This window comes from Zea mays, chromosome 1 (assembly GCF_902167145.1).
Source record: "Zea mays cultivar B73 chromosome 1, Zm-B73-REFERENCE-NAM-5.0, whole genome shotgun sequence".
Classification (NCBI taxonomy): domain Eukaryota; kingdom Viridiplantae; phylum Streptophyta; class Magnoliopsida; order Poales; family Poaceae; genus Zea; species Zea mays.
In genome coordinates, this window is record NC_050096.1 from 12,649,146 (window position 1) to 12,721,234 (window position 72,089).

The 72,089-nt window shown below is 44.1% G+C and overlaps 2 long non-coding RNA genes and 3 other non-coding genes across 5 annotated transcripts; all 5 read left to right on the forward strand.

Moving 5' to 3' along the window:
• The first annotated feature begins 26,766 nt into the window (after positions 1 to 26,766).
• Positions 26,767 to 30,752, forward strand: LOC103631750 (uncharacterized). The gene is made up of 7 exons (XR_555388.4): positions 26,767 to 27,573; positions 27,900 to 27,956; positions 28,814 to 28,965; positions 29,050 to 29,160; positions 29,302 to 29,382; positions 29,811 to 29,901; positions 30,436 to 30,752. It is a non-coding gene; the product is annotated as an uncharacterized lncRNA (long non-coding RNA).
• Positions 27,907 to 28,087, forward strand: LOC111590736 (small nucleolar RNA Z112). Its single transcript, XR_004855777.1, has one exon. It is a non-coding gene; the product is annotated as a small nucleolar RNA Z112 (small nucleolar RNA).
• LOC111590668 (small nucleolar RNA SNORD14) lies at positions 28,179 to 28,297 on the forward strand. The gene has a single exon (XR_004855711.1). It is a non-coding gene; the product is annotated as a small nucleolar RNA SNORD14 (small nucleolar RNA).
• Positions 30,753 to 50,500: 19,748 nt separating the features above from the next.
• Positions 50,501 to 51,184, forward strand: LOC115032968 (MIR167jHG). Its single transcript, NR_163744.1, has one exon. It is a non-coding gene; the product is annotated as an MIR167jHG (long non-coding RNA).
• MIR167j (microRNA MIR167j) lies at positions 50,549 to 50,657 on the forward strand. The gene has a single exon (NR_121134.1). It is a non-coding gene; the product is annotated as a microRNA MIR167j (primary transcript).
• Positions 51,185 to 72,089: the final 20,905 nt, after the last annotated feature.

The window sequence follows — 72,089 nt, forward strand, 5'->3', positions numbered from 1 at the left end:
AGAAAATTTCAGGATTTGAATTTTTGGGATGCTACAGTCATCACACAGGCCTCGCTCGAGACAGACGTGGCAGTGGATTGGGTGTTTGGTTCTCTTTGCAGGTGAGTCACCGTCGTTGCCTCCCCTTTGTCCTCTCCCAGCGCCAGAGATTAGTCGCCTCTTCTTCTTGTGTAACTGAAAATTTGGGGTAGAAGAGGCGCGTTTAGTTTTCTCAGACAATATGATAGTGGATTGGGTGTTTGGCTTCTCTTTGCAGTAGCAATTGGAGGCAAACAGGAAGACACTGTAGAGGCACTCTCGCACGCTATTCAATGCAGTGGCAACAGAGGTGGCATCAAGGGGCACCAATGGCGGCAACACGCTGTCGCAGCATGTGGCGGAGAGACAATGTAGGTCAGACCTGGCAAACGGGACAGGGGAGAGGGACATGAACTCCATGCAGGAGAACATGTCTGCCAGGACACTCACGCTCTCTAGCTCCGCGCAGCGGACAATTGTGCGGTTCGTTAAGCTGCCATTGGTTGACAAGATCCCTCCGCAAACCGCTTGGATCTTCCTGGAAAAGTATGGTTAAGTTGCCTAAATCCTTCCTCCTTTGATTACATCCACTGGATAACCAATAATGCATGTGGTTAATCCTTCCTATTTATCGTTGCACAGGTTATTGGTATTGTTGTGTTCATATGTTTTGCAATCGGCTGACCATGGGCACTATTTTGTGATATTCATGGCCATTCTAAGGAGATTGGACTTTATGCGTCATGGGTCGTGCAAGTACACTTGAGTTTATTTGCTTGATTAATTCGGTGAGTACTCATATGCAGACACCGTTGTAGATATAACGTCATAGAATACCTATTGCATCCTTTTTACCCTTTTGATATTTTACTATCTTTTAAATAACACGACGTCGAAACCAAAGAATAGTCAACGATTAGTTGGTTGTTGTTAGAAGGATATACTATGATATAGTTGGAAACGAGGCTCTGATAGACTGATACGTAGTGATATTGATGAAGAAATTCCAGATCCAGAGGAATAGAAACACTTTATCACAAAGGGAGAAGATCATTTGGTATGGTAGTATCCTCATTGAAAATAATATGAAAAATCAAAAATTAAACAGATTATTCATGAGGCAAATCTATGATCAATCATACATCAGAGGTTGGTCTTCTCCTTTGTAGCGCTACAGTGCGACGACGCCCAGGGCCAAGGTGCTGAAGGAGGTGAGGAACGTCGCAGTAGTGATCTCCATGGAGAAGGGTGCCATGGCCAGAGGTAGTGGGCATCACCAGCACGGCGGCCACAGGCACGATGGCTAGCAGCAACAGCAACTGCTGCTTCAACGACAAGCGTGCGTGAGCTCTAAGCAGACTCAAGCGATCCTATCAGGTAGTTCATTGTATTTCACCATTCATATTTCCTTTTTATGTCCATGTGAGATGAGGTTGTTTGTTCGGCGAGTGGAGCGGTGGGAAAGCCACAGAGGTATACGAGATTTATGTTAATCCCCCACCCCAAAGAGTCTTCCCTATCCATATCGCTAAAATTTGGCAACGCTTAGATATCATGTCATCATATTGGGACGCTTTTATTGCACGCAACGTGTGATCTTGTTTCTCTTGGCTTTGTAGCTGTGGATTTCGTTTATGCTTTTGGGTAAATCAGAGATATGTGTGGGCACATGAATGAGTTACATTATTATTCACCTGATTCCACTTTAGCTGAAAACATTTTACTATGTACAGGTAAAAAGGAAAACCTGCTGTTGCCAGGATCTGAGAGCACCTAGAGGGGGGGGCGGGGTGAATAGGTAATCCTGTAAAATTAAACACTAAATAGCTACAAAACTTAGTTATAGAGATGTTAGTGCGATTAAGTAGTTTTGCGGCGAGTTCTTGTGGACAAAATAATCACAGAGAAAACAATCACAAGAGACACGCGATTTTATCTCGTGGTTCGGCCAAGTAACACTTGCCTACTTCCACGTTGTGGCGTCCCAATGGACGAGGGTTGCACTCAACCCCTTTCAAGTGATCCGATGATCAACTTGAATACCACGACTTTCTTCCTTATAGTCTTTCTCCCATTTGCGAGGAATCTCCACAAGTTGGAGCCTCTCGCCCTTACAATAAAGATCACAAAGAAGGCACAAGAGTAAGGCTAGGAGAGCGACACACACAACACACAAATCCGCAACACACACACACACGTACACAAGCCAAGACTTGAGCTCAAAACGTAGCACAAAGAGTTCACAACTCGAACGGAGCTCAAATCACTAATACAATTGATCAAATGTGCGGAGGCGGAGTGTGGGAGTCTTAGAATGCTTAGTGAATGCTTAGATTGTTCCTCCATGCGCCTAGGGGTCCCTTTTATAGCCCCAAGGCAGCTAGGAGCCGTTGGAGGCCAACTTGGAAGGCAATTCCTGCCTTCTGTCGAGTGGCGCACCGGATAGTCCGGTGCGCCACAGGACAGGTCCTGTAGATGGTCCGGTGCGCGATCTCCTTCCAAATTTGGCATATCCGACCGTTGCTCCTCTGGGCTGATTGGCGCACCGGACACCGTCCGGTGCACACCGGACAGTCCGGTGCTCACCGGACAGTCCGGTGCACCAGCTGACCGTTTGACAGTCCACGTGTCGCGCGAAGATTGCGCGGCCGACCGTTGCTCAGGCGACCGTTGGCTCATCGGACAGTCCGGTGCACCACCGGACAGTCCGGTGATTTTTAGTCGTACGCCGCCGTCGATTCCCGAGAGCAGCACTTTCACCGAAGACCAGCCTGGCGCACCGGACACTGTCCGGTGCACCACCGGACAGTCTGGTGTGCCAGACTGAGCTGAAGTTTGGCTGCACAGAGCCAAGTCTTTTCGGTTTCTTTTCTTCTTCTTTTCTCACTGTTTCTAGCACTTAGACAAACACATTATAGTTCAAAAAACAATGTACTAAGTCTAGAAACATACCTTGTGCCTTTGATTTGTACTTCTCTCTTTATTTGGCACAAAAGAACTTAATCAAACATGTTGGACATTTAATCACCAAAACATTATAGAAATGGCCCAAGGGCACATTTCCCTTTCAATCTCCCCCTTTTTGGTGATTTATTCCAACACATCAAAAAGCAACAAAAGAAGTGCAAAATCAATGCAATTGAAGATCAAATTGTTTTCTCTAATGATTTGGCATATTTGGATCACTCTTTGCCACCACTTGGTTTGTTTTTGTAAATCAAATTCTTTTTCCTATCTCTAAGTCAAACACACTTGTTTGGGCAAAACAAGAGACATTCCAAGAGAAAAATTGATCAAGTGCCAAAAACTCCCCCTTTTCCCATAATCAAAATTCTCTCCCACAAGAGACCAAATATTGCAATAAGAGTATTTTGGACAGATCAAAAGTTCTAACTCTATTGTTTTCAAAATTCACAAGTGGTAGCTGATCCATTTGCTTTGGCCTTAATTTCTCCCCCTTTGGCATCAAGCACCAAAACATGATCATATTTGGCCCTTTAACCTCATTGCCTCATCAAAAATGTCAATTAAGAGCACAAAGGCAATGAGAGCATAAGTATGAACTTGGAAGTGAGTACACTAATACCGGAGTGCAGTGGAAGTCTTTGCATCGTCCAAGTTCACCTTTCCCTTTCAATGCACTTTTGAGACTACATCAAGTATGCTCAAACACACAGGTTAGTCTCAAAGGGTCAAGTTGTAGCTTATCTCCCCCTGAATATGTGCACCACTTGCAAATAGACTTGTGAGGTCCGGGGATCACGTGTACAACTTGAGCACCACAATAATGGATTTAAATGCATAAAGTAATATGATCAGATGCATAGAACACATGTATGCTATAGATCAATCTAAGTTACGCGAATCTAAGACATTTAGCTCACTACGCAACCTACAAAATGTTTTCTCATCCAACGGCTTGGTAAAGATATCGGCTAGTTGGTTCTCGGTGCTAATATGGTACACCTCGATATCTCCCTTTTGCTGGTGGTCTCTCAGAAAGTGATGCCAGATGTCTATGTGCTTTGTGCGGCTATGTTCAACAGGATTATCCGCCATGCGGATAGCACTCTCATTGTCATATAGGAGTGGGACTTTGCTCAGATTGTAGCCAAAGTCCCAGAGGGTTTGCCTCATCCAAAGTAGTTGTGTGCAACACTATCCTGCGGCAACATACTCGGCCTCAGCGGTGGATAGGGCAACAGATGTTTGTTTCTTTGAACTCCATGACACCAGGGACCTTTCTAGAAATTGGCACGTCCCTAATGTGCTCTTCCTATCAATCTTGCACCAGGCATAATCAGAGTCTGAGTATCCAATCAAGTCAAAGGTAGACCCTGTCAGATACCAGATTCCGAAGCAAGGCGTAGAAACTAAATATCTAAGAATTCGCTTAACGACCACAAGGTGACATTCCTTGGGGTCGGATTGATATCTAGCACACATGCATACACTTAGCATAATGTCCAGTCTACTAGCACATACATAAAGCAATGAACCTATCATAGACCGGTATGCCTTTTGATCAACGGACTTACCTCCTTTGTTGAGGTCGACATGCCCGTCGGTTCCCATAGGTGTCTTCGTGGGCTTGGCGTCCTTCATACCAAACCGCTTGAGAAGATCTTGTGTGTACTTCGTTTGTGAGATGAAGGTGCCATCCTTGAGTAGCTTCACTTGGAACCTAAGAAAGTAGGTCAACTCGCCCATCATCGACATCTCAAACTTTTGTGTCATCACCCTGCTAAACTCCTCACAAGACTTTTGATTAGTAGAACCAAATATTATGTCATCGACATAAATTTGGCACACAAAAAGATCACCATCACAAGTCTTTGTAAAAAGAGTGGGATCAGCTTTCCCAACCTTGAAGGCATTAGCAATTAAGAAATCTCTAAGGCATTCATACCATGCTCTTGGGGCTTGCTTAAGTCCATAGAGCGCCTTAGAGAGCTTGAACACATGGTCGGGGTACCTATCATCCTCAAAGCCAGGGGGTTGTTCCACATATACCTTCTCCTTTATTGGCCCATTGAGGAAAGCGCTCTTCACATCCATTTGAAATAGCCTGAAAGAGTGGTGAGCGGCATAGGCTAATAAAATTCGAATAGACTCTAGCCTAGCCACATGACCAAAAGTCTCCTCGAAATCCAAACCTGCGACTTGGGCATAACCTTTTGCCACAAGTCGAGCCTTGTTTCTTGTCACCACCCCGTGCTCGTCTTGCTTGGTGCGGCACCCACTTGGTTCCCACAACGTTTTGCTTTGGACGTGGCACCAGGCTCCAAACTTCATTTCTCTTGAAGTTGTTGAGCTCTTCCTGCATGGCCAACACCCAATCCAGATCCTGCAAGGCCTCTTCTACCCTGAAAGGCTCAATAGAAGAGACAAACGAGTAATGCTCACAAAAATTAGCTAATCTTGAGCGAGTAGTTACTCCCTTGCTTATGTCACCCAGAATCTGGTCAACGGGGTGATGTCGTTGGATCGTTGCTCGGACTTGAGTTAGAGGGGCATGTGGTGCTTCTTCCTCCATCACTTGTTCTTCCTGTGCTCCCCCTTGATCCTGTCCCTCTTCTTGAGGTACCTGTTGAAAGGGAAATGTGCCCTTGGGCCATTTCTAAGTATTTTGGTGATTGAGTGCCAACACAAGTGCTTAAATGTGAATTTATGCTCATGGATGGACAAAGTGCAAATCAAGAGTAAAGGTATGTTTCTAAGCCTTAGTACATTGGTTTTGTGTACTAATATACTTGTCTAAGTGTTAGAAACAGAAAGAAGAAGAAAAGAAAAGAGGTGAAAAAGGCTTGGCTGTGTGCAACCAAGACTCAGTTCAGTCTGGCACACCGGACTGTCCGGTGGTGCACCGGACAGTGTCTGGTGCGCCAGGCTGACTCGGCGCGAAGTGGCCGCTCTCGGGAATTCGCCGACGGCGTACGGCTAAAATTCACCGGACTGTCCGGTGTGCACCGGACTGTCCGGTGAGCCAACGGTCGGCCGGGCCAACGGTCGGCCGCGGAATCTGCGCGCGACACGTGGCCGGGCCAACGGTCGGAAGGGGGCACCGGACTGTCCGGTGTGCACCGGACATGTCCGGTGCGCCAACGGCTCCCAGATCTGCAACGGTCGGCTGCGCCATTTTAGGAAGGAAATCGGGCACCGGACTGTCCGGTGCACCCGACGACAGAAGGCAAGGTTGGCCTTCCAGATTCGCTCTCAACGGCTCCTAGCTGCCTTGGGGCTATAAAAGGGACCCCTAGGCGCATGGAGGAGCACACCAAGCAACCTTAGAGCATTCTTGATCATCCACACTCAGTCTTTGCGCATTCGTTTGTCATTCTCAGTGATTCGAGCTCCGTTCTAGTGAGAACTTTGAGATAGTCTTTTGAGCTCGATTCTTGGCCGTGTGTGTGCGCATTTTGCTGTGGATTTGTGTGTGTTGCTTCCCTCCCTTACTCCGTATTTCTTTGTGAATCTCAAGTGTAAGGGCGAGAGGCTCCAAGTTGTGGAGATTCCTCGCAAACGGGATATTGAAAGGCAAAGCAAAACACCGTGGTATTCAAGTTAGTCTTTGGACTGCTTGAGAGGGGTTGATTGCAACCCTCGTCCGTTGGAACGCCACAACGTGGAGTAGGCAAGCGTTGGTCTTGGCCGAACCACGAGATAAACCACTGTGTCATCTCTGTGTTTGATCTCTTGTGGTATTGTGTTTTGTTGAGACTCCTCTCTAGCCACTTGGCGATTATTGTGCTAACACTTAACAAGTTTTTGTGGCTATAAGTTTAAGTTTCACAGGATCACCTATTCACCCCCTCTAGGTGCTCTCAATTGGTATCAAAGGCGTTCTCTTCAAGAAAGGGACTAACCGCCCGAAGAGATGGATCCTAAAGGCAAGGGGATGGTGATCAACGACAAGGAGAAGAAGTCTTTCGTCAACGAGCCCAATGATGACAAGCCCACCGACTCAGGCTCGGGCCACAAAAGAAAAGACGGGAGGAAGAAGAAGACAAGGCGCATCAAGGAAATTGTCTACTACGACAGCGACAAATCTTCCTCCTCCCAAAAGGACGACGACGACTACGATAAACGAAAGACGGTTAACTCAAACTTTTCTTTCGATTATTCGCGCATCCCGCATAGTTCAAATGCTCAATTGCTTCCCATTCCACTTGGCAAGCCCCCTCACTTTGATGGAGTGGATTACGGATTTTGGAGTCATAAAATGCGTACTCACCTGTTTTCTCTCCATCCAAGCATTTGGGAGATTGTGGAAAGTGGAATGAAATTTGATAGCTCAGATGGCCCTGTGTTTATTAATGAACAGATTCATAAAAATGCACAAGCTACTACTGTGTTGCTAGCTTCTTTGTGCAGGGACGAGTATCACAAGGTGAGCGGCTTGGACAATGCCAAGCAGATCTGGGACACCCTCAAGATCTCTCATGAGGGAAACGACGTCACCTTGCTCACCAAAATGGAGTTGGTGGAGGGCGAGCTTGGACGGTTCGCGATGATAAGGGGCGAGGAGCCGACACAAACATACAACCGGCTCAAGACCCTTATCAACAAAATAAGGAGCTACGGGAGCACGCGATGGACGGACCACGACGTCGTCCGCCTAATGCTAAGGTCATTTACCGTTCTTGATCCTCATTTGGTGAACAATATTCGTGAAAATCCCAGGTACACCAAGATGTCGCCCGAAGAAGTTCTTGGGAAATTCGTTAGCGGGCGAATGATGATCAAGGAGGCGAGGTACGTGGACGACGCCTTGAATGGTCCGATCAACGAGCCGCAACCCCTTGCTCTCAAGGCAACACAAAGCAAGGAGGCGCTACCTAGCAAGGTGGCACAGTTTGAGGTGGCCGGACTTAATGATGAAGAGATGGCTCTCATCATCAAAAGATTCAAGACGGTGCTTAAAGGTCGCAAGGGACAACCAAGCAAGACCAAAGCCAAGGGGAAGCGCTCATGCTTCAAATGCGGTAAGCTTGGTCATTTTATTGCTAACTGTCCCGACAATGATAATGATCAGGATCAAGGGAACAAGAGGGAGAAAAAGAAGAACTATAAGAAGGCAAAGGGCGAGGCTCATCTTGGCAAGGAGTGGGATTCGGACTGCTCTTCGTCCAACTCCGACAATGAAGGACTCGCCGCCACCGCCTTCAACAAGTCATCCCTCTTCCCCAACGAGCGTCACACTTGCCTCATGGCAAGGGAGAAGAAAGTAAGCACTCATAACACTAGTACTTATGCTTCTTCAAGTGAGGATGAGTCTAGTGATGATGATGAGATAGATTACTCATGCTTATTCAAGGGATTAGATAGAACCAAGGTAGACAAAATTAATGAATTAATTGATGCCTTGAATGATAGGAATATACTCTTAGAAAAGCAAGAGGATTTGTTGTATGAAGAGCACGATAAATTTGTAGAAGCTCAGAAATCTCTTGCTCTAGAAATTAAGAGGAATGAAATGCTCTCTAGTGAATTATCTTCTTGTCATGAAACTATTGCTAAGTTAAAAGGTTTTAATGATGATTTAAATGCTAAACTAGAAGTATCTTGTAAATCTAATTCTTGTGTAGAAATTGTTGAAACTTGCAATAGGTGTAAAGATTTTGACATTGATGCTTGTAGTGAACACCTATTTCAATCTCCAAACTTAATGATGAATTGGCTAGTCTTAATGCCCAACTTAAGACTAGCAAAAGCGAATTTGATAAATTAAAATTTGCAAGGGATGCCTACACAATTGGTAGACACCCCTCAATTAAGGATGGACTTGGCTACAAGAGGGAAGCCAAGAACTTGACAAGCCATAAGGCTCCTATCTCCGCCAAGGAGAAAGGGAAGGCTCCTATGGTTAGTAGTGCTAAAAAGAACCATGCTTTTATGTACCATGATAGGAGACAAACTAGAAATGAATATAGGAGTTATAATGCTTATGATGATTTTGATTCTCATGCTATGTTTGCTTCTAGTTCTTCCTATGTGCATGATAGAAATATTGGTAGGAGAAATGTTGTTCATAATATGTCTAGGAAAAATACTGTCAATGTTCCTAGAAAAGTTATGAATGGTCCCTCTACAATTTATCGTGCCTTAAATGCTTCCTTTGCTATTTGTAGAAAGGATAGGAAAATAGTTGCTAGAAAATTAGGGGCAAGATGCAAGGGAGACAAAACTTGCATTTGGGTCCCTAAGGATATTTGTGCTAACCTTGTAGGACCCAACATGAGTTGGGTACCTAAGACCCAAGCCTAAATTTGCCTTGCAGGTTTATGCATCCGGGGGTTCAAGCTGGATTATTGACAGCGGATGCACAAACCATATGACGGGGGAGAAGAAGATGTTCACCTCCTACGTCAAGAATAAGGATTCCCAAGATTCAATAATATTCGGTGATGGGAATCAAGGCAAGGTAAAAGGGCTAGGTAAAATTGCAATCTCCAATGAGCACTCTATCTCTAATGTGTTTTTAGTAGAGTCTCTTGGATATAATTTGCTATCTGTTAGTCAGTTATGTAATATGGGATATAACTGCTTATTTACAAATGTAGATGTGTCTGTCTTTAGAAGATGTGATGGTTCACTAGCTTTTAAGGGTGTACTAGACGACAAGCTTTACTTAGTTGATTTTGCAAAAGAAGAGGCCGGTCTAGATGCATGCTTAATGGCTAAGACTTGCATGGGCTGGCTGTGGCATCGCCGCTTAGCACATGTGGGGATGAAGAACCTTCACAAGCTTCTAAAGGGAGAACACGTGATAGGTCTAACCAATGTTCATTTCGAAAAAGATAGACCTTGTGCAGCTTGTCAAGCAGGGAAACAAGTGGGAGGCTCTCATCACACCAAAAATGTGATGACAACATCAAGACCCCTGGAGCTGCTATATATGGACCTCTTCGGACCCGTCGCCTATCTGAGCATAGGAGGAAGTAAGTATGGTTTAGTTATTGTTGATGACTTTTCCCGCTTCACTTGGGTGTTCTTTTTGCAGGATAAGTCTGAAACCCAAGGGACCCTCAAGCGCTTCCTCAGGAGAGCTCAAAATGAGTTTGAGCTCAAGGTGAAGAAGATAAGGAGCGACAACGGGTCCGAATTCAAGAACCTTCAAGTGGAGGAGTTCCTTGAGGAAGAAGGGATCAAGCACGAGTTCTCCGCTCCCTACACACCACAACAAAATGGTGTGGTAGAAAGGAAGAACAGGACGCTCATCGATATGGCAAGGACGATGCTAGGAGAGTTCAAGACCCCCGAGTGCTTTTGGTCGGAAGCCGTGAACACGGCTTGCCACGCCATCAACAGGGTCTACCTTCATCGTCTCCTCAAGAAGACGTCGTATGAGCTACTAACCGGTAACAAACCAAATGTATCATACTTTCGTGTATTTGGGAGTAAATGCTACATTCTAGTGAAGAAGGGTAGAAATTCTAAGTTTGCTCCCAAAGCTGTAGAAGGGTTTTTGTTAGGTTATGATTCAAATACAAAGGCGTATAGGGTCTTCAACAAATCATCGGGGTTAGTTGAAGTCTCTAGCGACGTTGTATTTGATGAGACTAATGGCTCTCCAAGAGAGCAAGTTGTTGATTGTGATGATGTAGATGAAGAAGATGTTCCGACGGCCGCTATACGAACCATGGCGATTGGAGAAGTGCGGCCACAGGAACAAGATGAACGAGATCAACCGTCTTCCTCAACTATGGTGCTTCCCCCAACTCAAGACGATGAACAGGTTCATCAAAAGGAGGCGTGTGATCAAGGGGGAGCACAAGATGATCATGTGATGGAGGAAGAAACGCCATCGGCACCTCCAACCCAAGTTCGAGCGGTGATTCAAAGGGATCATCCCGTCGACCAAATTTTGGGTGACATTAGTAAGGGAGTAACTACTCGATCTCGATTAGTTAATTTTTGTGAGCATTACTCCTTTGTATCTTCTATTGAGCCTTTCAGGGTAGAAGAGGCCTTGCTAGATCCGGACTGGGTGTTGGCCATGCAGGAGGAGCTCAACAATTTCAAGAGAAATGAAGTTTGGACGCTGGTGCCTCGTCCCAAGCAAAATGTTGTGGGAACCAAGTGGGTGTTCTGCAACAAACAAGACGAGCACGGGGTGGTGACAAGGAACAAGGCTAGACTTGTGGCAAAAGGTTATGCCCAAGTCACAGGTTTGGACTTTGAGGAGACTTTTGCTCCTGTGGCTAGGCTAGAATCAATTCGTATCTTGCTAGCATATGCCGCTCACCATTCCTTCAGGTTGTTCCAAATGGATGTGAAGAGCACTTTCCTCAACGGGCCGATCAAGGAGGAAGTGTACGTGGAGCAACCCCCTGGCTTCGAGGATGAACGGTACCCCGACCACGTGTGTAAGCTCTCTAAGGCACTCTATGGACTTAAGCAAGCCCCAAGAGCATGGTATGAATGCCTTAGAGACTTTCTAATTGTTAATGCTTTCAAGGTTGGGAAAGCCGATCCAACTCTCTTTACTAAGACATGGGATGGTGATTTGTTTGTGTGCCAAATTTATGTCGATGACATAATATTTGGTTCTACTAACCAAAAGTCTTGTGAAGAGTTTAGCAGGGTAATGACGCAGAAATTCGAGATGTCGATGATGGGCGAGTTGAACTACTTCCTTGGGTTCCAAGTAAAGCAACTCAAGGACGGCACTTTCATCTCCCAAACGAAGTACACGCAAGATCTGCTAAAGCGGTTTGGGATGAAGGACGCCAAGCCCGCAAAGACTCCGATGGGAACCGACGGACACACCGACCTCAACAAAGGAGGTAAGTCCGTTGATCAAAAAGCATACCAGTCAATGATAGGGTCTTTACTTTATTTATGTGCTAGTAGACCGGATATTATGCTTAGCGTATGCATGTGTGCTAGATTTCAATCCGATCCTAAGGAGTGTCACTTAGTGGCGGTGAAGCGAATTTTAAGATATTTGGTTGCTACGCCTTGCTTCGGGCTCTGGTATCCAAAAGGGTCTACCTTTGACTTGGTTGGATACTCAGATTCCGACTATGCTGGATGTAAGGTCGATAGGAAGAGTACATCAGGGACGTGCCAATTCTTAGGAAGGTCCCTGGTGTCGTGGAACTCTAAGAAACAAACCTCCGTTGCCCTATCCACCGCTGAGGCCGAGTATGTTGCCACAGGACAGTGTTGCGTGCAACTACTTTGGATGAGGCAAACCCTCAGGGACTTTGGCTACAATCTGAGCAAAGTCCCACTCCTATGTGATAATGAGAGTGCTATCCGCATGGCGGAAAATCCTGTTGAGCACAGCCGCACAAAGCACATAGACATCCGACATCACTTTTTGAGAGACCACCAGCAAAAGGGAGATATCGAAGTGTTTCATGTTAGCTCCGAGAACCAGCTAGCCGATATCTTTACCAAGCCTCTAGATGAGAAGACCTTTTGCAGGCTGCGTAGTGAGCTAAATGTCTTAGATTCGCGGAACTTGGATTGAATTGTAGCATACATGTGTTTATGCCCTTGATCATGTTCCTTTTGCATTTTGTTGTTTAGTATGGTGCTCAAGTTGTACAAACACTCCCTAGACCTCACAAGTCCGTTGCAAAGTGATGCACAGTTTTAGGGGGAGATGTGCTACAACTTGACCCTTTGAGACTAACCATGTACTTGAGTTTGGTTGTTTTAGTCTTCAAGGAGAATTGAAAGGGAAAAGGTGGACTTGGACCATGCAAGACTTCCACTGCACTCCGATGAAAAGAGTAACTTTTCCAAGTTCATCTTTTAACTCTTACTGCCTATTTGCTCTTCATTGAAGATTTTGGTGAGGCAATGGGGTTAAAAGGGCCAAGATTGATCCCGTTTTGGTGCTTGATGCCAAAGGGGGAGAAAATAAAGGCCAAAGCAATAAATGGATCAGCTACCACTTGAGAAATTTTGAAAATAGTAAAATAGAGCTTTTTGTTTTGTCAAAACTCTTGCATTGTCTCTTTTGTCAAAAGTTGGCCTCTTGTGGGGAGAAGTGTTGATTATGGGAAATAGGGGGAGTGTTTGAAATCTTTGATCAATCTCTTTTGGAAAGACTCTCTTTATGCTTCACATGTGTGTTTGACTTAGAGATAGAGATTTGAGTTTGATCTGCAAAAACAAACCAAGTGGTGGCAAAGGATGATCCATATATGCCAAAATTGAATCAAAATAAATTTGAGTTTTATTTGAAGTGATATTGCACTTGTTCTAGTTGCTTTATGTTGTGTTGGCATAAATCACCAAAAAGGGGGAGATTGAAAGGGAAATGTGCCCTTGGGCCATTTCTAAGTATTTTGGTGATTGAGTGCCAACACAAGTGCTTAAATGTGAATTTATGCTCATGGATGGACAAAGTGCAAATCAAGAGTAAAGGTATGTTTCTAAGCCTTAGTACATTGGTTTTGTGTACTAATATACTTGTCTAAGTGTTAGAAACAGAAAGAAGAAGAAAAGAAAAGAGGTGAAAAAGGCTTGGCTGTGTGCAACCAAGACTCAGTTCAGTCTGGCACACCGGACTGTCCGGTGGTGCACCGGACAGTGTCTGGTGCGCCAGGCTGACTCGGCGCGAAGTGGCCGCTCTCGGGAATTCGCCGACGGCGTACGGCTAAAATTCACCGGACTGTCCGGTGTGCACCGGACTGTCCGGTGAGCCAACGGTCGGCCGGGCCAACGATCGGCCGCGGAATCTGCGCGCGACACGTGGCCGGGCCAACGGTCGGAAGGGGGCACCGGACTGTCCGGTGTGCACCGGACATGTCCGGTGCGCCAACGGCTCCCAGATCTGCAACGGTCGGCTGCGCCATTTTAGGAAGGAAATCGGGCACCGGACAGTGTCCGGTGTGCACCGGACTGTCCGGTGCACCCGACGACAGAAGGCAAGGTTGGCCTTCCAGATTCGCTCTCAACGGCTCCTAGCTGCCTTGGGGCTATAAAAGGGACCCCTAGGCGCATGGAGGAGCACACCAAGCAACCTTAGAGCATTCTTGATCATCCACACTCAGTCTTTGCGCATTCGTTTGTCATTCTCAGTGATTCGAGCTCCGTTCTAGTGAGAACTTTGAGATAGTCTTTTGAGCTCGATTCTTGGCCGTGTGTGTGCGCATTTTGCTGTGGATTTGTGTGTGTTGCTTCCCTCCCTTACTCCGTATTTCTTTGTGAATCTCAAGTGTAAGGGCGAGAGGCTCCAAGTTGTGGAGATTCCTCGCAAACGGGATATTGAAAGGCAAAGCAAAACACCGTGGTATTCAAGTTAGTCTTTGGACTGCTTGAGAGGGGTTGATTGCAACCCTCGTCCGTTGGAACACCACAACGTGGAGTAGGCAAGCGTTGGTCTTGGCCGAACCACGGGATAAACCACTGTGTCATCTCTGTGTTTGATCTCTTGTGGTATTGTGTTTTGTTGAGACTCCTCTCTAGCCACTTGGCGATTATTGTGCTAACACTTAACAAGTTTTTGTGGCTATAAGTTTAAGTTTCACAGGATCACCTATTCACCCCCCCCTCTAGGTGCTCTCACCTGTTCACCGTCTTGAGTTGGTGGATGCACCATTGTTGAGGAAGATGGCTAATCTTGCTCCTATTGTTCTTGTGGTCGCACATCACCAATCACCATTGTGCGCATTGCGGCCGTTGGAACATCATCTTCATCTATGTCATCAAGATCAACTTGCTCTCTTGGAGAGCCATTAGTCTCATCAAATACAACGTCGCTAGAGACTTCAACCAAACCCGATGATTTGTTGAAGACTCTATACGCCTTTGTATTTGAGTCATACCCTAGTAAAAACCCTTCTACTGCCTTGGGAGCAAATTTAGAATGTCTACCTTTCTTCACCAGAATGTAACATTTGCTCCCAAATACACGAAAGTAGGAGACGTTGGGTTTGTTACCGGTAAGGAGTTCGTAGGGGGTCTTCTTGAGAAGGCAATGCAGATAGAGCCAGTTTATGGCGTGGCAAGCTGTATTCACAGCTTCCGACCAAAACCGCTCAGGCGTCTTGAACTCTCCAATCATCGTTCTCGCCATGTTGATAAGCGTCCTGTTCTTCCTCTCTACCACACTGTTTTGCTGTGGTGTGTAGGGAGCGGAGAACTCGTGCTTGACGCCTTCCTCCTCAAGATATTCCTCAACTTGCAGATTCTTGAACTCGGACCCGTTGTCGCTCCTTATCTTTTTCACCTTTAGTTCAAATTCTTTTTGAGCCCTCCTTAGAAAGCGCTTTAGAGTCCCTTGGGTTTCTGATTTATCCTGCAAAAAGAACACCCAAGTGAAGCGGGAAAAATCATCAACAATTACAAGACCATACTTACTTCCCCCGATGCTAAGGTAGGCAACAGGTCCGAAGAGGTCCATGTGAAGAAGCTCCAGTGGTCTTGATGTTGTCATCACATTCTTGCTATGATTTCCCACCTGTTTCCCTGCCTGACATGCTGCACAAGGCCTATCTTTCTCGAAACAAACATTGGTTAGTCCTAACACATGTTCACCCTTTAGAAGTTTATGAAGGTTCTTCATCCCAACATGTGCTAGACGGCGATGCCACAGCCAGCCCATACTAGTCTTAGCTATTAAGCATGCATCTAGATCGGCCTCCTCTTTTGAAAAATCAACTAAGTAGAGTTTGTTGTCTAATACAGCCTTAAAAGCTAATGAACCATCACTCCTTATAAAGACAGATACATCAACATTTGTAAAAAGACAATTGTAACCCATGTGACATAATTGACTTACAGACAGAAGGTTGTAACCAAGCGACTCTACTAGAAATACATTCGATATGGAGTGCTCGTTGGTGATGGCTATCTTGCCCAATCCTTTGACCTTTCCTTGGTTCCCATCTCCAAAGATGATCGTATCCTGGGAATCCTTGTTCTTGACGTAGGAGGTGAACATTTTCTTCTCCCCCGTCATGTGGTTTGTGCATCCGCTGTCGATAATCCAGCTTGAGCCCCCGGATGCATAAACCTGCAAGGAATTTAAGCTTGGGTTTTAGGTACCCAACTCTTGTTGGGTCCTACAAGGTTAGTCAAAATAGTTTTTGGAACCCATATGCAAGTTTTGTCTCCCTTGCATTTGGATCCCAACTTCCTAGCCACTACTTTTGCATTCTTACATGAAAGAATAAAAGAAGTGTTGCAATCATGAAAAACAGTAGTGGGTTCATTGCACATTTTCCTAGGCACATGAGATACAACATTATTCCTCCTAGGTGCATGAGACACAACATGATTGTGCCTAGGCCTATTTCTACTACAATCATAAGTAGAGATGGAAGCAATCATAGCATGATCATAGTCTTTATCATTATAAGCATTCCTAGAAAATTTTCTATCATAAATGTAGGCATGACACTTTTGAGAACTACTAGCCATAGGGGCCTTCCCTTTCTCCTTGTTGAGAATGGGAGCCTTTTGGCTTGTTAAGTTCTTGGTTTCCTTTCGAAAACCAAGTCCATCCTTAATTGAGGGGTGTCTACCAATAGCGTAGGCATCCCTAGCAAACTTTAATTTATCAAAATTACTTTTGCAAGTCTTAAGTTGGGCATTAAGACTTGCCACCTCATCATTCAGTTTAGTAATAGCAATAAGATGTTCATCACAAGCATAAACATCAAAATTTTTGCATCTATTGCAAATAACAACATGTTCTACACATGATCTAGTTGCATTTGCCTCCTCTAGCTTAGCATTTAATTCATCATTTAAATTCTTTAAACTAGAGACAGATTCATAGCATGCAGACAATTCAGAGGATAACATTTCATTTCTCTTAATTTCTAGAGCAAGAGATTTTTGAACACTAATAAATTTGTCATGCTCTTCATACAAAATATCTTCTTGCTTCTCTAGCAATCTATCTTTTTCATTTAGAGCATTAATTAATTCATTAATTTTCTCTACTTTGGCTCTATCTAAACCTTTAAATAAGCTAGAGTAATCTACTTCATCATCGGAGGATTCTTCTTCACTAGATGAAGTGTACTTGGGTGTGTCCCGAACATGTACCTTTTTCTCCTTGGCCATAAGACATGTATGGCGTTCGTTGGGGAAGAGTGAGGATTTGTTGAAGGCTGAGGCAGCAAGTCCTTCGTCGTCAGAGTCGGAAGAGGAGCAGTCTGAGTTCCATTCCTTTCCAAGGTGCGCCTCGCCCTTTGCCTTCCTGTAGTTCTTCTTTTTCTCCTTCTTCCCGCTCTTTTCTTGTCCCTGGTCACTATCATTATCGGTACAATTTGCAATAAAGTGACCAGTCTTACCACATTTAAAGCAGGAGCGCTTTCCCCTTGTTTTGCTCTTGTTGGGGTACTCCTTGCGTCCTTTAAGCGCGGTCTTGAAGCGCTTGATGATAAGCGCCATCTCATCTTCATTGAGTCCGGCAGCCTCCACTTGAGCTACCTTGCTTGGTAGCGCCTCCTTGCTGCTTGTTGCTTTGAGAGCAACGGGCTGCGGCTCGTAGATGGGTAGTGGACCGTTCAAAGCGTCATCCACATGTCGTGCCTCCTTCACCATCATGCGCCCGCTCACAAATTTTCCAAGGATCTCCTCGGGCATCATCTTGGTGTACCTGGGATTTTCACGAATAAGATTTACAAGATGGGGGTCAATTACAGTAAATGACCTTAGCATGAGTCGGACGACATCATGATCCGTCCATCTTGTGCTTCCGTAGCTTCGAATCTTGTTGACCAGGGTCTTGAGCCTGTTGTAGGTTCCTCTCCCCTGATCATCGCGAACCTCCCCAGCTCGCCTTCCACTAGTTCTATCTTTATGATCATAGTGGCATCATTTCCCTCATGTGATATCTTGAGGGTATCCCAGATTTGTTTGGCATTGTCCAAGCCACTCACTTTGTTATACTCATCCCTGCAAAGAGATGCTAACAACACAGTAGTAGCTTGGGCATTTTTATGGATTTGCTCATTAATAATCACAGGATTATAAGTGCTGTCAAAGTGCATCCCATTTTCTACAATTTCCCATATGCTAGGATGGAGAGAGAATAAATGACTACGCATTTTATGACTCCAAAACGAATAGTCCTCTCCATCAAAGTGTGGAGGTTTTCCAAGGGGAATTGAAAGTAGATGCGCATTTGAATTGTACGGCATGCAGGAATAATCAAAAGAATAGTTTTGATTAACCGTTTTTTTCTTTGACGAAGAATCGTCAACGTCGTCTCTTGGTGAAGAAGAAGATGCCTCGCTGTCGTAGTAGATGATCTTCTTGATGCGCCTCTTCTTCTTCCCGTCCTTCTTCTTGTGACTCGAGCCTGAGTCAGTGGGCTTGTCATCTCTTGGCTCGTTGAAGATGGACTCCTTCTCCTTGTCGTTGACCACCAGTCCCTTTCCCTTAGGATCCATCTCTTCGGGTGATTAGTCCCTTAGATGAAGAGTACGACTCCGATACCAATTGAGAGCACCTAGAGGGGGGGGGGTGAATAGGTGATCCTGTAAAATTAAACACTAAATAGCCACAAAACTTAGTTATAGAGATGTTAGTGCGACTAAGTAGTTTTGCGGCGAGTTCTTGTGGACAAAATAATCACAGAGAAAACAATCACAAGAGACACGCGATTTTATCCCGTGGTCCGGCCAAGTAACACTTGCCTACTCCACGTTGTGGCGTCCCAATGGACGAGGGTTGCACTCAACCCCTTTCAAGTGATCCGATGATCAACTTGAATACCACGGCTTTCTTTCTTATAGTCTTTCTCCCGTTTGCGAGGAATCTCCACAAGTTGGAGCCTCTCGCCCTTACAATAAAGATCACAAAGAAGGCACAAGAGTAAGGCTAGGAGAGCAACACACACAACACACAAATCCGCAGCACACACACGTACACAAGCCAAGACTTGAGCTCAAAACATAGCACAAAGAGTTCACAACTCGAACGGAGCTCAAATCACTAACACAATCGATCAAATGTGCGGAGGCGGAGTGTGGGAGTCTTAGAATGCTTAGTGAATGCTTAGATTGTTCCTCCAGGCGCTTAGGGGTCCCTTTTATAGCCCCAAGGCAGCTAGGAGCCGTTGGAGGCCAACTTGGAAGGCAATTCCTGCCTTCTGTCGAGTGGCGCACCGGATAGTCCGGTGCGCCACCGGACAGGTCCTGTAGACGGTCTGGTGCGCGATCTCCTTCCAAATTTGGCATATCCGACCGTTGCTCCTCTGGGCTGATTGGCGCAACGAACACTGTCCGGTGCACACTGGACAGTCTGGTGCACCAGCTGAGCGGTGGAGCAGTCCACGTGTCGCGCGAAGATTGCGCGGTCGACCGTTGCTCAGGTGACCGTTGGCTCACCGGAAAGTCCGGTGCACCACCGGACAGTCTGGTGATTTTTAGCCGTACATCGCTGTCGATTCCCGAGAGCAGCACTTTCACCGGAGACCAGCCTGGCGCACCGGACACTGTCCGGTGCACCACCGGACAGTCTGGTGTGCCAGACTGAGCTGAAGTTTGGCTGCACAGAGCCAAGTCTTTTCGGTTTCTTTTCTTCTTCTTTTCTCACTGTTTCTAGCACTTAGACAAACACATTATCGTTCAAAAAGCAATGTACTAAGTCTAGAAACATACCTTGTGCCTTTGATTTGTACTTCTCTCTTTATTTGGCACAAAAGAACTTAATCAAACGTGTTGGACATTTAATCACCAAAACATTATAGAAATGACCCAAGGGCATATTTCCCTTTCAGGATCGTCCAGCAAGAAGGTACCATGGTGGGGTGGTGGAGGTGATATGTCGTTGGATTAAAGGAGTTATCTAGGTGGGGTTGCCACAACTGTTGTTCATGTCTCGCTATTGTGTTGCTTTTGTGGAAGAAGACTATGACTCCAACAGTTAGTTTGTCTTGTGGAAGAATAGGGGACCACCGCTCTTTTATCTTTGTTCTATTTATCATTAGCATTGTGCAAGGAGTAAGAGAGACAATCCAAGCTTTGGTTGTTATTATTGTGTTATAAGGTAGACATTCGAAGCTACTGTTTTATAATGGATAATTGAATATGCATGGGCACTGCTATGATGATCAAAGGTATTGGACACTACGATTGATAATATGGTCTTATATTGCTTGGACTAATAGCTGAAATGAAACAATAGTACAATTTTTATTCTAATTCTAGCTGTAATTGGTGACTTTTAAGGCTTGCAACAGTAATTATTCAGGAGCAGGGCTTGACACACGAACATTTGATATACAACCTTGTTGGTGGCTGTTCTCAAGATGTCTTCAAGCTCCAATATAATGTTGCATTGTGCACCAGTATACAATCACCAGTGGGTAATTCAACACATATTTCAAAAAGTTATTTTACCATTGATGAAATTATATATATTTTATTTCTATGCATTATATTTTTTACCACTACCTGTAATAAGAGAATCTCGAATCAGCTTGGCTGATACTGGACTCATGTAGTTTGAAAGGATCAAGATGCCCATCTAATTTGACTAAGACGAGTGGGAGTGGGGGACCATGTCAAGAAAGGGCGTGTGCATGAGACCATATTGTGCAGTCTATTAAGGTGCTTCAGTTTCTTCTATATCTTGTGACCAATCATCCATCATCAGTTGTGCAGCATGCTACTCTGCTAAACTTCGGCTAACCTTAATTTGGAGAGCGCATACAGAGCAAAAATGCAGGTTTTTCGCTTGGACATTGCTAGACCAAAAGATTTTAACAACTAACAACTTGATTAAAAGGGCATGGCCAAACGATCTCAGAAGCTGGCAGGGAGGTGAAAGAGATTGAGGAGCTGGAGGAGAAGGCATCATTTTTCAGAAGCTGGCAGGTCTCATGGAGGTGAAACATGATTTCATGGACTTCTTGCAGGGGCCGAGCAAGGAAGAGATGGAGTTGTTGGATCAGCTGAACATGGAAGCGACTGAAGTTGAGAAAGTCTTCAGTCGCTCACTACCATTGAGGAAGCTAAGGTAGCTGTAGCAACATAGGACTCAGAGAAAACAAGCCATCAAGTAGTGGCCGAAATGGATTCTACTTGCCACAGCAGAATCCACGATAGAGATCGTTAAACAGACAACAAACATTTCGAATTCTCTTCTCCTTTTCTTTTTCCCCCTTTTCTATTCTCAAAACACATTCCTACATTAGCCCTATTTGTAAAGTATCAAGAGACAAAACTTTTTCGGGCCAAACAGAGAAAGTAAACAAGTATACTTGAGACTACGTTTACCAGCTTTTGCATGAGAATTGTTTGTTATAGTTTCATTTGACATTTCATCTAAATTTAAGTCATTTCCCTATATAAAATCCAAAATCCAAAGGAACTCTTATATTTATATGTCCTGCTAACGCACAGGCATTGTACTATTAGCTAATAAGGACAAGCCATATTGATAAAAAAATTATGCTTTAGCAGCATAGAAAAAGTTTGAAATGGTCGCTATAAATAGTACAAGTTATTGCTACAGTTATTGGGGACATTGATTTATCTTATTGTATAGTTATTAGTTTTGTTTCCTTGTAAAAACCTATTTGGTGGACCTACATGTGCTTGTACTTGTATGCAATGTATGATATCGTGTATTATAACTTTCTACCGTTATTTTTGTACCTTAGCACAAGGTGGATGCTGATCATTGCCCTATTTTAGTTGCTTTAGGTTACTAGATAAGATTGCTTGAGTGGTCGATGAACATTGCATTTTACTGTAAATGATGAATTTGTTCGATGTGTAAGGCTTTTAAAGTATGTAAAAATTCTTAACTTTTAAAAAATGCTAACAAGAACATAAATCACAATTAGTATTTTTAAATTTCAATGTATCTTATGATAACATGTTCACTCCGTAGCAACGCACGGGCGTTCACCTAGTTGAATAAAAAATATTAAAGGCATTGGAGTTTAGACCTAGATTCATGATGTCATAAAACAAACACAACTAGAATCAATGTAACTTAAGCTAAATTTTAACAGGACTAAATACATTATTTGTTGATAAATTGAAACATGAGATTTACTAACGTCAAGAGAATTTCACTAGACAGTAACTGAAAGTCTGTTTGATTTTCTGTTTGGTGCCTGTGAGTCAATAATTTTGGGTCACCAAGTAGTGGTGAAGTACTGAAGTTAGAACATGTGAGAAAGAGGTATACTTGTCTTTCGGGTACATATGTCTGTCATAAAGTTGTAGTGTAAATATGGTGAAATTGTAATCAAACCTACTGTTTTGTATTTCTCTTTTGGTGCATGTGCAGTAACGTGTAACTGGGTACCCACTCCTACTATGTCAAGGCAGATATCCGCGTGGTTACCTATAACCGTGTAATAAGGAATTGAGCAACCGAGTCTATGGGTTTGGACCCGTCTGACTGTACCATTGGCCTTAGTACTCGTTCCCTGCTCGGGAGCAAGTCCGATGCCTCCACGTGCCCTACGGGTGAAAGTGCTCAGGGACTATCTCCATGAGTCTCCGGACCTCGATGGGCGGTTCCTGGACTTCCCTGTCTGGCATCCAGACTCTCGACAAGCAGGGCCCAAGTCTTCAGCCAAGCATGCGCCCTTGGTCCCCACTTTCCGCTCGGACACGTGTTTGGTGCTGCCACATGGCCCATGGGCGCGTGGCACAAGCCTTCGGCTGGAAGCAAGCTCGTAGCGCACATTCAATGCGAGCGGCTGAGGCATGCCCTGCTGTGCACACGCCATGGGGGCAATCTTTTATCAGGCCGTGCTGGCTTGAATGACCGCTCCGTGCGTTACCGAGGCGGGTAGCTGTGTGTCAGCGCCGCGCGCATTGGTCTCACAGTAAACCGCGTGTTACCGAGGTAGGCAGTTGTGTCTAGGCGTCGCGCGCGTAGGCGACACCCATGTCGTTGGCCTGGGCAACACACCCTCTGTAGCGTCGACCGAAGGTGACGACTCGAGTCTATCGCGAAAACTCCTGCACACATTAGCAAGACTGCCCCCTACATACGTCAGCATATCAGACTCCACCCTATAGCCGACTCGAGCTGACAAACAGGGCCAAAAGCACGTCTGGTTGGAAGATCTGCATAACCGCCGACGGGAATATCTCCATCTACCGCAAACATTTAAGACTCAATGTTGTACATATTTAATACTATGTCACTGGGCCAACTTGTCGGGGCTCAACACCCTTGTACGTGTCTCCCTTGGACTATAAAAAAGAGGGCACATGCGATATGAGGATTTGCACTCCCTAAATGTCTGAGACACACCTCCATCTAAGTTCAAGCTCTTAAGCAATACAACTCATAGTAGACGTACTGTATTACGTTCCGGCCCGAACTACTTTAAATCCTTATGTTCTTGTACCCATATATTAAACCCTAGACAACCAACTTATTCTTAGGATTAGATGGGTATACTGCACGAAGTTTACCTGCGATGGTGGATTTGCACTCCCTAAAAACAATGTCTTTGTCCCTCCATCGAGCACTCAAAAGCAACCAAATAGACCAGTAGACATGAGAACGCCCAAATCAAGAGAACCAAAAGTGTAGGCTGTCCGGCGCCCGCATGGGTTCTACCATGTTAAAAAGGGTGGGCGTAGCCTAGCTAAAGGCTAAGCCTGAGCCCACTCCAATCCACGCTCGACATGTTTTCAGGCCTTGCCAATTAAAGCACAGCACAGCTACAGGTGACTAAATAGGACGAGCTATATGGACTGCCACGAAAACGATAATTTTAGTACGGCACGGTCACGACACCGCACTACATGATAGTAACCGTGCTGGGTCGGCGCGAGGTCCATCATGTACCATATTTGGGCTTAGGTACAAACCCATCGAACAACACGAGCATGATCTATTCATCAAACCGAGCATGATTCAGCACGACTCGTTTGTGGGTCAACCTTACTTGTCCTAATCTAGCCCACTATATATCTAAATATGACCAACTCGACCCACACTTTCAAATTATTTTTGAGTTCTGTTACAAAAAATAGAGAAAAACAAAAATAGACAAAATTAGTTATTTTTTTAGTTCTGTTACAAGGTAAGTTTTAGGTCGTTCGGCATAGTAGTATGACACAACACGGAACGATAGCTCAGCATAGACCGTTTAAAACTAGTCGGGTCATGCTTGAGTTTAAATTTTACGCCACGGATGGACACAACATGACCCGCTATTTATTTGTAATATGCCTCGGCTCGATTAAATCGACACAGCCTATGACGGGCTCGTGCCGTGGTGACACAGCGACCCATTGGCCACCTATTGCACAAACCACGTATAAGAAAATAAAGATATCGAGAAGGATAGGGTGTACTTTGAGCAAGTGAATAACCAATACGTATAATTAATCTGGATGGGATATATGGGCGAATTCGAATCTAGCTAGCTTAGCTGTGCTACTACTTTATTCGAAAATGCTTGTCCTTTTTAGATCGTACAAAACTGTTAATTATAGCTAAAACACTAAATACTCCGATAAGAAAGCGAGAGACCGAGAGGGCTAGGGAAGGGATAGAGAAATGTTAGAAAAGAAGAAAAATATAATGAAAGAAGAGGGATTTGCAATTTCATCATCACCGACCGGCGGTGGGGGTTCGCTAAAATGACTTCGGGAATATGCATTTAAAAACGAGAAGGTCAAGTATTTTAGGAAAAAAAATAAATATCATAATGTCAACTATTTTGAAACGAAAAGAGTATTTTTATGGGCTAACGGCTTGAGCCTCAACACAAATGCCATTTCTTTTTTTTCTGTCTAAAGTATACTTTATTTGTCATATGATATATGTACTTACAGATAGGCTTGAAAACGGACGGATAAAATCCCGTCCGACTTGTATCGTTTTCTACATTTGATCTGATAATTTTCGTATTTACGGAAAAATATAGAAACGAAATGGAAACGGGAGAGGTTTATTTCGTCCGTTTTTGCACGATCTCGTTTTTATTCGGATTGAATCCGTATTTATTCCGTATTTAATAAATATGGGACGAGCCTAATATGCATTAGTATATAAACTGAAGGCTCGTATCTTTAGGTGACAAATTATAGCACAAATGACCATTCTAACCATCAGCTCTTTTCAATAACAAGTGGTCTAAAGCCTTAAACAACATCAGATGTAGATATATGTACACCTTTAACATCCAAACAAAAATGGAATGTTGCCACTCTATATCTATTTGTTTTATGTTATCATCCTGCCAATCAATCACTAGTCAATCATCAATATCTATGTGTTTGTATTGAATTTCGAGTTACCGTTAGTATTTCTGTTTTCGTTCATTTTCACATTTTCATTTATCCCACACCTGTTTCTGTCTCTGACTATTCCGGAACCGATCTCGTTTCAGATGATAAAATACGAATACTAAAACGGGAGAGATGTTTTTTCGTCCGGTTCCGTCCGTTTTCATCCATACTTACAAAGTTTAAACTTTATCTTAAAATAAATACATATAAATAAATGGAACCACCTAATTTTGATTGTCCTTTTCGTTTCCTCTATAGTACTCCCTCCGTCCAATTTATAATTCTTTATAATGCGTTTGACATTTGTACCCTAAGTTTGTCCAGGTTGTCTTATTCAAAAAAATGATAATTGTTGTTATTTTTTGCTGTGATATTGTTTAGCTTATAATATACTTTCTTTGAATCTATCATTTTTTTCGTAAAACAAATAATAGGACGAGCCGGTCAAACGTGGAATAAAAAGTCAAATGAATTCTAATTTGAGACTGAGAGAGTGTAATAATTATAATTTTGGAGATATCAATTTTTTATTAATTTATCAATTAATAGGTAGTAGTATAGTGGAACAAGTCTCGGAAGAGGACATATGAGGTGTTTGGTTTGAGGAATCACTTCATCCAAAATGAGGTGGAGCAACATGGTTCCATTCCTTAGTAGGGTGTTTGGTTTGAAGAATGAGCTAGTGCATCATCTTCTCACTCCTCATTTTTTCTTTTAGTTTGTGGATTGAAATGAGTTGATCCATCACCACCTCATTCCTCATAGTAAGTTAGTACTAATATGAGAAATGAGGTCATCCCACCAAATTTAAGGAATGAACACATGATGCACCACCTCATTTTGGATGGAATGATTACTTGAAACAAACACCACCTAAATTTAGTGGAATGACCCTTATTTCTTATATTAGTATTAACTAATTAACTAAGAGAAATAAATAGTGATGGATTAACTTATTCTATCACATAAATCAAATAAAAAAGTGAGTAGTAAGAAAATAATAGACTAGCTCATTCTTCGAACCAAATATCCTATTAGAGCAGGAGCACCTTTGCATCTCTACACGAAACTCGCTCGCAATTCGCATATACGTGCAGTGTGCAGCCCAAAGGGCGACACGTGCCTCCATCGGTTGCACACGAATTTCACTACTAAACAATGGGCAATTTTTAAGGTGCGTGTGCACGGGCGGCAAAACCGCAAAGGGCTTTCCTTTTGCAAAGGCCCACTGTAGGTTTTTTAATTAAAGGGTAAACCACCTTTGCTGTGCTATCATAACACGAGTACTAATTATAGCGAACCGACTTGTAGATTTGAATCGTAGATGCCCGTACAGCGCACAACTCCCCAATTTTATTCCTCTCACTCTCGGAAAAAATAGATTCTTATTAACTTTTTAAGATAATTTACAGTGCTTTTGGTTTGCATAGTCAATCTATACTTCATAAGGTGATACATCGTGAAATCATTCTATAAATTTTGATGAAATCAACTTATTTCTCACACACACACAATATATATATATAGTTTATCTATTAGGAGCCCTGAGCTCTACTTAATTTGAGGGAGCCCCGACCACACTCACCTGATCGGTCGACCACATAATCGCCCATTCGGTCCATGACCGAATCCACCAGCCCACTACACATCCCAAATCCCCCAACCCTAACTAATCCGCCGTCACCCCTCCCGGATCGCCAGCAGGCCTCATCCCTTCCACAGTTCCACGGCTACGCCGCCGTCGTCGGCTCATCCCTCCTCCCCCTCCCGCCCGCAGTTCCAGGTGGTGCACCCCTCGACCCCATCAGACTCGATCTGTCGTTTCCTGGCTCCCTTAGGTCCCCTCTTCGCCACCACTCCGCCGCATGCTCCCCAAATCCGCCGCTCTATGGGTGCATCAGGTCTCGCTGCCAGTTCCAATGGAGGGAATAAATGGGCAAAGGCGGCCAACGAGGAAGCTACGATGACGGTGGTGGCTGTGGAGTCAGATGAGCCTAGGACAGAATCGCCGTTGGAGCGGGGAACAATCATCTACAACCTCCTCGTCACGCTCCCCTTTCCCTCCGGCCTGATCTCGCGCCTCCGCCGTGCATTCCTCCTCTGCCGCTTCACCACCGACCTGGTCTCTAGATCCTCCCTCCACATGCTCCAACTCCTGGTACAAGAGTGCCTGAGGTCCGCTATCGACCTGAGCTCCGCTCAGGTCGCCGCTACCACTGATAATCGGCCTCCAGCCCACTGCTTTACTTTTGGCGACGAGTCGACGACTGGGCAACTACCGCTGCCCAAGGTCAGGTGCTCGAGTATCCGTCGACCCCTTCGCTAGGCCATTCCCGTTGACAGCAAGCATCAGGTATTCCGGCCTCTTGACTAGATTTTTAAAAATAATATTACCATTTATATGCTTAAATAAGTTTGCTGCGAAAATATATTTTGTGATTCATCTACTGCTATTTGTTTGGGGATCATAAACATTAAGTTATATATATAAAGTTGGACAAACTTAAAATATGTGATCTGCACGCAAGCCAATGATGATTAGATATTACATCTGGAATTACCTTCATTACATCTGGAATTACCTTCAGATTCGTTTATGACGAGGCATATGCATTATACATCTCCTGTTTTGGTTATGTACTCTCTCAATTTAATCTGATTATGTGGACGTCGTTGTAGTTCAATAATTCCAATAAGGATCTCAAGACCTACAGCTGGGGAATGTTATTTGACAATGTAAGTAACAGTTGGTTCTTTTAGTTGGAGGTGTCCATCCTGCGACCTCTGGTTTGGTCTGGGATGGAGCACCCATCTGTATTTGATAGATTCAACTATGGTGTGTGATTTAAATTGGGTCTTTGAGTTGTTTTAATAACAACCTAAAATATTTTAGTTTGTGAACTGTAATAAATTGTAACCTGGGCCTGATGCCATGTCTCTGGTTGTCTACATAGTGTATGGCGATGATGACAAAGCCAAGGCTTGTTTCTTGACATTTGCAGTAGCCACCCAAGAGCTTTCTCCCTGCTAGGCTTGAGAGCTAGTCCTGCTAATTCCTTCATGGGATGTCTGAGCCATACATATTTCTATTTTTTAGATTTCAATTGCAAGTAATGTTCAAATCAGGGCTTGTTTCTCTATATTCGCAGTTGCTGTTGTTGCTATTGTTGTGTAACCTGCAACTAGCAGCCCTCAATCTTTATCACAGGATATATTCATCGTAGTAATCCAGCAACACTATTTTTATATAGCAACTTGTTTGTCACTTGCCAAAGAAAGTTATTAGTCAAAGGGAGGGTTTACTATGTGTTGATAATGGGCATTTGGCTGTGCGTCACTATTTTCATATAGCTATCTCTGTAGCCAAAGTTTTAGACCTACTACATGTACCTTTTTTTGTTGTTTCTACACTTGAAAGATTAAATGCCTGTTTGGTTCATGTCTAACTATGCCACACTTTGCTTAAATGCCTGCAATTTTTATTTCCTAAATATGTCTTTTTATGTTAATTTGAATACGCTATTACGCCCAATTACTAGATCGCGCATATGCTCCGCTTTGTAAACACGTAGACCACCAATCCTACATTCCAGGGTTTCAAGTTGACCAAACAGAGTGGATACAGTCATGCTCAAAGTTGGCAAGCTGTGTCAACAAGCAGGCCCCATCTGCTACTCGCTTCATGGGCATGCAACAAAGCCTTGGTATTCAGCCGACGCAGCTTGGGAAGGATGCACCTGCAGCAGTAAGATGATATCTCTTTATGCCATGGCAATTTTTCATGTCCTGGCCATCACATTATTGAACTAATTGTTGTCTTCATATGTAGGGAGTTGCACGTAGAGTTAGTGCTTAATGAAAGATGATCGAGGTTGAGTCTGTTGCAGCTGCTGATTAACAAGAGATTCGAGAAGTAGTGAAGAAGTGATTCTGTGCTGAGGTGATTACACTTTTTAGTCAAATCAACATAGCAATTAATCACATTGTTGGTTGTACAAACTGCTTCTTTGACTTGAACTGTTTCACTGTTGTTTATATTTATGAATCTAGAAAGAATTCTGAGAACTGTTCTATATATTAGGATGATTATGCAGCAGAAAAACTTGATATTGAGCTGAGTGGAAGTTACCTGTTACCACCACGTTATTCTAAGGGTGCATTGGTAAGCAATAACCTTGTATGGCTTATTTTTTCACTTATTTACTTTGAGCGCTGCTCATTTCTGCAATAAAACAATATTTATTTTTATTCGGTTCTACTAGTTCAGATTTTTACATTACGCCTTGTTATCTCTAGATTAAAAAGCTAGATTAGGATGATTAACACTACTTATTTATTTCAGAATCTGTCTTCTAGTTGCATACTAGACTTATTTGTGTTTCTAGTTGTATACTAGATAAAACAAACATATTTTTTGAATAAATCTTACCTTTAGTTGTGCTTGTAAATCTCGTATCTCCTTTGCAAATAAGCCGAAATCTCGGTACAAGATTAGGATTGCTGCTGAACCATATTTTGTCTTGACATTCTATTTCTTCTGCATTATTTACTTACATTTTAGATTGATGGCTCTTGATTGCTGTTTCTCAGGCACTGCATTGGCGTACTGGTCATAAAAATGATTGACTCCAGATAATAAGTTCTGCTGCTTCAAATTCAGTTCTGCCAGCTGTAGGAATAGGTGATTATCTTTTTTTATATGGCTGACAATGATAGTATACTCATTATCAAAGAATATAGTTTTTGAATTGTGTTTTCTGCTAGGTACGACATCTATTAATTTTTTGTTTGTTATATATGTTTTTTCTCCACAAACAGTCTTTAGATTTGATAGCCTTTTTAACATCTAGATTCTAAGAATGTGCTTAGTCTGTATTACGTGCATAAATAGTTCAAGAAAAAATAGCAAAAAGGAGATAAATGTCCCAGAAGAAAATAGATGAATTAACAGGGCTATTAGAACCTTTTGTCAAAGAAGTTTTGGTTCCTGTATTCAATGTAATAACGACTTACATTATTTTAGCCTCACAATTTTCTTTAATGGTCTAGCTTTGTAATTGATAACATAATTTTTTGGTTGAACTGTATGGCTCGATTGTGGTACTAGAAATGTATAATAATTGTTCTAAAGAAATATTAGAGGATAAAGAAGTAAGTTACTAAAGTTTTGGACTGTATTCTTTCATTTTCATCTCACTTATCCTATTTCTTTCAGGAATCATAAAAGCATATGGAGGAACTACGTATAGGCTACAAAGAAGCATAAGAAGCATGTTTATAGCAGAAGCAAAGTGTTCTGATGATTTTGTTTTTTCAATTGTGTTTTCTGTTATTGGTTCAGTATGCACATATATTGACATGATTTATGGCATGACATCTGCCATCTTTGTTATATTTATGACATCGTTCTTGATTGATGTGTGCAGACATGAATGATGGATCTTTTTTAACATCCTGACCATCATTATCGTATTTTGTATATCATTTATGGGTTCACAGATATGAAATGACAGGTTTCTTATTTTTGAGATCTGAACCATGTGTTGCCTTTTGGTTGTTACATAATAAATGGTCCTGTCGATGTGCTTTACGTTCAAAAACTTCTATGCGACATGCACAGAAACTAACGCTAAACATGCACGATTTAAACTCTGTAATTCGTTACGAAACAGATCAATGATTTAAGCTAAAATTTACACCTATTTACGCTATTTTAGATCACATTTTACGCAAAAATCCGCCCGAGCCATAACCCGCGCACGATCGGACGCACGCGATTTTTACGACGTAATTTTTGGGCCACATTCGTCGTTATGAAACAAATTTACGATTACGCTAAAATTTGTACACATTTACGTTGTTTTGCATTTACGTTGTTTTGGTTCACGTTTTACGCAAAAATTCGTCCGAGCCAGAACCCGCGCACGATCGGATGCGCGCAATTTTTACGCCGTAATTTTTGGGTCTCATTCGTCGTTACGAAACAGATCTATGATTTACGCTAAAATTCATACCCATTTACGCTGTTTTGGTTCCCGTTTTACGCAAAAATTCGCTCGATCCAGAACCCGCGCACGATCGGAAGCGCGCAATTTTTACGCCGTAATGTTTGGGCCCATTCATCATTATGAAACGGATCTACGATTTACGCTAAAATTCGTACTAATTTACGCTGGTTTGGTTCACGATTTACGCTAAAATCTGCCTGAGCCAGAACCGTGCACGATCGGATGCACGCCTACCTACGCGTACGTATACCTAGCTGGGGCTTCCCGTACTAATGGAAGCCTTCATCCCTATATATATATATACTAATTATTCACTTACGAAAAATGAGGTAATGATGTATGAACTCATTTTATTTCACAAACCAAATAAAAAAAGTAAAAAGTGAGAAGAAATATAACATCTCATTTCTCAAACCAAACACACTTTCAGCGTATCAGAGAAAAAACCCTTCTTCATTAATTTGAGTTTCCAATTTACCGTTCCACGTTGACGTTGCTAGTATTTTCTACATCGATATGACATTCTGACTGCAGCGCGATTTGTCAACATGGGAGAGAGTATGACTGTACGAGGAGGTACTGCTGTTAATGCAGACAAGAGGGACGTCGTGAGAAAATGTGGAACTTTGTTAAATAAAACGGAAACTCATTGTGAACAGACAGTTCACACAATAAACCGATTTATCTGTGGACAAAATTTTAGGCTGAAAATGTACCTATTATGGCTAGATTGAAAACCCATTTTTCTAAGAGATTACTATTTTTTCAAGAGAAAATGAACTAATTTTCCGTGGGAAAATGAAAAACTCCAAAAGATTTCTATTTTTTAAGAAAAATTAGTTTATCTCCCCTTAAAAAATAGGAATCGTTTGGAAAAATGGAGTTCCCAAACTATCCCTGGCAACTCCATTTTTCCAAATGATTTTTATTTTTCTAAGGGATAGAGGAAATAAGCTTCAAGAGCAAGCCAAAACTTATAAGTACCTCCTTCACTTAAAAATGTGATATCGTAGATTGAACAAAGTTAATATACACACAAAACATTATCAATATTTAATTATTTATATATTCGAATAAATTAATTATGAAAAATATATGAATTTCTTGTTTTATTTTCTATTAAGAGAGTTTCTAACACATAATTTTAGATTTAGCTCACCAATTAAACAATGGAGCATCTTTCTATCTTAACTTATGTCCTTTTCAGTTTTAGGTGTCAAAGATTTAACTCTAACTTTTGAGCTACCCAAATTTGAATATTATTAATTATTCTTTTTAGAGAAATATACTTTACAAAGGAATGAAATCATTATTAGAAGTCATTTTATCTAAATCCTTTGGGAAATTCTCTATATCACCAAAATGTGGTTTTGAGTGTTACACCCGTACGTCTGCTCATGGGATCGGCTCAAATGCTCAGTCCTCCTAACTCTCATCCTCAGTCTCGATCTAGTCCTCTCATCTATCTGTCCGACTCTATTATTTTCGATATCACCCGAGCCAATCCGTCCTGACACCCCGTTCCCAATGCCACCCCCTTCCTAGCTCCATTCTTTCCTAGAGATTCAATATCTGGATTAGAATCTGGTGATGACATCTGGTGGAACAGTTTTGCTGCCGTCATTGTATATATAATACTAGTCAGATGTTCATGTATTGTCACAGTTTATATATATTGTAGGTTTTGTTTAATAAAATATAAATATGTGTTGTGTTGATTAGATGAGTTAGAATGTTAGAGGCAACGACTAAGTTTAGAATGCACGACGGTTATGATAAACGTGAAAACTAGTGCTTTATATCCTAGACTAAAAGACTACAGAAAGAATAGGAGAGAACGTCTGATTTACACTTAAAAGTATGAAAAGGGTCTGACAGGCCTAAAGCCTACAACAGGACACAGAAAGAAGTACTGGGAACTAATCGGTCATCACGACCGGGTCATCATCGAAGCAGCAGGGTGAGAGACTCATGGCGAAATAGAGTTGGTCGCCCTCGGCGTTCGCCGGCGTGTCTCGGCTTGGTGTGCCCCCCAGCACGTGGTTATGGGGGGCCCTCGGCCGGCTTGGGCAGCTCGGCCTTGGATTTCTCCGATGGTCTTCGTTTTCAGGATTGGGTCTTCAGCAAGTTTAATCGCCCGATCAACCTCCTCCCGGGTAAATTCGACCGCCATTAGTTCTTTTTAGTCATCTCCTTTGGCAGATGCTCCTTGCGTTTGTGCACAGAGACTGTGGGGTTTCTTCTCCAATCTTTCATTGGTGGCGCGACGGACTTATTCAAGGTTTCTCCCCTGTCGGACCGGGTCTTTCGCTTCTCGCTTTCTTGCAAGGATGTCGGATTCGCAGTTTATCAGCTTCGTTCTTATGCCTGCTCCACATTCAAAGCGTATCTGCACCTCTGGAATTCTGGCAGCCCAAATTGGATCAAAGAATGGCAGCGTTTCTCTGAGGAAGAATCAAAATCTTGGAAGTTGGTTTCTTATCGCCGTTCTTCGCCGGTTTCGTTTGCTGATGTCGTTCGTAAGCCAGCTCTGTCAGGTGCAAACTTGGTGCCTTTGGGTCGTCCGGATAGGCCCAAACGTTCTTCTTCAAGCTTAAGGCAGCGGTATTCGGTTTTCGATCGAATTTCCTTCCCTTCACGCCCCGCCATTGATCAAGGATTTGCTGGTCGTTCGCAATTTCAAAAATATTCAAACTCCAGTAACGGCCGCGTTGCTAGCCCCGGACTTCGGCCATCATTAAGGGCCTCTCGCGTTCACCCTTGGGCTCCGCGGAAGTTAATTTGGCGGCCCAAGAAGATTTTGGAACAGTGCCCGGGGAATTTTGGGCAGGATTTTGTCCCCAGCATTAATGGCTCTGCCGGCCCAGCGGCGAAGGGCTATTGTCATATTTGGGATCACTCTTTTTCAGGTAAAAATCTACAAATCTTTGGTTTTTCGGGGCAGAAGTGCAAGCGGTCTTTTGGCTCCTTCCCCAATAAGTTTGAGAATGCTTCCTGGGTGTATCCCCCGCGATTATGGTTCAGGTCCCCCTGCTCTCGCTTACGGGTGGGCCTCCTTCCCCGCCCTTTTATAATAATTTTGGTGAGTTCGCTCAGGTGGTTCTCTCGAGTAGCGGCTCTTCACCTTCCACGGAACTTGCACTGTTCACAAAACCCCATCCCTCCCCGCTGCCGTGGAAGAGTCCGCCAACTTCAAGCTCTTCGTGGCACGTGGTGCTTTCGTCGCCTTCGCGATTTGCTCCTCTCAAAACCGCTGAAGAAATGGCATTTCATAGAGTTGATCTTGCACCGTTCCTCCCCCATGGCTTTGTGGCGCAGCAGGTCGATCATCGAGAAATCATGGTACGTACTGTGACTCGACCTCAACCCTCCACCCATTAAGATTGGGGCATCGTGCTTGTGCAACCATTGCCGGAGCATGAGGTTAATTTTCATATTTTTGATGATATCATCCGAGAGTATCTAGTGGGGGTCCGGCGTATTCAAGTCAGGAGCATTCAACGCTCCCAATTGGGACAGGCACTTGTGCGATTCAGATTCGCTTTTGACAGGGACAACTTAGTGGCAATGGGTCCGCAACAAGCCTTGGGGTTTTCTTTTACTGCCATTCGACACAATGATGGCTGGAATCAGTGTGCCCTAACCTTTAACCATGAATGCTGACTCCTTCTTCTTAGTTTTCCGCTGGATTTCTGGACCCACAAGCATATTCAAAATGCGGTCGGATCCTTTGGGAGGGTTCTCATGTGGGACCCTGACCCAATTAATGTAACTAGGCTGCTGGTCCGGGCCAGAGTGACGTCCCTCCAAGAAGTGCCCCAATTCATCATTTTCTCGGTGGCTGAAGGTTTCCAGGGAGTTTCTTGGACAGTTCAATGTGACATTGTCCAACAATTTATGCTTGGAGCACAACCTCAAGATGAGGACCCTGTGCCACCTTATCCACATGATGGCCATCAGCTCCCAGTGGAGTTCTTTGGAATGGGTCAGCCGATGGCCAATTTTCAGTTTGATCTCAACATCCCCCCATGGAAGGGATCAATGTAGAAGAAGACATTGCCAACAATGATGATGAAGGATGGGACCCCTGGCCAGTTCAACAAGCTCAGCCCCCTGAGCCAGCGGCCAATGCAAACAATGCGGAAGAACAATTCAGTTATCAGTTGTCGGGTCTTGAAGACTTACCTTCTGATGAATCAGTGGGTTAGTTTAACGATATCATTATCCTTCAGGGGGTCTAGTTCCCTCAGGAGGAAGCCCCAGAGCCTGTTGATGCAGTTCTAGCCCTGCCAGCATTCCCTCTAGAAGGCATGATTTTGGAGGGAAACAACGACCAGGGAGAAGAAGACATGCAAATAGAAGTTAACATCAATGTGGGCCTCATGCAGCATTTGGAGCAGTCCACCCCTGACCCTGCATTTGAAGACTATATGGCTAGAAAGTGTTTTCTTCTTGGGCTGATTTGTTCCCTGACAATGCTGGCTTTGTCTCTGTCCCAAAAGTTTGGGCTACTTTCTTCACGGGCCTGCTATTGAGGCCGGATTCTTTTGACTGGGCCAAGAAATTTTGTTGTCAGTAGCTATCTCTGCCTTCGTCGAGCCTAGCATGGACACCATCTCGATCAAGATTCCCTCCAAGTGCTTGCCCCCTCCTAGTCAGGACTTCCATGAGGAGCCACAGTCCCCATCTCCTGCAAAAGCAGCTCTCAGGAAAAGGCAACCAATTATGGTCGATACTGCAGTTAGGAGTGCCAGGCTTCGGGCAAAGGCTAGGGGATTCAAAACCTGCTTAGGGATTGGAAAAAAGAATGTTCATGCTGTGCCCAAAGCTCTCCACCCTCTATTCACCACAATATTATCAAGAAGTTTGGAGCTGAATTTTGCAACGTGGACCCGTCGAAGCTTAACTCTGATGATCTGAACAGATCCCAAGCCACTGGCAATGCTATACAGAGGCCAAGTGCTCCTCCCAGCAGTAGGGATGATGTGCCCAGGGCGTCTGAAGACCAGGTGGAAGACTCCTTCAATGATGATGATGATGATGCAGGGTCTAGTGCCCCTGCGGGGATGTAAGGCTTCTGCCTTCCCCTTAGGGTTTTACAGTGTTATCTGTGCCCTGGTTGGTGGATCTTTTGGTGGTTATCCATGTATAACTACAAGATAACTATCTGTGATGGTGCGCATGTGGCGCTAATTTTGTTTGCCACAACAAACTCTGAAAGAGTCGACGACTCTTTGGTTGTTAGCGCGGATAATTGTGATGTTTGGAATTTCTGTCGTGTGTTATTTTGGCTCCTCTGGGAAACTTCTAGTTTGGCCCCTTTGGGGAATTATTTCCTTCATTCCATGATTATATTTTGGTTTTCTGGATATTCCTGTTTATGGACAAATTATTTTATGAAAATTATTGGTGATGTATGCTATGCATACCGGGATTCCTTAGTGCGAAGACTATTGTTCATCCATGGCTATCTCCTCTCAGAATTTACACCGAAGCTTGAAAATTATGTCACATAACATTAGAGGAATTAACTCTGATATCAAAATTATGGAAATTAATTGTGACATCATATGTATCCAAGAGACAAAGAAGGAGTCCTTCGATGATTCTTACATTCGTCGCTTCTACAACAGATCCTTAGATAAGTTCGCTTTCGAACCTTCTATTGGCGCATCTGGGGGCTTCCTAACAATTTGGAAAGGTTCTCACTTTGATGCTGAGGTGATAGAACATAATTCTTTTGGTCACACGATTTCTTTCCGTACAAAGTTGACAAATCAGGCCTGGTGGCTCACCAACATTTACGCCCCATGCTCCCCTCACAGAAGAGAGGAATTTCTCTCTTGGTTTTCTAATCTTGAGATTGATGATGACAAACTATGGATTTTCCTTAGCGACTTTAATATGATTAGATCTCCAGAAAACCGCAATAAACCAGGAGGTGACCCTCTTAGAATGTTGAATTTCAATTTGGCAATCAGTCAGCTGAGGTTTCAAGAAATTCCTCTCAAAGGACAAGCTACACTTGGTCAAATATGCAACGTCATCCTTTACTAGAAAAGTTGGATTGGTGTTTTGTTTCGCAGGCATGGTCTATCAACTTCCCGACTACTTCTGCTCTTTCGCTCACTCGGGGAACCTTGGATCACATTCCTTGGATGATCAATGTTCAAATTAATGTTCCCAAACCGCCCATTTTCAGATTCGAAAATTATTGGCTTGAGCTTGAAGATTTTCATTCAATCTTCCAAGAATCTTGGAGTCAGCCCTTATTTCAACCAGACCCAGCTAAAAGGCTCATGGCTAAGTTTAAAAGGGCACGAAAAGCGATTCATGGTTGGTATAAGTCTCTCCCTAATTTAGCAAAATTGATTGACAAGGTTAAATTGGTTATTCAGCTATTGGACTTCATTGAGGAGAGTAGAGACTTAACAATTCAGGAATGGAATTTCAAAGAGATCCTTACTCACCATTGAGAGCACCTAGAGGGGGGTGAATAGGTGATCCTGTAAAAGTCAAATACTAATAACCACAAAACTTGGTTAAGTGTTAGTACGACTAAGTAGCGAGCTCTTGCGAACACACAATTAATCACAGAAAAGCAATCACAAGAGACACGTGAGTTTATCCCGTGGTTCGGCCAAGTAATACTTGCCTACTTCCACGTTGTGGCGTCCCAATGGACGAGGGTTGCACTCAACCCCTTTCAAGTGATCCAATGATCAACTTGAATACCACGATGTTCTTCTTTCTTAGACTTTCTCCCATTTGCGAGGAATCTCCACAACATGGAGCCTCTCGCCCTTACAATTGATGATCACAAGGAAGCACGAAAGTAAGGGTGGGGAGAGCAACACACACAAGACCCAAAGCGAGAGCACAATCACGTACACAAGTCACAACTCGAGCTCAAAACACAACACAAGGAGTTCTGAACTCAAATGGAGCTCAAGTCACTATCTCAAAGAATCGAATGCATGAGAATGGAGTCTTGGAGTCTTAGGATCTTTCTTGTAAGCTTGGGTTAACTCCTCCATGCGCCTAGGGGTCCCTTTTATAGCCCCAAGGCAGCTAGGAGCCGTTGGAGACAATCTTAGAAGGCTAATCTTGCCTTCTGTCGAGTGGCGCACCAGACAGTCCGGTGCGCCACCGGACAATCACTGTAGACGGTCCGGTGCGGATCTCCTTCCTTTTCTGGCGCAGACGACCGTTGCACCTCGGCGTCGGTTGGCACACCGGGCACTGTCCGGTGCACACCGGACAGTCCGGTGCCCCCTTTCGACCGTTGGTGCGGGCCACGTGTCGCCCGCCGATTTCGCTGCCGACCGTTGCGCAGTCGGCCGTTGGCTCACCGGACAGTCCGGTGCACCACCGGACAGTCCGGTGAATTTTAGCCGTACGCCGTTGAACTTTTCCCGAGAGCGACGACTTCGCCGCGTACGACTCACCGGACAGTCCGGTGCACCACCGGATAGTCTGGTGAATTATAGCCGTACGCCGCCGTCGAGTCTCGAGAGCGGCCGGTTCACCTTGGACTCGTCTGGCGCACCGGACAGTCCGGTGCACCCAGACCGAGCAGCAGTTGGCTGTACATAGCCAACTCTTTTCCAATCTATTTTCTCCTGTTTCTAGCACTTAGACACAGCACATTAGTACCCAAATCAATGTACTAAGTCTAGAAACATACCTTGTCACATGATTTGCACTTCTTCAATCTTTGGCACAAACTAACACTTAGAGAATATGTGTTGGGCACTTAATCACTAAAACACTTTAGAAATGGCCCATGGGCACATTTCCCTTTCAATCTCCCCCTTTTTGGTGATTTATGCCAACACATCCAAAAGCAACAAAAAGAAGTGCAATTTCAATGCAAAAAAGAACCAAATTGTTTTTGACTCTAATTTGGCATATTTGGATCATACTTTGCCACCACTTGGTTTGTTTTTGTGAATCAAATTCATTTTCCTATCTCTACAACAAACTCACTTGTTTGGGTAAAAAGAGAGATAGTCCAAGAGTAAAATTGATTAAGAGCAAAAAACTCCCCCTTTTTCCCATAGTCATAAATTCTCCACACAAGAGACCAAATTTTGCAATAAGAGTGCTAAGAGTGCTCCACTCTTTTCGAAATTTCACAAGTGGTAGCTGATCCACTTGCTTTGGCCTTGATTTCTCCCCCTTTGGCATTAAGCACCAAAACGGGATTATTATTGGCCCTTTAACCCCATTGCCTCACCAAAAAAATGTCAATTAAGAGCAAAAAGGCAATACGAGTACAAAAAATGAACTTGGAGGTGAGTACACTAATACCGGAGTGCAGTGGAAGTCTTTGCATGGTCCAAGTTCACCTTTCCCTTTTAATTCACCTTTGAGACTACATTAAGTAAACTCAAACACAAATGTTAGTCTCAAAGGGTCAAGTTGTAGCACTTCTCCCCCTAAATATGTGCATCATTCACACATGGACTTGTGAGGTCCGGGGATCCCTTGCAGAACTTGAGCAAATCTCATAGATGCATAAACTAACTTGATCAAAGGCATAAAACACATGTATGCTATAAATCAATCCAAGTTACGCGAATCTAAGACATTTAGCTCACTACGCAGCCTGCAAAAGGTTTTCTCATCTAAAGGCTTGGTAAAGATATTGGCTAGCTGGTTCTCGGTGCTAATATAGAACACTTGGATATCTCCCTTTTGCTGGTGGTCTCTCAAAAAGTGATGCCAGATGTCTATGTGCTTAGTGCGGCTGTGTTCAACAGGATTATCCGCCATGCGGATTGCACTCTCATTGTGACATAGGAGTGGGACTTTGCTCAGATTGTAGCCAAAGTCCCGGAGGGTTTGCCTCATCCAAAGTAATTGCGCGCAACACTGTCCTGCGGCAACATACTCGGCCTCAGCGGTGGATAGGGCAACGGAGGTTTGTTTCTTAGAACTCCAAGACACCAGGGACCTTCCTAAGAATTGACATGTCCCTGATGTACTCTTCCTATCAACCTTGCATCCAGCATAATCGGAGTCTGAATATCCAATCAAGTCAAAGGTAGACCACTTTGGATACCAGATCCCGAAGCAAGGCATAGCAACTAAATATCTAAGAATTCGCTTAACGGGAACAAGGTGACATTCCCTTGGATCGGATTGAAATCTAGCACACATGCATACGCTAAGCATAATATCCGGTCTACTAGCACATAAATAAAGTAAAGACCCTATCATAGACCGGTATGCCTTTTGATCAACGGACTTACCTCCTTTGTTGAGGTCGACATGTCCGTCGGTTCCCATCGGCAACTTCGCGGGCTTGGCGTCCTTCATCCCAAACCTCTTGAGAAGATCTTGAGTGTACTTCGTTTGGGAGAGGAAGGTGCCGTCCTTGAGTTGTCTTACTTGGAACCCAAGAAAGTATGTCAACTCGCCCATCATCGACATCTCAAATTTCTGTGTCATCACCCTGCTAAACTCCTCACAAGACTTTTGATTAGTAGAACCAAATATTATGTCATCGACATAAATTTGGCACACAAAAAGGTCACCGTCACAAGTCTTAGTGAAAAGAGTGGGATCGGCTTTCCCAACCTTGAAGGCATTAGCAATTAAGAAATCTCTAAGGCATTCATACCATGCTCTTGGGGCTTGCTTAAGTCCATAGAGCGCCTTAGAGAGCTTAAAAACGTGGTCGGGATACCTGTCATCCTCAAAGCCAGGGGGTTGTTCCACAAACACCTCCTCCTTGATTGGCCCATTGAGGAAAGCGCTCTTCACGTCCATTTGAAACAATCTGAAAGAGTGGTGAGCGGCATAGGCTAATAATATTCTAATGGACTCTAGCTTAGCCACAGGAGCAAAAGTCTCCTTGAAATCCAAACCTGCGACTTGGGCATAACCTTTTGCCACAAGTTGAGCCTTGTTTCTTGTCACCACCCCGTGCTTGTCTTGCTTGTTGCGGAACACCCACTTGGTTCCCACAACGTTTTGCTTTGGACGTGGCACCAGGCTCCAAACTTCATTTCGCTTGAAGGTGTGGAGCTCTTCCTGCATGGCCAACACCCAGTGTGGATCCTGCAAGGCCTCTTCTACCCTGAAAGGCTCAATAGAAGAGACAAATGAGTAATGCTCACAAAAGTTAGCTAATCTTGAGCGAGTAGTTACTCCCTTGCTTATGTCACCCAGAATCTGGTCAACGGGGTGATTCCGTTGGATCGTCGCTCGGACTTGAGTTGGAGGGGCCTGTGGTGCTTCTTCCTCCATAGCTGGTTCTTCTTGTGCTCCCCCTTGATCACACGCCTCTTCTTGAGGAACCTGTTCATCATCTTGAGTTGGGGGATGCACCATCGTTGAGGAAGAAGGTTGATCTTGCTCTTGTTGTTCCTGTGGTCGCACATCTCCAATCGCCATGGTATGTATGGCGGCCGTTGGAACATCATCTTCATCTACATCATCAAGATCAACTTGCTCTCTTGGAGAGCCATTAGTCTCATCAAATACAACGTCGCTAGAGACTTCAACCAAACCTGATGATTTGTTGAAGACTCTATACACCCTTGTATTTGAGTCATACCCTAGTAAAAACCCTTCTACAGCTTTGGGAGCAAATTTAGAATTTCTATCTTTCTTCACTAGAATGTAACATTTGCTCCCAAATACACGAAAGTATGAGACGTTGGGTTTGTTACTGGTAAGAAGTTCATACGAGGTCTTCTTGAGGAGGCGATGAAGGTAGAGCCGGTTTATGGCGTGGCAAGCTGTGTTCACAGCTTCCGACCAAAACTGCTCTGGCGCCTTGAACTCTCCAAGCATCGTCCTCGCCATGTCGGTAAGTGTCCTGTTCTTCCTCTCTACCACACCATTTTGTTGTGGTGTGTAGGGAGCGGAGAACTCGTGCTTGATGCCTTCCTCCTCAAGGTACTCCTCCACTTGTAGATTCTTGAACTCGGACCCATTGTCGCTTCTTATCTTTTTCACCTTGAGCTCAAACTTGTTTTGAGCCCTTCTTAGAAAGCGCTTTAGGGTCCCTTGGGTTTCTGATTTATCCTGCAAAAAGAATACCCAAGTGAAGCGGGAAAAATCATCAACAATTACTAAACCATACTTACTTCCCCCGATGCTAAGGTAGGTGACGGGTCCGAAGAGGTCCATATGGAGAAGCTCCAGTGGTCTTGATGTAGTCATCACATTCTTGTTGTGATGAGTGCTTCCCACCTGTTTCCCTGCTTGACAAGCTGCACAAGGTCTATCTTTTTTGAAGCAGACATTGGTTAGTCCTAACATATGTTCTCCCTTTAGAAGTTTATGAAGGTTCTTCATCCCAACATGTGCTAGACGACGATGCCACAACCAGCCCATGCTAGTCTTAGCTATTAAGCATGCATCTAGATCGGCCTCCTCTTTCGAAAAATCAACTAGGTAGAGTTTGTCGTCTAATACACCCTTAAACGCTAATGAACCATCACTCCTTCTAAAGACAGAAACATCAACATTTGTAAACAAGCAATTGTAGCCCATGTGGCACAATTGACTTACAGACAGGAGATTATATCCTAATGACTCTACTAAGAATACATTGGATATGGAATGCTCACTTGTGATGGCTATCTTTCCCAAGCCTTTAACCTTGCCTTGGTTCCCATCTCCAATAATAATCGTGTCCTGGGAATCTTTGTTCTTGACGTAGGAGGTGAACATCTTCTTCTCCCCCGTCATGTGGTTTGTGCATCCGCTGTCGATAATCCAGCTTGAGCCCCCGGATGCATAAACCTGCAAGTCAATTTACACTTGGGTTTTAGGTACCCAACTCTTGTTTGGTCCTACAAGGTTAGTCACAGTAGCCTTTGGAACCCAAATACAAGTCTTATCCTTTTCATTTAAATCATCAATTAACTCATTAATTTTATCTACTTTTGCTCTATCTAAATCCTTAAATAAATCAGTATAATCTACTTCATCATCACTAGAATCATCATCGCTTGAAGTAGTATACTTAGGGGTTTCTCAAATGCTTACCTTTTTCTCCTTTGCCATGAGGCAAGTATGGTGTTCGTTGGGGAAGAGAGAGGACTTGTTGAAGGCTGAGGCAGCAAGTCCTTCGTCGCCGGAGTCGGAGGAAGAGCAGTCCGAATCCCATTCTTTGCCAAGATGCACCTCGCCCTTCGCCTTCTTGTAGGCCTTCTTCTTCTCCCTCTTCCTGCTCTTTTCTTGTCCCTGGTCACTATCATTATCGGGACAGTTTGCAATAAAGTGACCAGTCTTACTGCACTTGAAGCAGTAGCACTTTCCCTTTGTTTTGTTTTTGTTGGGGGTACTCCTTGCGTCCTTTAAGAGAGGTCTTGAAGCGCTTGATGATAAGCGCCATTTCACTCTCGTTGAGCCCGGCAGCCTCTACTTGTGCTACCTTGCTTGGTAGCGCCTCCTTGCTGCTTGTTGCCTTGAGCGCAACGAGCTACGACTCGTAGATGGGCATGGGCCCGTTTAATGCATCATCAACATACCTTGCCTCCTTGACCATCATGCGTCCGCTCACAAATTTTCCGAGTATCTCCTCGGGCGTCATCTTTGTGTACCTGGGATTTTCACGGATGAGGTTCACAAGATGAGGGTCAATAATAGTGAAAGACCTGAGCATAAGTCGGACGATGTCGTGGTCCGTCCATCTCGTGCTCCCATAGCTCCTAATCTTGTTGACCAGGGTCTTGAGCCTGTTGTACGTCTATGTTGGCTCTTCTCCCCTGATCATAGCGAACCTTCCTAGCTCGCCTTCCACCAACTCCATTTTGGTGATCATGGTGGCGTCGTTTCCCTCATGTGATATTTTGAGGGTGTCCCAGATTTGCTTGGCGTTGTCCAAGCCGCTCACCTTGTTGTACTCATCCCTGCACAAAGATGCTAGCAAAACAGTGGTAGCTTGTGCATTTTTATGAATTTGCTCGTTAATAAACACAGGGTTATCCGTACTATCAAATTGCATTCCATTTTCAACTATCTTGCAAATACTAGGATGGAGAGAGAATAGATGACTACGCATTTTGTGACTCCAAAAAGAGTAGTCCTCTCCATCAAAGTGTGGAGGTTTACCAAGAGGAATTGAAAGCAAATGAGCATTGGAATTGAAAGGAATACGAGAATAATCAAATGAAAAATTTGAATTAATCGGTTTCTTTTTCTCGTCGTCGTCTCTTGGTGAAGAAGAAGATTCGTCGCTGTCGTAGTAGACGATCTTCTTGATGCGCCTCTTCTTCTCGTCCTTCTTCTTGTGACTCGAGCCAGAGTCAGTGGGCTTGTCATCTATTGGCTCGTTGAAGATGGACTCCTTCTCCTTATCGTTGACCACCATCCCCTTTCCCTTAGGATCCATCTCTTCGGGCGATTAGTCCCTTACGTGAAGAGAACGGCTCTGATACCAATTGAGAGCACCTAGAGGGGGGGGGGGGTGAATAGGTGATCCTGTAAAAATCAAATACTAATAACCACAAAACTTGGTTAAGTGTTAGTACGACTAAGTAGTGAGCTCTTGCGAACACACAAGTAATCACAGAAAAGCAATCACAAGAGACACGTGAGTTTATCCCGTGGTTCGGCCAAGTAATACTTGCCTACTTCCACATTGTGGCGTCCCAATGGACGAGGGTTGCACTCAACCCCTTTCAAGTGATCCAATGATCAACTTGAATACCACGATGTTCTTCTTTCTTAGACTTTCTCCCGTTTGCGAGGAATCTCCACAACTTGGAGCCTCTCGCCCTTACAATTGATGATCACAAGGAAGCACGAAAGTAAGGGAGGGGAGAGCAACACACACAAGACTCAAAGCGAGAGCACAATCACGCACACAAGTCACAACTCGAGCTCAAAACACAACACAAGGAGTTCTCAACTCAAATGGAGCTCAAGTCACTATCTCAAAGAATCGAATGCGTGAGAATGGAGTCTTAGGATCTTTCTTGTAAGCTTGGGTTAACTCCTCCATGTGCCTAGGTGTCCCTTTTATAGCCCCAAGGCAGCTAGGAGCCGTTGGAGACAATCTTGGAAGGCTAATCTTGCCTTCTGTCGGGTGGCGCACCGAACAGTCTGGTGCGCCACCGGACAGTCACTGTAGACGGTCCGGTGTGGATCTCCTTCCTTTTCTGGCGCAGACGACCATTGCACCTCGGCGTCAGTTGGCGCACCGAATACTGTCCGGTGCACACTGGACAGTCCGGTGCCCCCTTTCGACCATTGGTGCGGGCGACGTGTCGCCCGCCGATTTTGATGCCGACCGTTGCGCAGTCGGCCGTTGGCTCACCGGACAGTCTGGTGCACCACCGGACAGTCCGGTGAATTTTAGCCGTATGTCGTTGAACTTTTCCCGAGAGCGACGACTTCGCCGCGGACGACTCACCGGACAGTCCGGTGCTCCACCGGACAGTCCGGTGAATTATAGTCGTACACCGTCGTCGAGTCCCGAGAGCGGCCGGTTCACCTTGGACTTGTCTGGCACACCGGACACTGTCCGGTGCACCACCGGACAGTCCGGTGCACCCAGACCGAGCAACAGTTGGCTATACATAGCCAACTCTTTTCCAATCTATTTTCTCCTGTTTCTAGCACTTAGACACAGTACATTAGTACCCAAATCAATGTACTAAGTCTAGAAATGTACCTTGTCACATGATTTGCACTTCTTCAATCTTTGGCACAAACTAACACTTAGAGAATATGTGTTGGGCACTTAATCACCAAAACACTTTAGAAATGGCCCATGGGCACATTTCCCTTTCAACCATTTGCAAGATCTTTTGTCTAAACGGCGAACTTATTGGAAACAAAGAGGTCAAATCAAATGGGTTACCCTAGGAGATGCTGGCACTAAGTTCTTCCACGCCAATGCTACTGTCAAGCATCAGCACAACCTTATTTCGTCACTAAAGGATGATAACGAAAATATGGCTATTTCTCATGTAGAGAAAGAAATTGTGCTTTTAATGCCTTCAAGAGCAGACTGGGGACTTCTCAACAAACGCCCATGGTTTTTAACTTATCATCCTTGATTCAGCCGATTGATAACTTGTCAGAACTTGAGCAGCCCTTTTCTTGTCAAGAGATTGATTAGATCATCAAATGTCTGCCATCAAATAAATCGCCAGGTCCAGATGGATTTAATACGGACTTTGTGAAGAAATGTTGGCCGGTGATTGCTCCTGACTTATATGAACTATGTAATAATTTTTTGAAGGATCAATCTGCATGCGTAGCATCAATGGTTCATATGTGACTCTCATTCCCAAAAATAGCTCCCCCGACTCAGTTGGTGACTATAGGTCTATCTCCCTCCTTAACACAAGTGGTAAAGTGCTGACAAAAATCTTAGCCAATCGCTTGCAACATGTGATCACTAAGTTAGTTCATCAGAATCAATATGGTTTTATAAAGGCAAGGTCAATTCAGGATTGTCTAGCCTGGGCTTTTGAATACATCTCTCTTTGCCATAAGTCCAGAAGAGAAATGGTCATTCTAAAGCTGGATTTTGAAAAAGCTTTTGAAAAATTGGAGCATGCAACTATTATTGATGTTTTGAGGCACAAGGGGTTCGGAGACAAATGGATTCACTAGGTTTCTATGATTCTAGGCTCCGGCACTTCAGAAGTTCTTTTGAATGGCATCCCTGGGAAACGATTTCATTGCAAGCGTGGAGTCAGACAAGGGGATCCTCTGTCCCCCCTTCTTTTTGTTCTTGCGGCAGATCTCCTGCAGTCGATTGTCAACAAGGCTTGTGACTGTGGCATCCTCCGGCTCCCTCTTCCGAACACTTGTGGTTCTGATTTCCCTATTATTCAATATGCAGATGACACTATCCTCATAATGGAAGCTTGTCCTAAACAACTTTTTTCGTAAAGGCGATGCTCAATTCTTTTGCTGAATCCACAGGGCTACATGTCAACTACCACAAATCCAATATCTATTCCATCAATGTCACAGACCAAAAAATGGGAATCCTTGCAAATACATTTCACTGCAAAATTGGATCAATGTCGTTCACCTACTCAGGGCTTCCCTTGGGACTACAAAGACCCAACCTGGGTGCTTTTCTTCCACTTATTCAGAAAATTGAGAAAAGACTTGCGTCAACCTCTGTCTTCTTATCCCAGGCTGGCAGATTGCAAATGGTTAATGCAGTCTTCTCCTCACTACCAACGTATTACATGTGCACCCTCAAGCTCCCAAAAGCGGTGATCAAGCATATTGACAAATTCAGACAACACTGCCATTGGAGAGGAGCAGATATAAATGCAAAGAAACCTCCTCAAGTAGCTTGGAAAACAGTTTGCAAGCCAAAAATTCAGGGGGGATTGGGTGTGATAAACTTAGAGCTACAAAACAAAGCCCTTCTTATGAAGAATCTGCACAAATTCTACAACAGAGCTGACATCCCGTGGATTAACATCATCTGGGCCAATCATTATAGCCATTCACTGCCCTCGGATAAACTAGTTGGCTCTTTCTGGTGGAGAGACGTCCTTAAAACTCTAGAATTTTTCAAAGGAATTGCTCGGGTGGAGATCGAAGATGGAAAAACAACTTTTTTATGGCATGACAATTGGGATGGTATGCGCAAATCGGCACGATACCCAGAACTTTGGTCTTTTGCCTCAAGCAAAGACATCACCATCCATCAAGCAAGAATGGCAGCCTCACATGAGATGTTTCACACTCCTCTGTCGGCGGAGGCCTTTGAGCAGTTTCAGGCTTTGCATGATCTTTTGGCTAATCTTCCGCATAATGATCAGAGAGACAAATGGCTCTACAATGGCTCCTCTAGCCTTTTTCATCTCAAAAGGCCTATTCTCATATGACTGGCAACCAGTGGACCCACCCCATCTTCACTTGGCTGTGGAAATCAAAATATCAACCTAAACACAAGGTCTTCTTCTGGCTTCTGCTTAAAGACAGACTAAATACCCGGGCACTCCTCAGACAACAAGCTATGTCATTGGATTCATACACCTGTGAGAACTGTATCTTACAAGTCGAAGAGACAGTCCTTCATCTTTTTTTCAGATGCAGTTTTGCTAGGAGATGTTGGCTCTTAATAGGAATCTCCCCGCCAAGAACAACTGACTTAATCAACACCATTTTGAGGATTAGAAGACGATGGCAGGTCCCATGGAGACTAGAAACTATCATCCTTTTAACCTGGTGTATTTGGAAAAGCAGAAATAATTGGATTTTCAGTGAGATCCCGCCCATGGTGGATGAATGTCGAGAAATGTTCAAAACAGAAATGAGTCTTTTGTGTCACCGAGTGAAACTAGAGATAGGGGATAAAATTAGGACCTGGATTCAATGCTCTGTATTGTAATTTTCATTTACTTTCCTGTAATTGTTTTTTATTTTTATTTTTACTAAGCAATAAAAAATACTGTAGACTCTTCCTACAGTAATTTAAGCTTAAAAAAAATAGGAGAAAACGTCCTAGTGCTTTATATCCTAGCGAAAACGTGAAAACTAGTGCTCTATAGTCGTCTTTTGAGAGGGAAAAAAAGATCACAATATTATGCTGGGTGAGAGACACTACCGGAATCGCGTTCTTTGCCGAGTGTAACACTTGGCAAAGAACACTCGGCAAAGGGTTCTTTGCCGAGTGCTTTTTTTCAGACACTCGGCAAAGACTTTGCCGAGTGTCAAAAAGCACTCGGCAAAGAAAAACACTCGGTAAATTAAGGATCGAAAAAATTAAAAAAAAATAGCAAAACATTTTTTAAATTCTAGGAACAACTCTACAACCCTACACTATTACCTTAGTGTTGCCCTATCATTTTTCACTATTATTTTGAATCAAACTTATATGTTTTGTAAATGGTGAGATTCGAACTCGCAACCTCTCTCTCGCGCATACCCTCCTATACCACTACACTACTACACCAATTATGTTTATATTACGTTTCCATTCCCCATGTACTATAACAAATCGAGAGTAATTTGATTATTTAAAGCACTAAATAAGTTCATTTGAAAATATGACCAACTATAAAGTTGCATAACTTTTTGAGATCTAAAGGTTTTATTTTAATAGTTTCTACATCCGAGACCGTTTATAAAATTTGAATTTTAAATTTAAAAACTTCACACGAAATTTTCAATAATAAGATGATTTCAAATCAAAAAATTGTCAACTACAAAGTTTCATTACATTTCAAGACCTACAACTTTTATTTTGGTGGTTTTTCCATCCGAGACAGTTTGAAAAATTCAAATTTCAAAATTCAAACATAGTTTTGCATAACAAGATGATTTTAAACTAAACATTGTCAACTACAAAGTTTCATAACTCTTCAATACCTACAACTTTCATGTTGGTGGTTTTTCCTTTCGAAGTCGTTTTAAAATTCAAATTTTAAATTTTTTAAATTCAGACATAGTTTTCGTTGACAATATGACTTCAAATGAAAAAGTTGTCAACTATAAACTTCTATAACTTCTCAAGATCTACAAAGTTTATTTTGATTGTTTGGTAATTTGTTTATCTCAGATGATGGTTCTAACAATATGCACAAATTCTATACGTCTCTCTCGTAGTTTCATAAACTACGAGAGAGATATAGGTTTTATGAACAAATTTATTTTTATTTTGTCATATGAAGAAATGTTCAATATATAAATTGTAGATCATGATGAGTTATACAAATTTGTAGTTGAAAACTTTTTCATTTGAATTAATTTACTACTTTAAAATGTGATTTTTAAATTGTCTTTGCCTAGTGTTGGAGAAAAAACACTCGGCAAAGAGCTCTTTGCCGAGTGTTGTATTTGTGACACTCGGCAAAGAGCCCTTTGCCGAGTGTCAAAAAAAGACACTCAGCAAAGAAACTCTTTGCCGAGTGTCAAAAATAAAACACTCGGCAAAGAGCTTCTTCGCCGAGTGTTTTCTTTTACCGAGGGTTTTTTGCGTGGCACTCGGCAAAGAGCTCTTTGCCGAGTGCCCGAAATAAAACACTCGGCAAAGAATATGGCACTCGGCAAAGAGCCAAATTCCGGTAGTGAGAGCACGCCGTATTCAACTTTCCTTGCATCTTCCTTCCCGATCGGGACCACTGCACTAACCTCTATCCTCGCCTTTGCTTTATTCTTCTTCCCGGCGCATCAGCTTTTGGAGATAGTACAAACAAACAGAAAAGATTAGCACGAAAAGGACTCCATAAAAAGCACTAGCTAATCACCAGCAGCCCCCTACACCATCTCAATCGCACGCGCAGCGCTTCTCTCTCTCTTCTCCCTCTCACTCTCTCTCTCTCTCTCTGGTCGAGATAGTAGCGTGTGTTTGTGTTTGTGCAGCACAAGAAGATGAAGCTGCCAGCATGATCTGAAACCATACGTGTTCTTTGATTCCCATCTGAAGAAAGAGTTGGCTTTCATGGAGAACCGACGGTCAGATCATGTGGCAGTTTCATTTTCTCGTGGCAGCACACCGTCGCCAATTCGCCATGCATGCTTGTTTGGAAACCCTAGCTAAATCGATGGAGTCAGCCAAGCAGCCAGCTTTCTTCTTTGCAGCGGCGCCGTACGTCCCAGGGAAAATACAAGGTCAGGCAAGATGTATATACGTTTGAACAAGGTCCGTAACACTTGACACACAACTTTCGCTCTTTATCAATGAAAACTGCAGGTGGTGTTTTCATCAGGAAGAAATTAGCCCTTGAATCCGCAGATATATAGATGATCATCAGATCTGATGCGTGCTAATAGCTCAAGGCAATATCGTTCTTTGTTAGTTCCGTTTCTGCAGATCGAATTGTGTCTATGATAGTCTACTTTTTTGTAATTCTTTAGGACTTGTTCGGTTATTTCTATAATACATAAATTGGATGAGATTGGAAAACATTTAGAAGAACTTTGACTTGGGATTTAAACATACCCAATCCAACTCAATTCACATGGATTGAGAGCTAACCGAATAAGCCCTTAGCAGGTAACATGCACTACGGTTCGGATCTATGCATGACATCGATCTTAATTTCATTATATATATATATATATATATATATATATATATATATATATATATATATATATATATATATATATATATATATATATATATATATATATATATCTTCACATGGCAAAACTTAATTCAGTAACCTGATTGCTAGATCAACATGTAGGTCACGAGATTAAATGCATGCCTCTCCATATATATAAATGTGTACTGCAGCATTTAGACACGTATCTATTCCAAAGTAGAAGATAACACGCTAACCAGTGTTAACAAAATCAGACATACGATCCAGACAACGCCCCGCGCGCCCCAAACAACTGCACTTGAGTTGAATTCTGATCTAGTTCAAATTTTGCCTTGAAAGCTTCTGATGTTCTGATCTCTCCAACCATGAATAAAAGGACCAAATAAGTAAAATATTCACATGATAAATGTCTCTTAGGCTAATCATCAGCATGCTGCACAGTTACGTACTTTGCAAGTGCTTATATGCTACCCCGTCTTCAAATAACTATAGTTTTAGATTTCGTGCAGACCAAACTGTTTTAAGTTAAACTAGATTTATGCAAACATCAGCAACATCCATATTTTTAATGTAAGAATTTATTGTAAACATACATTATTCAATATTTAATCTAATAAAGTACTGGTTATCAGCAACATATATAGATATTGATTTTTTTATATATATGATCAAACTTTAAAGTATTTGACTTTTTAGGAAATGAAAATGGAACTTACTTTTATTTTTTGGGACAGAGGAAAAAGTACAAGTGAGGTTCAATCAATCGTGGGTTGAGCCCCTAAACATGGCAGCACTTGATGTTCCATCGGAAAAGGACACATGCATTCACCGGAAGTACAAATCGACATACTATCATCTTGGGGACACCACTGTCCTAAGACAAGATTCCAAGACATCGTTTTCATGAACACAACGAGGAGAGCACGGCCTCCGCTTGGCCCGACTTTCACGGGCTCCTGCTCCGGCACTTGTCTTACAAGATTAACACAGTCTAAGATTAATTTGATCATATTGTGTAATACATAAAAGAATACAGATTTACTAGCATATAACTAAACTGATGCTAGTACTTCATAAATATTGATTAAACCATGACAATAAACACACAGAAAATAAATAAACATCAGAACTATCCAAAAGATCTGCATCACAATAATCAGAAAATGCAGATCTACTTACAATGCTTCCCACGACTGGAGTTGAAGAACACGAGCGGAGAGGCGTACTTTCTAGAAACCTGATTCGCCATCACCCGTGCAGGTTCAGAGACACCGCTCTCGCATGATCTGCTGCATGTTAGACGCAAGGACGATAGGACAAAGAAGCGACGACACAGATAATTGAGAAGGAGAAGACGAGTCGGTTGGTTGTTGTGTGCCCCTCGACTCCCTTTTATAGAGGGGTCGCTGCAATGTACAAGATTAGATCTGCTAAATTCTGGTAACCGCACCTTAGAATCTCTCTACGTGCAACCGCACGGAGTCCACGCATGTGCGCCCAATTACTCCTAGTTGACATGGTGGTCTAGGTGTGGTACTAAATAAATAAAAGACAAAAAAATAAATGTTGTTTAGAACACGTCATGATAGGATCGCACATAGTCACAAGTCACACGTTAATTTCGCGAAAAAACATGAAACGCGAGCAAGAAAGCGTGTGGTCAGTTCAAAGCAGCCTCCATAGCCATTGCGTGTCTCATATAAAGGGTAGTGCACATCCTTATATATAAATTGATTATCTCCTACCGAAATAAGTAATATGAGACTAAAACCCTTAATGTGATCCCTACATGTGCCGCTTGACTTTCTTATAGGAATTAGGCCACCCACAAGTAGTCTTAAATAGGCTAAATTCCAACAACTTGGCACGCTGCTGAAAATTCTTTAGCATTTGTAGCAGAAAACGACTTCGTTGATCGGCTCCTACAATTCGAAGGATATGACCGTACAAAATATTGTTTATGCTATAGACTATGTTATTTATAAAATTGAGTTTAAAATAAGAGACGAAGATGTGCTAGAGATACAGGAACTCAAGAGGCAGTAGTAGGGGCGGTAATAGGCTCTGAATTTTACACTGCAAATTTTAAGGATCGAATCAGATTATAACCGGGTTCTATTTCTATTCATTTTGAAACTAAAATTATTTAAGGGTCCTAACTTTTTATAAAAAGATATTTGATCATGATCAATTACCACCATAGGCAGTAGCGGTGGAGTTGTTTTCTGGGGCTTCTGGCTCTTGCTACAGCTATAGTTGATGAGTTATGATCCAAGAGCTGCACCAAACTGGATCTAACTGTTTCTACGTGTTTATCTTCTACTTAACATTTGTCCAATTATTTATGACCGGCCATGTGTACGCTCCTCGACTGTATACCCCCCTTGTTCAACCTATGGCGATATTGGCGACTAAACAAGTGTTGTTTTTTTCATCATGACTATAGTACCCGGTTTGTTTGTCTGTAAATCAATATATGACGCACATTCCATCATGTGACCGAATGTCTGAATCTTTAATATGTTCGCTTTGCTTTAATCTATACTGGCTTCGACTGTTTTTATAATATTTTTGTCTTTATAAATTACAATTGCAGCAGTCAAACAACTGGTTTTAATTTGAAGCGATCGATTGCGCACAGGGGAGAGGGGAGGAGGGGTGTTCTGAAATTCGCAGGTAAGAGTCAAAAGCTGTTTGGTTGTTCAGGCTAGAACTGAATATACGAATGCTCCTGACCACTTACTCAAGCTAATTCAGGAATGGCCTCTCAGAATATACAGAGAGTGCTGCCGCAACTGATGAGTTGACCTCATCTAGGCGAGACGTCGCTGCTACCCACAGCAGCACTTCTGTTCCGATTCCACTGAACCACCCCTCTTGGTGCTTTGCATTTGCGTCGCAACAAGCCCGCAACGACAAACTAAAAAAAAAAAAGATCTCGCGAGCAAGCATAAACGCCACGAAGTGGACTTGCAATAATACGCATGGACCGGCTGACCACGGAATAGATGCACTACTTCCTGCGGCCGCCAGCAAATTGCCTGTCTATTTAGGCACAGTAGCAAATCAAAGGCATGCAGTGCAAAAGCTCGGAATGGTAAAAGATGTTGTTCTATTCACACAGCGGTGTGAAATTCAACTGAACAGCGAGAGAGGATTTCTCCTCCATTGATCTACTTTATTTTACTGATCACCATGTTAGACTACTGTATTTGTATTTATAGTATGTCTAATATTGGTAGTTAGTCCTTGATTGTAGGCCCTTGATTGTAGGCATGTAGGGCTGTGCGTTGCCATGTGTGCCACGACGCACGGCCTATGTATACTGTACATCTCCATGGAATACAATCAAGCAATTCCTAACAATTCACACTTTCATGGTATCTCACGCGGTTCCGATCCGCACGCTTCCGCAACCCACGACCGCGCTGTCGCTGATCCGATCGTCGCTCTTGTCGAGCTCGTCACCCAGAGCGCCGCCGATCCCATCGCCGCGTTGTCCGTGAAGATCGCCTGTCCCGTTGCTGGATCAGCCGGGTGCGGCCGCTGGTCTCCCCAAATCTGCTCGCGCCGCCGATCCGCCAGCAGGCGCGGCGCTTCTTCTCCTACAGGCTCCCGCCAGGCGAGTTGGATCTGCTCGCGCCGCCGATCCTCCAGCAGGCGCGGCGCCTTTTCTTCTCCTGCCAGCCGAGGTCGCGCGGCTCTTCTCCAGCTAGGCGCGCTCTCGATGGCGGCCGACGATGCAGCAGCCGTCCAGGCCGCGGAGGACCGCCGCCTCGCAGTTGAGGCCGAAGCCCGCCGTGCTGAAGACGCCCGCCGCGCCGAAGAAGGCCGCCTCCGTGCTGCCGCTTTGGACGAGTTTGAGCGCGCCCATGAGGCCCTCTGGGCGCAAGCCACTGCCGTCGTCAACGTCAAGGCGCTCATCCCTGTCATCCTCGACCAGGCAACGAACACCTACACCAAGTGGCGCGGCATGTTCATCACCGTCCTCGGCAAATACGCCCTGACTCGTCACGTCCTTGAGGATGAAGCCTTCCCATCACGCCCGGCGTGGGTTCAAGCCGATTGCTGTGTCTTGACATGGATCTACAGCACCATCTCCGGCGACCTGCAACAATCTCTGATGATGCGGCAGGGCCTTGCTCGCGGGGCGTGGTGCTACCTCGAGGATGAGTTCCTTGGCCAAAGGGAATCCCGGGCGCTTCTACTTGAGACAAAATTCCGCAACTTCCGCCAAGAGTCCTTGAGCATCACTGACTACTGCCGCCAGCTTGAGTCAATGGCGGCATCCCTTGCCGGTTTCGGCGATCCCATCGGCGATAGGCAGATGGTGCTCACGCTCCTTCGTGGCCTCGGCGGCAAGTTCCGTCACATGGTGTCCATCCTCAAGATGCACCAGCCGTTCCCCACGTTCGCAGAGGCTCGTGCGCACCTGCTGTTGGAGGAGCTGGAAATCGACGCACGACCTCCATCACCGCCATCGGCACTTGTTGCTGCAGCGCCGCGGCATGCGACTCCGGGGGCCCCAGTACCTCCACGTCCAGGGGCGCCTCCTCCAGCACGCCCCCCCGGCACCTAACGGCCAACGCACCGGCCGTCGTCGCGGTCGCGGTGGTCGCAATAGCCACCAGCAGGGCCAATCAGTGCCCCATGGTGGCGCACTTCCTGCTGGACAGGGAGGTGCAACCCCTGCCATGCATCCGTCCTTCGCGCATCCATGGGCTGGCACTGTCCGGCTGTGGCCATATGACCAGTCCGGGCGCCCACCACCGCCGCCAGCGTTCAACGCCCTTCCACAATACAACAGCTTCGGCAGCACACCCAGTGCCTATGGAGGCTTCTACGGTGCTCCTCCCCCTCCGTATGGCATGCCCTACGGGGGAGCTGCACCCCCTGGTTTCCAGGCGCCCGCACCAGCATACCAAGCGACGCCCTGGAACCCCACTCACGGTGGTGCATGGCATCAGGACGCCCTTGCACACTCCTTCAACACTATGACGCTCAATCCACCGAACGCTACTTCCGAGTGGTATGCCGACTCCGGTGCAGGATCACACATGACCTCGGACGCTGGTAAACTCTCTGCTATTTCCTCGCCCACTTCATTCACTCCTACATCTATCATTGTGGGAAACGGTGCCTTGCTTCCTGTCACAGCCACTGGATCACACACTTTTTCTTTCCCGCATCGCAATTTAGTTCTCAATAATGTGCTGGTGTCTCCTAACATTATTAAGAATTTAATTTCCATTCGTCGCTTCACCACCGACAATAATTGCTCCATTGAATTTGATCCCTTTGGCCTTTCTGTGAAGGATTTGCAAACCAGGAACGTGATCGCCAGGTGCAATAGCTCCGGTGACCTCTACCCGTTCCATGCACCCTACACCAGCACCTCTGCATTACTCGCTGTACCCACCTCCCTGTGGCATCGTCGTCTCGGTCACCTTGGGCATCAAGCCTTGTCCAAACTCATTACCTCCAGTGTCATTTCCTGCAATAAAGATGATGTCAACCACATATGTCATGCGTGCCAACTTGGTCGTCATACACGTTTGCCGTTCAATTCATCTAGCTCTCGAGCTTCTCACAATTTTGATTTAATACACTGTGATTTATGGACCTCCCCAATTGTTAGTGTGTCGGGCTATAAATATTATTTGGTAATTCTTGATGATTGCTCCCACTACATTTGGACGTTTCCGCTCCGCCTCAAATCCGAGACTTCTTCCACACTTGCAAATTTTTTCACTTATATTCGCACCCAATTCGGCATCACCATCAAGAGCGTTCAGTGCGATAATGGCCGTGAATTTGATAATTCTCAGGCCCGCACATTCTTTCTCTCCCACGGCATTGCCTTACGCATGTCGTGCCCCTACACTTCTCAGCAAAATGGGAAAGCAGAACGTTCACTTCGCACCATAAATGACATTCTGCGTTCCCTTTTGTTTCAGGCAAGTCTCCCTCCGGCTTATTGGGTTGAAGCCCTTCATACTGCTACATATCTTGTGAATAGGCCCCCCACTACAACCCTTGCCTTCTCCACACCATATAGTGCTCTTTTTTCCTCCCAACCCTCCTATGATCATCTAAAAGTTTTTGGGTGTGCCTGTTATCCTAATATGTCCTCCACCGCACCTCACAAACTTGCCCCCCGCTCTTCCTTATGCGTTTTTCTTGGCTATTCCTCCGAACACAAAGGCTATCGATGTCTCGAGCTCGAGTCAAACCGCATTCTTATTTCTAGACATGTCGTTTTTGACGAGTCCTTCTTTCCTTTTGCCGACATGTCTACTACTCCCATGGCATCCTCCTCCTTGGATTTTCTCCTTGATGAACATGATCTAACCGCTCCTATCCCTGGAGCAAGACTTGTGCATGCAGGTACACCTCACGTCGCCCATGAGCGGGTAGCGACACCCACGCCTCCTCCAGCGCAGATGAGCGCTAGACTGGGCAACCCCAGTACCGGCGCTGCTGCCCCTGTGCACCCTGCACAGGCTGCTGCTAGTAGCGCCCCCGCCGCCTCGTCGACCGCCTCACTGGGTCCTGCTGCCCCTGTGCATCCTGCACAGGCCGTTGCCAGCAGCACCGTGGCCACCGGTCGCACGACCGACACTCGCCCGATCTCCATCACGCCTGTCGCCAATGCGCATCCCATGCGCACTCGTGGCAAAGCCGGCATTGCACAGCCCGTGGATCGCATCAACCTCCACGCTGTGCCTATGTCGCCACTGCCTCGCTCCGTTCGTGCTGCTTTGTCAGACCCCAATTGGCGCTCCGCTATGCAGGCTGAATATGATGCTCTACTCGCCAATGACACCTGGAGTTTAGTACCACGGCCTCCTGGAGTCAACGTGGTAACTGGCAAGTGGATTTTTCGCCATAAATTGCTCGCCGATGGGTCTCTTGATCGATACAAGGCTCGCTGGGTCCTCCGAGGGTTCACCCAGCGTCCCGGTGTGGATTATGATGAGACTTTCAGTCCGGTTGTCAAGCCTGCGACAGTTCGAGTTGTTCTCTCTTTGGCTCTCTCTCAGGACTGGCCCATTCATCAGCTAGATGTGAAGAATGCATTCTTACATGGCACCCTCACAGAGACAGTATACTGCGTACAGCCTGCTGGTTTTGTGGATTCCTCTCATCCGGATCTTGTCTGTCGGCTCAACAAATCTTTATACGGATTGAAACAGGCTCCTCGTGCTTGGCATCACAGGTTCGCAACCTACCTTTTTTCCATTGGATTTGCTGAAACCAGGTCAGATAATTCACTGTTCATCTATCGCCGTGGATCCGACACTGCCTATTTGCTGCTATATGTGGATGATATTGTCCTCACTGCCTCTTCTGCCAAGTTTCTTCAACACATAATTGGTGCTCTTCAGCGTGAGTTTGCTATGACGGACATGGGCCAGCTTCACCATTTTTTGGGCATTTCTGTGACACGCTCCGCCAATGGTCTGTTTCTCTCTCAACGACAGTACACTCAGGATATTTTGGAGCGCGCCGGGATGAGTGCGTGCAAGCCGTGCAGCACACCTGTTGATCTCCACTCCAAACTATCTGCAGATGGACCTCCCGTTGATGACGCTACTCAGTACCGCAGCCTGGCAGGTGCTCTACAATATCTGATTTTCACCCGTCCGGACATAGCTTTTGCTGTTCAACAGATTTGTCTCTATATGCATGATCCTCGAGAGCCCCACCTCGCAGCCCTCAAGCGCATCTTGCGCTACCTACAGGGCACTCTGTCCCTTGGACTAACTATGCGCCGGTCTTCCCCTACGGAGCTCGTTGTCTACACGGATGCTGACTGGGCTGGTTGCCCCGATACTCGACGGTCCACCTCTGGCTACGCAGTCTTCCTCGGAGACAACCTGGTGTCGTGGTCCTCCAAGCGCCAGCACACGGTTTCCCGGTCCAGCGCCGAGGCCGAATATCGTGCTGTGGCAAATGGTGTTGCTGAAGCTACTTGGTTACGTCAGCTACTCATTGAACTTCAGCAACCGCCTCCCCGTGCCACCCTAGTCTACTGTGACAACATCAGTGCTGTATATCTCTCCAGCAATCCAGTGCAGCATCAGCGGACGAAACATGTTGAGATTGATCTCCATTTTGTTCGAGAAAAGGTCGCCCTCGGTCACGCTCGGGTTCTTCATGTTCCTACAACATCACAGTACGCAGACGTCTTCACCAAGGGGCTACCCACCTCGTTGTTCCAGGAGTTTCGGTCCAGCCTGACCGTTAGCGATGCTCCCGATTAGACTATGGGGGAGTGTTAGACTACTGTATTTGTATTTATAGTATGTCTAATATTGGTAGTTAGTCCTTGATTGTAGGCCCTTGATTAGAGGCCCTTGATTGTAGCCATGTAGGGCTGTGCGTTGCCATGTGTGCCACGACGCACGGCCTATGTATACTGTACATCTCCATGGAATACAATCAAGCAATTCCTAACAATTCACACTTTCACACCAAATCAGTCCTGAAGGTCGCCTTCTAATTGCTGAAGTGCAAGAGGTGACTGTCTAAAGGCGTTCTCGACTCGATGACTTTTCGGACGAGAGATTCTTATATCACCCCTTTCTCGCACAATCCATGGTGGGTTTTATAAAGTAAGTGGAACTTTGTAAAGGTCTCGTAGTGTGACACTGTCTCGTCTCCTCGGTAGAGATGAATGAGAAGTCGTGATCCCTTGGCAAATAGTTAACACGGCTTGTGGATAAAGTTGTGCAACCTCTATAGTGTAAAAGTGGTATATCAGTCATGCTCACGGTCAAGAGCGGCTTAGACTCTCACATAAGTAATTTATATAATTAAACCTGTCATTTACATTGCATTGTGGGATTTATTATTAATTGTGATCAATTATTTAATTGGGTTGGTATATACTTATACTTAATAACTGCTAATAAAATCTTGACCAACTTATTAAAAACAATGCTCGACCTTAACAATTATTTTATTGATAAGCCTTACACTACACACAAGATCTTTATAAAGTTCCACTAGCTTTAGAAAACCCACTAGGATTTCTTGAAAAGGGGCGATATAGGAATCACTCGTCCGAAAAGCCATCGCAGCATGATCGATCCGAGAACCTCCCAACAGGTGGTTTGTCGGCGGTGGGGGCCTGCCACGGGCACCGGTGGGCTTTCAAAGGCAGCACCAAGACATGTGCGGTCCGCTAAACCAGTCACTAGCCAAGCCCCATGGCATTCGAGGTTGCCATCGTCGGCCACCAGCTAAGCTCCACCCTCGACCTTTATGGAGACGGCTTAGGTCGCTGCCCAAATGAAGAGACCGACGTCAATCGAGAAGTAGAAAGGGCGCCCCCACACCATCTACCCATAAGGTGGCATGAGAGTGAACTCTTCCTTTGTAATAGGATAACATTTATCCTTGATCCAGCCCGGTGTGGTCGGCCCTCATAAACCTGGTCTTTGGCGTCCATCACAAAGCTCTCTATGTATCCGGTTATAAAGGTAGAATTTGCACTTATTAGTTCAATCCTTGTGGTCGATTCATCTTCATGTTTTAATTTACATATATTGTTTCCTCTAACCCCCACATGGGTTCTAGCTTTTGTTCTTGTCATGAAATATGAGTTATGTAACTAGCTTGTTGCTTAGTTTGGGACCCCCTTGATGTTGAACAGGGATCAAATTGCTAGGGACTTAGTGATATGACCACACCATCAAGCAACACGTTACAACCTCCAAGTCATACTACATCAACTCAAGTACAACCAACATCATCACCGACCCAAGTCTTTGCTGGACCAATTACACGTAGCCGAGCTAAGAAGCTACAGCAAGAGGTGCACGCGCTACTTTATGAATTTCGATTAAACACTAATGAGAATTTTATGCTACCTAAGTCGTGTATGTTGATATTACTTAGGTTCACCAAAGAGGAAGGACAAAACATATCAAAGGCGAATCACCAAGAAGAGCTATGTCCGAGTCAGTCCAGCGCTACAGAACCGTCTAGAAGAAACAGTCATATCTTTTGATTCCCAAAAGCTATGAAGGTCCATAAGTACTTTTCGGAAAGCTCTTGAAGTCTAGTTTCCAATGCTTCTAAAGCCGACTTAACCACATCTACCAGAAAGGCAGCCGACCTACTTTAGTGCTGACTGGTCAGAAGGTCAACAGTCTGCTTGATGACCAAGTTTTCGTATTAAACTGCAACGTTCTACGAAGTTTCATTAAGCATGATATATATGGTGAGAAAGCTTATAAAGTTAGATTTCCAATGCAACCAGTCCCACATCATTTGAAAATTCCTAGAAGAAGTTATTGCCAAAATACTGAAGGCTGCGCAGAAGTCAAACAGCCACACGGAAATCAGCTCTGCAGATCTTCCGAAGAGGCTCCTTCACATTAGCTCGTGAAAATACTTTTGTTTTGTGTTTATACCTCGCTAAGGCTGGTTGTTACTAGTATAAATACCCCCCTATGTCTATGATGTAAGGCAGCTTATGATAATCTAAAACAGAACCCCTTTGTTCAGTTGTGTGCTAACAAATATTGAGAGTGATCTCTACCCCTTTGCTCTTGTGAATTCCTTCGCGGGATTGCAGAAGCGGCGGCTTCATCCGCTCCCAATTGGTGCTCCTACTCCCTTCGAGGTCTCCTCGATTGATTGTAGGCTATGTTGGTTGGTTCTTTGAGAGTGTGGTTGGGCGAATCCTCGATTCAGGCTGCCGGTTAAAGACGGTGGTTGGCTTCGAGTTTTATTTGTCAGGTTGCACTAGTTATCGCTGCTTGCAGCAAGTTATCTTGGCTTCTTTGAAGCTAGTTATCTGAAGATTGATCCTACGTCGTGAAGATCGGGTATCGTGACGCATCATCTGGTATCAAAGCCAGGTTGCCACGGTAGGATTCTTTACCCTTAGCTACATATATTTTATGTTCGTCCTATCCACCAAAAAAACCATAAAATATTTTGTCATAGCCCTTTGATTCAATCTGTTGTTCCAGTGAGTTTTGTTAAGTTTCAGTCCTTAGAGTCTTTGTTTAGTTGCTGGTCACTCTATCCTTTGTGTTTCCTTTGAGCCTCTTATATATATCTAAAAATATCCACAAAAAGAAAAATCTGAAAACTCTCATCATTTCCTTCGCGTTAACTTTGATCCTATTTAAGTTATAGCTACTGGTTGAGTTCTTTGTTAAAGTATTATAAAGTGTGCAATATCATATCAGATCTCTGTGTTTAGTTCGATAAAAAAAGAGTATCGAAAAAAAGAGAAGAAAGAAACATAGAACAATCATTTTGTTTATGTGCACAAGTGCTAAAAATTTTTATCAAGTTGTTCAACCAGCTTGCTGTTATCATTTGGTGCAAAATTTTGGTTGGATCTGATTGCAACACTTGCATTCCAATCATACTCCTTGTCTGCATCAAATCATGAAATTTCTTGCGCGTGTGTTTGATCTATTTGCATCCCTCGTATCTTGTGGTCAGCACTAGGCAGGGAACTTCTAGTTGGATGGTTATTTAACTTTACAACAACTTGGATTCAGATTGCATTCCTTGTTTACTATTCCCCCATCAAGCTCCACATATAAGCCATCGTAATCGGTACTCTGGTCTTGTATTCGCTTAACCATCACTTTCTTGTTACCACCACACATTTTTTCTTGCAATCCGCAGGGACCTCATAAGAGCTTTGGTTGGTAAGAGTGGTGAGGTTGTGAGATTCTATATAGCTTCATATTCCACCTATATTTGTTGCCCTATTGCCACTAACTTCGCAGGAAGATGGATCCCAACATTGAGATTGAAGAATGTGTCACCCTGATACAATTCAATGAGCTCAAACAAAGCATAGAAGCCAAGCAAGATCTGTTGGCACAAGATCTTTAGACACTTATGGCTGAAATCAGAGGTCGTCGTCGACTCCCCGACGGTGTAAGAAACCATGATGAAGATGGGGAAGAAGATGAAGGAAATTATTCTAGAAGAGCAAGTGAACATGGGAGGAGAAATCAAGGTGCTGCATATGGTAGAGGAAGAGGCCGGAATCGAAGAAATAATGACATCTCTTGAGTTTACCATGAAGAATCTGAATCAATGAAGAAATAATGTAGAGGAAGAGGACCGGAATCGAAGAAACAATGAAGAATCTGAATTTGGGGATGATCAGTCTCAACATCGCTATGGTCGTCGTCATCATAGAGGTGTCAACCAAGAAGAGAGATTTGGGAAACTTAAGTTTACCATGCCAAAATTTGATGGTAGATCTGATCCTGAAGATTATTTCACATGGGAATTAAAGGTGGAGAAAATCTTCCGCCTACATAATTATTCAGAGGAGAAGAAACTCGCAATGGCATCTCTTGAGTTTGAGGGATATGCTCTGATTTGGTGGGAGCAACTTCTTCGTGATCGTGAAGAAGATGGAGAGTACCCTATTGTTACTTGGCAAGAGATGAAGCGAGAAATGAGAATTCGTTTTGTGCCGAAGCATTATCAGCGTGATCTTTTTGATAAATTGCAGAATTTGAGGCAAGGAAGTTTCTCTGTTGAGGAGTATTATAAGGAGATGGAGAAGGCCATGATTAGAGCCAATGTGTATGAAGACGAAGAGCAAACCATTGCACGTTTCATGGCTGGGTTACACCGCAACATTCAGCGTATTGTTGAGTTTCAGCCGTACCAAAGTCTTATTGATTTGGTACATCAAGCCACCAAAGCTGAACGCCAGCTGCAACAAGATGCTAAGAGCAGCAAGCCCTTGCCATACGGTGCACGAACCATGCCTGGAGGAAGCAAATCAATCTCAAGGTTTACTGTTGCATCCTCAGCGACAAAAGGCTCAACTAGGGGCTTGTGATCCAATATTCAAGGCAATTCTAGTGGAAAGAACGGTGCTGCTCCAAACACGAGTTATAAACCAGCAGCATCCACTTCAACATCAGTGGGTTCAATAGCCAAGAGTAGTGGTATTCAGTGCTTCAAGTGTGGAGGTCGTGGTCATGTCATAAAGGAGTGTCCAAATAATCGTGTGATCCTTGTGAATGATGATGGAGAATATACATCAGCTAGTGAAGAGGAAGCTGAAGCAGAAAATATAGAAGATAAAATTGAGGAACACACTGGATGTGAATTTGAGCATGGTACTACTCTGGTGGTTACACAAATCTTGAGTGTTCAAATGAAAGAAGCTGAAATTGGATAGCGACATAATCTTTTTCAAACGCGAGCCAAAGTACAAGACAAAGTAGTAAAGGTGATCATTGATGGAGGGAGCTGCCATAATCTTGCAAGTCGTGAGATGGTTGACAAGCTTGGTTTGAAGTTGCAGCGACACCCTCATCCATATCATGTCCAATGGCTGAATGAATCGGGAGATATCAAGATTGGTTATAAAGTGAAAGTTCCGTTCAAGATTGGAGAGTATGTTGACATAGTGGAGTGTGATGTTGCACCCATGTCTGTGTGTCACATGCTGCTAGGAAGACCTTGGCAATACGACCGATATTCTCAACATTGTGGAAGAACAAATCAATACACGCTAGATCTGAAAGGGAGAAAGTTTGTACTCAAGCCTATGACCCCTCAACAAATCATGGCTGAACACTTACAAAAGAAAACTGAAATTAGTACAACAAGTAGAGGAGGAGAAGAGCAAAAGAAATTGAGTGTCATCCACAATTCGGTGAGTGAGTGCTACAAGCCAAATTCCAAAGATAAAAAGAAGGAAGAGGGAGAACATCTAGTTATGCTAGCCACGAAATCTGAGCTGAGAGAAGTGAGGAACAACCCATATCAAGTGCTCTTTGTACTTGTGAACAAAGATGTTTTGATTTTTCCTAACGACATAACATCTCTTCCTAGTGTTGTGGCTGATCTTTTGCAGGACTATGAAGACGTATTTCCACAAGAAACACCGGCTGGACTACCTCCAATTCGAGGGATTGAGCATCAAATCGATCTTATTCCAGGGGCTGCACTTCCTAATCGTCCACCATATCGAACCAATCCCGAAGAAACTAAGGAAATACAAAGGCAAGTACAAGAACTTCTTGATAAAGGTTTTGTTCGTGAAAGCTTAAGCCCTTGTGCTGTTCTGTGATTTTAGTACCTAAGAAAGATGGATCTTGGAGGATGTGTGTTGATTGTAGAGCTATAAATAATATTACCGTTCGCTATCGCCATCCTATTCCACGACTAGATGATATGCTTGATGAATTAAGTGGTTCCACAATTTTTACTAAAATTGATTTGAGAAGTGGATACCATCAAATAAGAATGAAAACTGGAGATGAATGGAAGACTGCATTTAAAACAAAATTTGGGTTGTATGAATGGTTAGTGATGCCCTTTGGGTTAACTAATGCTCCTAGTACCTTTATGAGATTAATGAACCATGTCTTAAGAACTTTCATTGGAAAATTTGTTGTTGTCTACTTCGATGATATTCTAATTTACAGCAAGACTTTTGATGAACATGTGAAACACATTCGACAAGTTTTAGATGAGCTAAGAAAGGAGAAATTATTTGCTAATCTTGAGAAGTGCAGTTTTTGCACAGACCATGTTGTGTTTCTTGGCTTTGTTGTTTCAGCAAAAGAAATAGAGGTGGATGAATCCAAGGTGAAAGCCATCAAGGATTGGCCAGCTCCAACGAATGTAAGTCAAGTAAGAAGTTTTCATGGTCTTGCTGGGTTTTATAGAAGATTTGTGCGAGATTTCAGTACTATCGCTTCTCCTTTAAATGAATTGACAAAGAAAGGTGTTGAATTTAAATGGGGAAACTCACAAGAAGATGCTTTTCAAGAATTGAAGAAACGTTTGACTGAAGCACCTGTACTTATTCTTCCTGATTTCACTAAAACTTTTGAAGTAGAATGTGATGCTAGTGGGATTGGGATAGGAGGAGTTTTAATGCAACAAGGGAAACCTATAGAATATTTTAGTGAAAAATTGGGAGGTGCTCAATTAAATTATTCTGTGTATGACAAAGAATTGTATGCTTTGGTCCGAGCGCTTGAAACATGGCAGCACTACTTATGGCCAAAAGAGTTTGTTATTCATTCCGATCATGAAGCTTTGAAGTATTTGAAAGGGCAAGCCAAACTGAACCGTCGCCATGCCAAATGGGTTGAGTTTATCGAAACATTTCCATACATTGTGAAATATAAGAAAGGTAAGGACAATGTGGTCGCTGATGCCTTGTCTCGAAGGAATGTGTTGTTGAATCAACTAGAGGTAAAAATTTTGGGTCTTGAAAATTTGAAAGAAATGTATAATGATGATCCTGAATTTTCAGAACCATACAATCATTGTAAAGATGGAAAAGGTTGGGAAAAATATCATATACACGATGGATTTTTGTTTAGAGCTAACAAACTTTGTGTACCAAATTCTTCGGTTAGATTGCTTTTATTGCAGGAGTCACATGGAGGAGGTCTAACAGGTCATTTTGGACAAAAGAAGACTTATGAACTGCTCAGTGATCATTTCTATTGGCCCAAGATAAGGAGAGACGTCATCAGATTTGTGGAGCGTTGTGTCACCTGTCACAAAGCTAAGTCAAAACTGAACCCTCATGGTTTATATACTCCTTTACCCACTCCTAAAATTCCTTGGGAAGAAATAAGCATGGATTTTATTTTAGGGCTGCCGAAGACTCAAAAACAGAGAGATTCTATTTTTGTTGTGGTTGATAGATTTTCAAAAATGGCTCATTTTATTCCATGCAACAAGAGCGACGATGCTTCACATGTTGCCAATTTGTTTTTCAGAGAAATCGTGAGACTACATGGAGTGCCCAAAACCATCGTATCTGACCGTGATGTGAAGTTTGTGAGCTATTTTTGGAAGACATTGTGGGTAAAGCTTGGGACTAAACTTTTGTTCTCCACCACATGCCACCCCCAAACTGATGGCCAAACTGAAGTGGTGAATCGTACATTGTCAATGCTGTTGCGAACAATGGTAAAGAAGAACTTGAAGGATTGGGAGGAATGTTTGCCACACGTGGAGTTTGCTTATAATAGGGCAGTACATTCTACAACTAATTTATGCCCCTTCGAAATTGTATATGGGTTCAAACCTATTGCTCCGATAGATTTGTTGCCCCTTCCATTGCAGGAAAGAACTAATATGGAAGCTTCCAAGCGTGCTGCATACATAAAAAAGATACATGAGAAGACCAAGGAAGCAATTGAGCTCAAAGCAGTGCGCAAGGCAGCAAGCATGAACAAGCATAGGAAGAAAGTGTTATTTGAACCGGGTGACTTGGTTTGGATTCACTTGCGCAAGGAGCGTTTTCCTGATCAGCGCAAATCCAAATTGATGCCACTAGGGGATGGTCCATTTCGTGTTCTTACCAAGATCAATGATAATGCATACAAGATAGATCTTCCACCAAGCTATGGCGTGAGCAACACGTTCAATGTTGTTGACCTCTTACCATATACAAGTGAAGACATTTCAAAGTCGAGGACGACTCCTTTTCAAGGGGAGGAGGATGATATGACCACGCCATCAAGCAACACGTTACAACCCCCAAGTCATACTACATCAACTCAAGTACAACCAACATCATCACCGACCCAAGTCTTTGATGGACCAATTACACGTAGCCGAGCTAAGAAGCTACAGCAAGAGGTGCACGTGCTACTTTATGAATTTCGATTAAACACTAATGAGAATTTTATGCTACCTAAGTCGTGTATGTTGATATTACTTAGGTTCACCAAAGAGGAAGGACAAAACATATCAAAGGCGAATCAGCAAGAAGAGCTATGTCCGAGTCAGTCCAGCGCTACAGAACCGTCCAGAAGAAACAGTCATATCTTTTGATTCCCAAAAGCTATGAAGGTCCATAAGTACTTTTCGGAAAGCTCTTGAAGTCTAGTTTCCAATGCTTCTAAAGCCGACTTAACCACATCTACCAGAAAGGTAGCCGACCTACTTTAGTGCTGACTGGTCAGAAGGTCAACAGTCTGCTTGATGACCAAGTTTTCGTATTAAACTACAACATTCTACAAAGTTTCATTAAGCATGCTATATATGGTGAGAAAGCTTATCAAGTTAGCTTTCCAATGCAACCAGTCCCACATCATTTGAAGATTCCTAGAAGAAGTTATTGCCAAAATACTGAAGGCTGCGCAGAAGTCAAACAGCCACACGGAAATCAGCTCTGCAGATCTTCCGAAGAGGCTCCTTCACATTAGCTCGTGAAAATACTTTTGTTTTGTGTTTATACCTCGCTAAGGCTGGTTGTTACTAGTATAAATACCCCCCTATATCTATGATGTAAGGCAGCTTATGATAATCTAAAACAGAACCCCTTTGTTCAGCTGTGTGCTAACAAATATTGAGAGTGATCTCTACCCCTTTGCTCTTGTGAATTCCTTCGCGGGATTGCAGAAGCGGCGGCTTCATCCGCTCCCAATTGGTGCTCCTACTCCCTTCGAGGTCTCCTCGATTGATTGTAGGCTGTGTTGGTTGGTTCTTTGAGAGTGTGGTTGGGCGAATCCTCGATTCAGGCTGCCGGTTAAAGACGGTGGTTGACTTCGAGTTTTATTTGTCAGGTTGCACTAGTTATCGCTGCTTGCAGCAAGTTATCTTGGCTTCTTTGAAGCTAGTTATCTGAAGATTGATCCTACGTCGTGAAGATCGGGCATCGTGACGCATCACTTAGTCCAGGGGAAAGGTCCATGTTCTCAAGGGTGGTCCGAAACTGGGTAGCCGCTTAGCCTACTTCCCTACCATAAGCCTACACCCTTCACCACCCTAGAGCATTTGTCCTAGTACCTCGGACCTGGTCCCTAAAGGCCTGAACCTCGTCCAAACTTAAGGGCTGGTTCCTGAAACTCTTCTCAGCAAGGTCCAGTTACATGATTCGAAAGATTGAGAGCAAGAAAGTAAGGGGCCTGGGGGTATTCTACTAAGCATTGATCTTGAGTCATGTTCTGAATCGACCTCTGGCTTGATCGTAGCTTTAGACATTCGAGACTACCCCCTAGAGCGCCAACGAACCAAGGGGCCAGTAGAGAAAATTCTTGTCTCTGAGCTAGGCAGCATTTATGTGAAGTCCGGTCCATGGTGGCATGGCCCCACCGAGCAAGCCACTAGGCATGGAGGCCGTAAGCACGATGCCGCTGGGCGCTAGTTTTGGTTAGCATGCTGGGAACATAGTGCGGTTATGGCCCCACCTACGGGTTCACCATCTCTCCTAAGGTGCGCCAGGGGCCTTTGTCTGTACCCCAAAATTAGGGTACCCACTCCTGCTGGGTCAAGGCAGGACCCGTGTGGTTATCCGTGGCCACATGGTGACAAGCAGTCTAGCCTAACTTAGAGTCTGGACCTGTCCAATGGGGCCACCGATCGCAGGGCCAGTGTCACCACGTGGTCCATCGGTGGAATTGCTCGACAAGTGTCACCATGTGGTTTGGACCCCCCATGGTTGAGTCCTGGACCTCCACAAGGGCACACCGGATCCCCAACAAGGGGAGGCCTAAAACCGTCGCCTGTCCTTAGAGTAAAAGCACTCTGTGACTATAGCCTGGGACTGAACCCCCGTGGGACGGTCCAGGATCCCTACGTGTGCCATCCAGACCTCTAGCCAGGGGAGGTCCGGTGTTGCTACATGTTCGGGCCATTACGGATGGGACCCGAACCTCCACAAGTGTCCTGCGGACCCCTATCCACGGCAGGTCCAGGGTTGCCATGTCTGCATGCATGCCCTGCCTTCGCTCTCCACTTAAGAAGAGATATTGTGCTGCCACGTGGCCTATGGTGCATGATGAAAGTCGTCAGGCGTATTCTGACGCAAGCCTTTGTCATGGGGACCACCCGCATAAAATGTGGGCAGGATGCATGCCTGTCCGCACTAGTGACAAGCGGTGAGCGCTAAAAATTAAATGCAGGTGGCGTGCACAATCCACAAGGCATGGGTCGTGTCAGTAACTCACGCGTTACCGAGGCGAGACCATTGACTCTCTATGCCACGCATGGGCGGCTCCCATCATGACTTCTACTATTCTCACTACAGAGATATGCGAAGAAGACAGACAAAGGGGACATGATGACATTGTCCATGTACCCCCAACGCACGTCGACGTGCCAGTCTATGCCATAGCATACACCAGATTCTTTGCCCACACACCGACAAGACAAGGCAAAGGTGAGTGTGGTCATAAAATCCGCACAGAGACCGAGAGAAGATATTTGTCTGCCACAGGGAAGACCTCGGTCCATGAACTCTATTCATTGTTCCACGCTTCATATTATTATATTCTTGGTGGGCCCACCTGTTGAGGTCTAGTGCCCTTGTAAGTCCCTCCCCCCTTGGACTATAAAAGGGAGGGCACATGCGCTACAAAATGGGGGGGGGGCTCGGGGAGGCTCACGCACAAGCTCTCTCGAATCCACCTTGGGACATGTTCACTCACATGTAGACTTCTCCACACTCAAGCAATACAACCACAATGGAGTAGTGTATAACGCTCCGGTGGCCCAAACCACTATAAATTCTTGTGTGTTCTTATGTTCATCTTCCTTATTAGGAAAACCCTAGACTATCCCCTATTTTTAGGATTGGGTGGGAGCTTTCTGCCACCTGGCTAGAGTTTACTCTCTGATAAAATTAAAGACTGTAGCGCGGCACAAATTGGGTGAACGAGTCAAACTAGCCCTGTGGATGGATCCGACCACCCTTTCTTTGGATCAAGCAGTGAAGATTACAACCATAGACATAAGTTCCTAACATCTATGGATCTTGGCTACATTAGAAAGAGGAAAAATAAAGTTTCTAAGCAGAAGCCTAAAACATATAGCCAAAGAGATGGATGAAACAATTAGCCCACCCATCTATTTATAGAGGGTTATTACTCCTTCCTAAACTACCCCTAGATACATAGAGCCTATCCGCTCAGCCAGGGCAAAATGGACAAACTCTTGGGATTTTGATATGACGGCCACATGCTCTACATGAAGTTGCTCCGCCTTGACATACCGTCCATGATGACGCCACATGCCGCCTTTGATTCCCTCTAGAACTGGCCATCACTGAGTTTTTAAGCCAAACTCGATCAAAAACTCGTCGTCTGTAGCGCTGGGTGGGGTTTTGAGGTTCAATCGCCAAACCATAGCGAGTATTGCACCACGTGCGCGTCCCCCATGTCCTAGACACGTATCCCGCCAATCCTCGACCGCGTTGGCAACACAGCCCACTCCACCACATCCTCCCACGGGTGCGTGCCCCAGGTGGTCAGCCACCATGGCTAGTCACCTAACGACTCTAGTCCCTCGGTCAAGTCCCAACGCTCGTTCTTCACTGCTCTCGATCCATTAGCATGAACTCGCATGACCTTCACCTTCGCCGTTGACCACCGTCTCTATTCTCCACACCTACACACCACAAGCCGACATACATGGTTGCACAACACATAACTCACACTTCGGTTAGTCCACGACTCAACCCGAGACGCTACCCCATTGACAATCACTCATCATCAACCCAAACTACAAGGAACAAATCAACCTTGTGACGCATATTCATCTAATACTTATTTACAGATACACAGTCTATTGGCCATTTTGTCGCACATACCATTTGGCTTCTAGATAAAATGCTAAGCCCGTCGACCAACTCATGTTGTATCAATCTAGCAAGGTTTTGGCGGCACCACTTTGTTGCTCTAGAACATCATAGGTCTTTATCGAGCAATGTTAAGGGAACATTAAGTCCATGTCATTTTTATCTTTGCTCTAGAGGTATGCCATAGCCAAAGGTCATCTACATCCAAAAAGGTGTCTTCTTAGTAGTGAAAGGGAAATGTGCCTTTAGGCAATTTCTATTTATTTCAGTGATTAAGTGCTCAACACATTACTAT